Source organism: Pinus tabuliformis, chromosome 8, assembly GCF_031772625.1.
Source record: "Pinus tabuliformis cultivar Carrire ecotype Pingquan chromosome 8, CPIR1, whole genome shotgun sequence".
In the NCBI taxonomy this organism is placed as follows: Eukaryota; Viridiplantae; Streptophyta; class Pinopsida; order Pinales; family Pinaceae; genus Pinus; species Pinus tabuliformis.
Genome location: NC_142294.1, coordinates 140,850,756 through 140,922,844, shown reverse-complemented (window position 1 = coordinate 140,922,844; position 72,089 = coordinate 140,850,756).

Here is a 72,089-nt window from a genome sequence, read left to right as displayed (position 1 = left end):
CATAGCATAAATACAAGTACAACCGAGTAAGAGGTTATAATCTAATGGTCCATCAACAAATTCTACCTCTACTGAGACCGTCTTACCTGCTAATTACACGTATAATTAGTTTAAGATCCCATAAATTTTGAACCCTTTTCTGTCAAATGCTTTCAGGTTCATTGGTGACTAGTTGAGTGGTGGAGAATCTAAAGCTTTCCAACATGATAGCGACATGATACAACTAGAGGCACCTTCATCCACTATTGTGTGGAAGATATTTTTTCCCCTAACAATAACTTGGATCATGAATGCAAGTTGAGGTGGAATTTTGGGCATATGGTTTTCGTGATTAAACATAACAAGACCCAAACCTAAAGGATCTACTCCTATAATTGCTGCTAATAATGATTTCCTCTGTGTAGGACAGTTCTACAAAACTTTGAGTGTTGACATAGCTGAAGGAGCCTGAGAAAAACCTTCAACTATGTTATAAGTATGTGTAACTCTCTCATCAGAATTAAACAATGAATTATGAATAAGTCCCTTGGGAGGAGGTTTAATTGGCATTTCGGTAGTTAGTTTTTCAATCTATAGAGGACCAGAGGCAGGTGGAGTAGAACTAGAAGTTGATCATTAGCCTTTCCATTTGAATGATTCGGGGTATAGTCCTTATTCCGGGTAGCCACCAAGATATCTTCCTGACACGTTAGTATGTTAGAAGTATTTTTGGAAGTGGTAGAAGGACCTAATGCAACCATTTTGGTCTCCTGATTCGGTAAAGTGTTTCTCAACATGGCAAGTGTAGTAGATGTAAATTTCAAGAATCAGTTGATTTGTACATGGTGTGGACATGCCTTAGTAAAATGATCCCCACTACAAATGATACAAGGATAACATGGTTTACATTTCTCATCAGGAGACTAATTTTTTTTTTCATATTGTGGAGGTTCCTTTTGTTTGGATTTTCCTTTACCCTTCTTTTTACTTCTTGCTTGCTGAAAATTTCCTTCCGTAGCTTGAACAATATTAATATCAGAGGTATTCACAGGTGCATTAGGAGTGGGGCTTTGAGTGATCATGGTAGGATCATACTTTATATTGGATTGACCGAAAGTCTTACTCATTGATTGTTGTCTAACGGAACCAATCACGTCATCAATAACATGTGATTTCGTCGAAGATGGGGTTGAAGTAGTGTGAGATGGTCGCAGAGCATTAGGTATTTTTTGGTAGAGCGTACTCGATTGGGTATAAACTAGATCTAAATACTAAGCTTTAGTAATAAATTTCTCTTCTGTAATGACTCCACCCTTGGGAACATCTTTAGTTATATCTGGAAGCAATTATTTGACAAAGTATTCTACTAATAACTAAATCCGGATAAAGGATTTGACCAAACGATGGCAATGCCTCCACTCATATATGATCAGATATGTGAGTAGAGTCAGATTGTTTTAAGGAGTTCAAAAGTTCAGTACCGGTCTCGTAATAGATTGGGAACTGAAAATGAGTTAGAAACGTTGTTGCCAATGAATTAAAGTTGTTAAATGAAGCTCTCGGAAATTCAACATTGCATTTTGTTGTGGACCTTTAAGAGTTCATTGGAAAATATGAAAAAGAATAAAATCATCATTTAAAGAGTTCAAAGGACACCATAAATGATAATTCAGGACATCGTTTAATGAATCCTCTCCATGGTTTCCTTTGAACTTAGGAATATCACTCAGCAATCTGGCTAGAATAGTCGACCACCAAGGAGAATGATAAATCAGATCACTAGTAAGTTGGGAGAGATATGGTAAATCTAGCATTGTGATAAATGGAAACTACATATTAAATTCCATTTCAGGAAGTTGGTAACCTTGTGGATAAAGGTTAACTGTTGGTGGGGGATATCCTAGATAGGATGGAATGGGTTGATCCATTGGCATTTTTATCCCACAGGGGTAAGAAATAGTTTATAAACCAAGATAACTTGGACCAGGTTGCCCAGTTCCATGAAAGCCTTGATAGGGTTAGAAAGGTTTTCATTGGATGTATTGACCTTGATAAGGTGCTTTTGGTATGGTTGTTTTTTGGCCAACTGGAATTTGCCGTATACCTTAAAAAGGTTGACCAGATGGAATTTGCATCATTCCTTGAATAGGTTGACTAACTTGTACATGTGGCATGCCTAAACAGGTTGACTAAGTTGTAACTAGGGTAAAATTTGATCAAGTTGACTAGATGAGGTTTGTAATACACCCTGGACAGGTTGAGCACATGGGATTTGAGGTATTCCCTATACGGTTGACTAGTTTGTAGTTGAGTGTAGCTTGAGTAGGTTGACTCATATGTATTTGAGGTATGAATTGGACAAATTGGTTGGTATGAATATGAGGTATATCCTGCACATGTTGATAAGTAAGAACCTGAGGCATGATCTAGGCAGGTTGACAGGTAGGAATATGAGTCACAGTCTGGGCAAGTTGACAGGTAGGAATCTGAGTTGAAACCTGACTAGGTTGACCAGAAGAAACAAGGTAAACATTCCAAGGAGTGTTATCCATTCCTGGAAATGGGGCACTAGTAGAAAGAGGACTTGTAAAAGGTGGAGCACCAACTTTTAATATTTTATCAATAGGTGGTTACATACTAGCAACAGGTTAACCCTAGTTAGAGGATAAGGGGTAAAAGGAGGCCATTCCCCTACAGTGGGAGGATCCCCATAGTAAGATGGAGTAGGTTGTTATGGGCGCCCTAATCCATTGAGAAACATACCATATTTTTGTTCCAAAATATTTTGGGGTGAAATAAGTTGAATGGGTTGTGGAATGCTCTATAAATATGAACCAGACAAAATTCCAGATAACGAAGGTAATTGAGAATTCCGAGGACTAGTCAATGCACTAGAAAAGGTTCCTGACAATGATTGGTATCCAAGTGCTACTAATGGACCACCATATATGTGAGTTTTTAGTGAAGTGTCGAACATAGAAGCCACCACATGTAGAAATTAATGTGTATATTCAATACTACTCATGAAATTTACTAAATCATAATACTTGAAGCTACTCTACTGATCTGCAGAAGTTAATTTAGCATCTAGAACAAGAATCATAGACATGCAAAAGGAAACATCACACATGCACAAATATTTATCTAGGGGAAATAAATTTCTCAAAACCCCTTACCATCTATATTTCATTAATCAGAGAATAGAGATGAAATACATATGATTTCTCAAGCTTGAGCACACCCTGCAAGCGTATAGTTTATCCCTATGCCTAAGTGGCTAACTCTGGCGAACACTTAGCCAATTTTCAATCCCTCCAAGATCCTATTTCCTTACATTGTTCCCTTGGGAAATTTTCCCTATTTTTTAGGAATTTTACACCATTGAATTGCTCAATTAACTTAGGTCCTTCCTCTGACTACATGCACCACCTGTACACATTAGAATATGCTACCACTGATAGTACACTACCTTGGAATCTCCATCTAAACTGGGTAACTCTAATTCTTTGCATGCAACAATTATTTTGGTTTGATTTATCAGTTAACTGGTTGATCACTGAGTGTGGTTGAAGTTCCACTTATACAACTTGACCTCCACTAGTTTTTCTAATAGTTAGAACTAGTTAAATTGACAATGACTGAAATTAAATGAAATAGATTGCTACAAATTAGTAATCAAACATACTTAATTGAACTCAAGCTTCCCCAAGTCTAATAAACAGAGTTAATTGAGTGACAAGTTCCATGTCACCTCAGTTAACTACCTCCAATTGTTTTGCTAAAATAGAGATTCGATTTTTCTCTAGTTTGACCAAGGCAAAGTTAAACTGAGATTTTCTTGCTACATTTTCAACACTGCAACTTTAGTTGATTCACTCATAATAGCGGACATAGGTTTAGTGGTTTTCATTGAATCACTCATGATTAGACTTCCCAAAGGAGTGCATGGATGAGATTTTCGAGAGGAATTCAGGAGCAAATAATATCAAGGAGTTTGACATAAAGGAGCTTTTGGTCGAGTATCAGGAGTAACAAAAGGAAAATCTTGATGGAGAGGAGTTCCTATTATTTAAACAGGAGTTTTAGGTCGAGAATTCTCTTCCTAAGGAATATCTTCTATACTTAATAAACCAGGTAGAAGTGATTCTTCGTTAGCACCAGAGGACAAAGTTTGTGAATGAGACAAAGTGATCTGAAATTAAAAACTTTAAGGCTTCTTAAAAATTTGCAAGCAAATTTATGTCTTGTGGGTAATGGATCAAGTTGAAAAATTACATAAACTTAGTGTTTTTAAAACTTAGTTTGCATAAATAAAACAGAGAAAAATGAACCATGAATAACAACACAAAACAACAAGTTGATAACAGAGTTCACCCCTCCTGGACTACGTCTCTAGGTCTAGCTTCCAATGCTTGACCTCTTCAATTACATACTCAAATATGAAATTACATCAGTTTATAGTGATCAAATTGCAAAAATAGTGCTCCCAATGGAATCAAAATGCTGAAAAACCCATCTAGGCTCATCTTGAGCTCAATAAGGTTCAAAAATGAGCAAGATATGCCTCCTTGAAAACATTCTACTAATTGTTCCGCAAATATACAATTTTGGCTAATCATCCTATGAATTCCACCTTTCTACCAACCGTTGAGTGAAACTTTTGCTTGGCACTAGCGGGATTCTCGTCAAAAATAGCGCAATTTTCGCTTGTTACATTCTGCCAATAACCCCCTTTAGCACCAAAAGAGGGTCACATAGAAAGCCATGTGGTCGAGGGACAGGGCTAACCACCCACCCGTGCTAGTTCAACCCTCCATGTCAGTCGGTGTGGACATGTGTAAACTAATAGGATCGGGGGTCGAGCTAACTACCCGCCCCCTTCACCAAAGACTTTGGTAATGGTCACATTTACTGCTGAGAACCAAGGGTCAGGACCTATCCGCCTGCCACCTCCACTGGCTCCTCCATGTAGTCGTGTGGGTGCCAGCAAGACTAGGGGTTGGGGCCAAGTGGTCTGCCCCTCCCGCTAACATGCTAATGCAATGACTTTATATAAATCATTTTTCCATATCTATTAATAACCATAGGTAGCCCGATTGGTCAAGCGATTGTTTCGACTTTGGGAGGTTATGGGGTCAAACCCTGCAGAGTTGTTTGGTTAGTAGAATAAATTTTTGGCCTCTCCTAAAGTGCCATGTGGTGCTCTAGGATTGGGCCATGTGTCACTCCGTGATTGGCCCATACCATAACCCTTCAACAAATGAAAATGCGCCAACTAGTCATGTACGGTACTGCCACATGGTGGCACAGGATTGGTATGTACTGCTCACTATACATGCCTAGTCATATGTTAACGTCAATGTAGGGTCTGTCCAGTCAGCAACTCAATCAACCCTACTACTTGAATTTTTAGTTGTTTGGCCAAAACTTCATAACTTGATATCTTGAGCATAGCATGTCGGTTTGAGGTGATTCAAGAAGACTTGGATTCAGGAAGACGGGCACTATAGTCTAGCATTGTTCTGAGTGATTTCGAGCAATTTAAATTTTAAGCATTTTTCTGCTCCCCTAGATAATTCCTTAGGTCCCATTAGAAGCTTTTGGACCACCAAATGGTTGTTTTCAGTTAGCAAGTAGGTGAGGGTATGGCTCCCTCACTCTTCTGATCTTGAAACACTTGGCCTTACTTGGGTTAGTTCCCTTGAGCCCCACACAAAGGTACTCCACATTGTGTCTGCATGAAGTCCTTATCATCCTATCAAGAATAATAACTTGTTGCAATTCTTCTAAGTATTCAGGATAGAAATATTCTATTGTTGAAATATGAACATTCTCTACTTGATCTTCAATCATAGTATGCTCATATAATTTCAAGTTTTCTACATTTACAACAACATAAATTTTCATGTGTGGTGGTAAATCTAATCGGAAGGAATTATTACCAATCTTCTCTAATATTTTAAAAGGGCCATATCTGATCGGCTTGAGCTTTTTACCTTCACCTTAGAGCCTTTCCTTGTTGATATAAATCCAAACTTGATCTCCCACTTAAAAGTTGTGGTCAACACGATGCTTATCATGTCTCACCTTGTACTTGGCTTGACTCTTCTCCAACTATTCTTGTACCATCTAATGCACCAAATGAATCTATTCAATGAAGCTCTTGGCCTTATCTATATTGCTATGTCCATTCGCCACAACATATTTCCCAAAGATAAAATCTAAGGGAGATTTTGGTAAATATCCAAAACATGATTCGAATGGAGATGTCTAAGTCGAAGAATGCTTGGCTCTATTGTAGGCATGCTGGATGTAATGTAAGTGCTCATCCTAGAGGATAGGATGCTTGCTCCAGTATCCTCGAAGGAGGTGTACTATTGTTCTTCTCACCACTTCTGTCTAGCGATTAGTTTGTGGATGAAATGTTGTGCTCTTCTTTAACTTGGTGTCCATGAGTTCCCATAAAAGTGACCAAAATTTCTTGACAAATTGAGAATATTGATCAGAAATAATAGAAGTGGAAAATCCAAGGTGTACCCATACATTATGGAAGAACATCTTTGTGTTTTTTTCAGTTATAACATGTTTCTTACATGGCATCAACAAACACATTTTGTTGAAACGATTCACAATAACATAAATATATTAGATATCATTTTGGGATTCAACTGTGTTAAGTAAGTCATTCATCTATGACCATTTCCATATGAGCTAGTCATAACTGACTAATTTCTCATGATTTTTGAATAGTCCACTTAGCCTTCATTGAATCGGGTGATGCTCAAAGGGGTGAAGAATATAATCATGACCTTTCTTTGACATTGATAGTCCTCCTACAAAATCCATAGAAATACTTTCCCAAGGACGAGAAGGAATAGGAAGTAGAGTATGCAAACCCAAATTTATATTTTTTAGGCTTGATAGTAGCACACATAAAACATCCTCTTACATACCTTGACACACTTTCATTCATATGAGGCCAATAACAATACCTCTGTAACTATGCAATTGTTTTGCCTACACCAAAGTGGCTAGCAATAACAGAAGTATGATATTCCCTTATGATGTTGACTCTTTCAACCTGTGGAACACATAACTTGCAAGGTTAATAAAACAACTTCTTATGAACGTGATAATCCAACTCTTTAGCATGATTACCTTGACACAAAGTTGAATAAATATCTTTAAAATCGTCATCTTGAGCATATTGTTCAATATAACTTTCATGCATGATTGAGTTATGCTTAAGAATGACAGATTCATTAATAATAGACATTGACAACATATCAACAAATTTGTTGTATATACCTTTCGTGTACATGATTAACAAATGGAACTGCTGTAAAAATCCCATTCACTTGAAATGTCTAGATTGTTGTAGCTTGGTTTGCAATTGTAAATATTGCAAAGGTTGATGATCAGTATGAATAATCGTTTCTTTTCCCATCAAATAATGCTTCCATTTCTTCACACTTTGTACCAAATAATACAACTCTTTATCATAAGTTGGATAGTTAATTACTACGTTGGTAAAGGTTACAAAATGATAACAAATAGGCTTACAATGCTGCATCAAAACTTCTCCCATGGCATAATCACTTGCATAGGTTTGAATCTCAAATGGTTGCTTAATATTTGGAAGTGCAAGGACTAGTGTTGTACTAATTTTCTCTTTCAATGTATTAAAGGATTTTTGTTACTTGTATCCCCACTAAAAGGCTTGTTTCGCACTTGTCAAAGCATGTACTGGAGCTAAAATAAATGAGAATTTAGCAATAAACTTTCACCAATATCGGGATTCTCCCAAAAGGCTCCTAACCTTTGTTACATTAGTGAGCTTAGGCCAATTCACAATGTCTTCAACCTTTTAGGGATCAATATTTAATTCACCCCCTCCAACAATATGACTCAAATAAACTAAGAGGTTTTCCCAAATTCACACTTGGACATCTTCAAATACAATTTCTCTTTCTTTAAGACATCTAAAACTTGTTTAACATGCTTGACATGTTCTTCATGAGTCTTATTGAAAATCATAATATCATCTAAGTAAACTATGGAAAATTCATCAAGGAATGGTATCAACACATCATTCATAACACTCATGAATGTTGCGGGTGCATTACAAATCCAAAATGGCATAAGTAACCATTAAAACAAACCTCATTTGGTCTTGAAATAAATATTCCAAATATCATGTTGAGAAATCATGATCTGATGATAACCACTTCTCAAATTTAACATAGTGAAATAAACAAAATCATTCAATTGGTCCAGCAAATCATCACTATGAGGATAGCGATTATTTACCGTGATTTTATTCAAAGATCTAAAATCACACATGTGCCATGTACCATCCTTCTTTGGAACCAAGATAATAGGAGACCCACAAGGAGAAGTACTTGGTCTAACGACCCCTTTATCAAGCATCTCTTGAATTTGCTTCTTCATCTCTGCATTTTCCAAAATTGACATTTTGTACATGCCAATGTTTGGAAGAGGTGCATCCTGTTGCAATTGAATTTGATGTTGGATACCTCTTTTAGGAGGCAACCCTTCAAGTTCTTGAAACATCTTATCATATGTGTTAACAATTTCAACGAAATCATGCTAGAGTTTACATCACATCCTTGGAAAGCTTCAGATTCAATAGTATATTTAGGTTTCATCATCAATAATACAAAATTCGTACTAGCATTTACAAGTCTTCTCATTTGTTCTCATGGCGATAGAATATGGCTTTTCGGTCATATAAGTATGGACTCCCTAAAACAATTCAACATATGTCAAGTGGTACAACATAAAGCTCTACCCCATCAATAAAATTTGTAGTGATGGCGAATTTAAGTGTACATTTTCTTGTCACTTATGATTTTTCATTGTCACATACCCAACCCAAAGGGTAAGGTTTAGGATAAGGTATAGTTTCTAAATTTAGTTTCTTGACAATAGCTTCAAAAATAAGGTTAACTTGGGATCCACTATTAAACAAGGTATCAACTTTGGTATGTTTTGTAATGACCCTAATATGGAAAATCTCAATTCTTTCTTTATGATCTTGAGGCTCAATAGTCTTACTAGAAGAACTAGCACTTGCAATATAAGCTTTACCTTTCATTCCATGGCTATGATTTTGGTCTCATCACCTGAATTAGATCCTAGATATTGTTAGAGTCGGTTTGGTCATCCCTCCATCAAAGATCAAAACTCTTTTTGCATTTCATGTTTAGGTGTCCCATCTCACTCAATCAGTTGCATTCCGTTAGGAGCATGCCATAAATCTGTCGGAAGGGCTTTTGTCATTCATTCCCTTCATGCTTGGCACTGTTGGCTCCGGTCTCATCATCAAAATCAAGTATTAAAGTCATTTACAGTCCTGTTTCAGTTTCTAGGTCATAACAGTCATTTTAGTCATTAGGTCTAGGGTTAGTCCAGTTGTGTCTTCACAAGGTCCAATAAAGCCAGCAGGCCAGAGGGAGATTCTTGATAAGTTATTATTTCAAAGATTTTTATCATCATATGGATGGATTATGACTTTTCTTCAAACTTTGTTTTGAAGACAAGTCGACATTTTGTTTTTTGTAATAATTTAAAAAAAAATTCAGTTCTTGAAATCTTCAGGCGCAGCCCTAGTCTCCTTTGCAAAATTCCATGTCAGCTATTCCTGCAAAAAATTGCCAAGAAATTCATCATTTCAACCAAAAAATCAAGGAGGAAACAAAAAGTTAGAGTTGTATTAATTGTGAAAAAGTGCCAATTGCAAAACATTACAAAAATGGGTTTTAAAGAATCAAAAATCAAATCAATGTCTTTATAAAGGTTTTTCTATGAAGATGAATGTCATTCTGCATGCCAAGGTCAAAGAAAAGCATTTCAAAGCGAATTGGGTGAGCAAGTGCGTGTTTTGGAGAGAAATTGTTTGCAGCTAGCCGGCGCGACGCACTGGAAGCACGCGGCACACTGGGAGTCTTCGTCCAGTGTTATTCTGAACGGGCGCGGCGCACTGGAAGCACGCGGCACACTAGGTTCTTGGCGCGGTGCATACAGTCCAAAGCCCGAAATTGTTTCAAATCTCTTCAAGTTGCTCATTCCTTGCGTGGATTTGCCAGAATCCAACTATATTGCATTACAACACAACAGTTTCATAAAGAGCAATCCAAGCACAGTTCATATACAGCAACATCTTTTCTTCAAGGTATATTGTAGAGTAGTCATGGCATCTGAGCATTCATCAGACTATGAGGTGGAAACCCAAAGTGACTCTCCCTTGGAAGAACAGGCACCCCGGAGGCCTCATAAAAGTGGCAGACATGTTAGGGAAGAACTGACCACCCTTACAGAATTGCAGGCCTGTCCTCTTGCTATATAGTGTTTTCAGCATCAATCATGCTATGAGTTTTGTCAAAAGGTGGCTAGTGTCCAATTTCATCATGAGTTGGCTCATCTTTTTGTGCTGCACCTGTGCGGAGATCAAGCTATCTTGGCTGGTGTCACCTTTACACTTACACCAAAATTTGTCTCATTAGCAATCGGGATACTGAACATTGGTGAACCATGGCTCAAGAAACAGAAGATTGACCGGCGGCATTATGAGCCATACATCAAAACCAGTTTCTTGAGGTAGCTCAAGAGAGTGTTCTCGTTCCGATATCTGAAAGATGAATATGCTCCACTAATGAGATTGATCATGAAATATTTCAGCTGTGAAGGACGGTTCTCTCGTCTTTATGCTTATCACATCAGGTTGCTCATGCATTTCACCAGGCTACGGATGATGAACATTCTGTATTTCATTTGCCAGAACATAGAAAGGATGACCACCTTTATACAGCATAAAGCACCTCAGCAGCAACTTAACAGTGTCTATCATTTTGCTCTTATTAAGATTTTGGTGGTTCATCAGCTTGGATTGCAGGGCATCACTTGGGATGACTTCATCTCTCGTGACTTTTTCAGGGCTTCACAGGGATTATCAGAGGTCAAGCATGAAGGTGAACCTTCTCATCAGTATGAGTGCCATGAGACTGCTAGTGTGTCGGTATTCATCACATATTAGAGAGGCACCAGACATTTGTTTGCAGCGGCAAAGCGAGTGTTATCTCCACCTGGGGTGGAAGGGGCCTCACTTCCTCCATCGGCATCACAGGTACAGGACAAAGGCAAGAGGCCAATGCAGGATGACGGGCCTTTAGGTGAGCCATCAGGTGAACGAGAGACCGACTTCATTCTCATTCATGATGATGATACTGATATGGGTCCACAAAGTGCCAAACTTAGAGAGATCATCCAAGAGCAGCAAATAGAGATAGAAGCCCTATCCCTTGGCTTAGAGAGGGCTAAGTGGACCATGAAATACTTGGAGCAGAGGAACAAATATCTTGAGGATCAGCAAGCAATCATGGAGCTACAAAACATTCGTGAGCATCACCAAGATGCACAAAGGAGAAGAGTTGAGCTCACGTCATTGGAGCAAGAGATTAATGAGGATCGGGAGGCCAATCTCGAGAGAGTTAACATGCACTTAGAGAGGTTGTTGGACAAGGCTGATAAAGATCATGCATTGATGAGGCACATGGCTTTCCACTACATGGCACGAAACAAGGTGTGCAAGGCCCGAATCAGGAATTTGAAGGAAAAATTAAGGCAATAAAGAAGAAAAAGAGGCAAAGGGAGCTCGATCGTCTTTAGATATTGGCCAAAGCCTCTTTAGCCCAGCATAACACTTAATGAAGAAGCTCCAGCCCAAATTTCAAGAAATTTGGGGCATTTTTGGTATTTTTGTAAATTTTTGTACAAAAAACAGGGTTTTTCTCCCTGTGCACCGCGCCACGTGGTGCACGCTTATGATAGGAGGCTCCAAATGAAAAAAAGTTTATAGTTTTGGATTTTTCATGAAAAATCATGACTTTTGGTGCATGGCCAAGAATTTTGGGCAAGTTTTGAGTCCTCAGGAGGTCAAAAACACCCTAAAAATGACCTCTCTGCCCCTAATTTCACACACAGAAAGCAGTCTTGGGAGATTGACGTTTTGGAAGGGAAAATGGGCACCAAATTCAGAATTTAAACTTGGGTTGGAAAGTAGATAGATAGGGATTTCCAACAAGCACACTTGGGCTCAATTTGGACTTCAGAAAGTGCCTCAAAATCAGCATCAAAGTGGCGCAATGCATACAGAAATTGGCATGGCGCCCAGAGGTTTTTTGCCCAATTTTTCACCTTCCAGCTCATAAATTCGGCCAGTTTGACTAGTTTTGCTTTGTGATGTAATTTTTTATCTATCTTGATGTAATTGGGTGAACATGATGTAATTTTGGTACTTATTTACTTGTTCTAGAGGATTCATTCACCAAAAAGTGAAAATTTAATGAATGAATCAGTTTCTTACCTTATAGAGGCAAGTTGTTTTGATTGCCTAGATATTAGTGCTTTGTTTAGAATTGGTTGAAACAGCTCCTAGAATGATGAGCTCGACCCCTAGAGGCAAGGGAATAGGTTGGCTTGCCTATATTATGTAATTTCTAAGTCATTTTCAGGGTTGGACACTTGGGATTGCTTTGGCATATCATTGTACATTCTATCTCTGCATTTTTGCCTAAGGAAAGACTAGGGTTTTGTAGCATTGTTTGGGATCCATGTGGCTTTATGCTTTTATGGTGTGCTTCTCTGAGTAATTGTAAGTTCATTAGTGTTATGTGTATCATTATTTTCCTCTCTTTTTTCTTCTGAATTTGAACAAATGAGTGATTAAGGTGGAATCCATTAATTGTTATGCTCTGCCTTTGAATTTGTTTAAATTTCCATGTTTTCATCTGTTTAAGGAGAATTCTTGAGACTTTCTTGCTCTCCTTAGCTCCTCACCAGTCTGATCTATCCATCTCACTCACTTTAAAGCATCAAAACGTTTGCCTTCCTTGCCCCAATCAGAACTCTGCAGAAACTGTGCCTCATCCCTGAGCCCAATTTGCCTTTCCCATTTTTTCAACAAAAAATACCAAAAACCAAATCAAATCCTTGCACTTAATACCTAGCCTAATATCAGTTGCTACATCAGTCATCTCGAGCCCCATTGTTTGTCTTTTGCCGAGATCGACCCGGAGAGAGCCCTCTCCTGTCCTCGTAGGGCTAGATATGAGGCTGAGCGTGGTTTGATGTGGACCTAGAACCTTGTCTTTTTAGCCTAAGACAAATCTAGGCTCTAACAGATATTGTTGAGTTGTTGCAGCAGTCTTTTGTTTCCCCTTGTTGTTAAACTTATTTGGTCTCATTTCTGGATGTAGTTTCCAATAATGGTCTTCATCATGAATTTCTTTTGAACAATGTTTGCTTGTGAGTTTCTCTCCCTCTTTCTTGATTGTAGCATCCTTTTCTCCTTTGCCTTTAAACTTCCCCTTTCCTTTGTATCTAGATTTCAATGGCTTCTTGCTAGTCTCTTGAGGAACATTCTTCCCTCTTGCTTTTAAATGAGTTCCCAGAACACATAATTCATCTATATTGGTGGGATTAAACATAATAATTGTGTCTCAAATAAATATGTAATCCACCTATTTATTTAAGGATAGTGCCTTGTAAAGACAAATCTACACCCAATGTTAAAGCTATTCTACTAAATTCTTCTGTGTAATTTGAACACTCTGACCTCTAGCTTGTCTAAAAATTTTCCAAACCATAATTTCCTTTTGCATGGAAGCTAATGGATAAAATTTCCTTCTTAATGCAGCTACAAAATCATTCCAAGAAGAGATAATTTTACCATTTTTCTTCAGGTCTTCTTGAGTTTCAACCTCCCACCAGAAGAGAATTGCACTTTCCAAATGAAGAGAAGCAAGCTGGATCTTTGTTACATAGTAATTTTCCATTGTCCTCATCTCAGTCCCTCTGTTGTTTCATATATCAAATACACATGTCCATATATTTCCACTTATTCTAAAAGATTAAACAGTGCTCTCTGATGCTGAAGACTGACCATTTTTTCCTAAGTTTTTTCATTGTCGCAAATAAGCCATCAAAATGTGCAACGATCCCTTGTCACGAATAGTCTCGTCGCGACACCGTCGCACGTGTACATGTGTTTCCGGTGACGGTCGGATTTTAGGACTCGGCGCGAGGCTCCCAGCTATTTACTGCGACAATTTATCTAAATGCATTGCCTCCTTGTGATGTCGTCGCCGAGCCTTAGTTCATGACCTACGACGACCTAGATTTGGCGAATTTGTTCAAACAGTCAGCCTTCTGGGTGTTTCTGGAGCTGATTTTTGGGTTAGTTTGGGTCGCCTTTCCTCCTCTAGGATGGTGGTTCCGCCTCTTGTGCAACTTCCTCTAGAGATAATCTCCCTCTCCCTCATTTCATGGAGACTCCTTCTCCTATAAAATCACTCACCATTGCTATGATCTACTAGTTCTTTTGTTGGAAGCTGCTAGTTTTGAGTTTGGTCTAAAGCAAAGTATATAGCTTTGGTGTGAGTGTGACAAGTGTGGAATTGCTAATATTTTGATAAGAGGTTGTGGAGTATCTTAGCTTTGTATGAGAGCTTGATAGTGAGAGAGAGCTATCATCTATTTGGGAGACCCATTCCTGAGAGTGAATGCTTGAATAAACATACCGGCTAGACCCTCTGAGAAGACTTGCGACATCAAGGCGTGGCTTTAAGTTTTCTCTTGATTCATTTTTAATACAAGCAGTAACAATTTCCTATGACTTGTGTATAATCTACTTGATAGCTTGTGACTCCTTGACTTTACAAGTAAATAGATCATTATTGTTCTCGGTTATGTTCTCTGTTGTTTTCCTGTGGTGTTTTAGGTTGATTGCTCATTGAGGAGAAAGAAACGGAAGCTAGAGCAGTGCAACAAAAGCTTCACCGAACACTGGTTTGAGGTAGGCCTCCAACGATGACTATTTAAGGGAATCGATTGTTGTTTTGTTTTTGCTGTGACCAGACCCACTCTAGGGCTAGAGGGGTTGCCTCTGTCGGCAGAGGGAACACTTTCCTTTATCACAATCTTAGTCACATCATCCTTAATCCTTTTAATCCCATAATAAAATTCAATCTAACGAACCCAATTATCTAGATTTTCAACATTTACTTCCTCATTGCACATAGGCAATTCAAACTTGACATTAGCCTTTAACAAAAGAGACTTAGCATGTCCTTTTGGACATATTGGAGGAGCATGTGAAGGAGATGAAGGTGATGAGGATGGAGGTGAAGATGGAGGTGAAGGACGAGGTGAAGGTGGAGGCTTTCTCCCATCACCACCATTACCGTTTGGTTGATTTGAACAGTCTCCGTCCAACCTTGTTGTCCTCTTTTCATATTAAAACTTGCACCATTTCAAACATGTCATAGAAAGACTTTCTGAAAGCTATCTCATCCTTAGACATCATCTCATGTCATTCTTGCCATGACTAGTGGAGCTTGAGGAGTTTGTGACCTCCTTTAACCAATTTGAGGATTTGGTTCTTCAAGCACTCCTTATCCCCTTTTCAACTTTAACCTTGTAATCATCAAGAAAACACTTTCAAACACAGTAACACCTTAAAAAAAAATGCTTCGATACCAAACTGATATGAAATTAAAAACTTGAAGGTTTCTTAAAAATTTGCAAGCAATTTTATTTCTTGTGGGCAATGGATCAAGTTTCAAAAGTACATAAATGTCGTGTTTTTAAAACTCATTTTGTAGAAATAAAATAGAGAAAAATGACCCATGAACAACAACACAAAACAACAATTTCATAATGAAGTTCAACCCTCTTGGGCTACGTCTCTGGGTCTAGATTCCAATGTTGGGCCTCTTTAATTATATGCTCAAATCTGAAAATACATCAGTTTACAGTGCTCAAATTTCAAAAATAGTGCTGCCAATGGATTCAGAATACTCAAAAACCCCCATCTAGGCTTTTCTTAAGCTCAAAAAGGTTCAAAAATGAGAAATATATGCCTCCTCGAACAAATTCTGCTAATTGTTCTACAAATATGATATTCTAGCTAATCATCCTATGAATTCTACCTTTTTTCCAACTGTTGAGTGACAATTTTTCCTAGCACCGATGGGATTCCTACCAAAAATCGTGCAATTTTTCGCCTAGTTAATTATGCCAATAACCCCGTTAAGCACCAAAACAGGGTCATGTGGAACACCATGTGGTCGGGGGTTAGGGCTAACCACCTGGCCCTACTGGTTCAGCCCTCCGTGTCAGTCGGCATAGTCATGTGGCAACTGATAGGATCGGGGATCAGACCAACTACCTACCCCCTTTGCCAAAGCCTTGGGTAATGGTCACATTTACTGCCGAGAATCGGGGTCCACGGCCTATCCGCCCACCCCCTTTGTTGGCTCCTCTGTGTGGTCGTGTGGGTGGCAACAAGACTAGAGGCTAGGGCTAAGTGCCCTGACCCGCCTATCAATGCATCAATTCAATGAATTTAAATAAAACCTTTATTCCATATATGTTAAGAACCACATATAGCCCGATTGGTCAGGTGCTCATTTCGAATTTGGGAGGTTATGGTTTTATAGCATCATTTACCACCTTTATATACTTGATGCTCTGAGTCATGTCCTTGGGCAACCCTTTCCCATCAGACTTGGTCCAAATATTAAAAAATATTGTTTTAAATTCCATATGTGACTTTTCCTTGCAACTAGTGCGTGCACACACAGGTTCAATTATATCCAACCCGCATATATGATTTAAAATATGAAAAAAATCTAAAATCCCTATTTTTTGGGCGAAGTTTAAAGATAGGATATTGATATTATATTCAACTTGTCCCTGATCAAGTTTGATTTAACCCTATGCCTCCTGCACTCCTAGCTATAGGAAACCCCTATTTCCTCATTGTGATGTCAATCTCCTTTATATGGCATCCATGTGTATGCATTTGAAAGAGGATTGTTGAGGCTTGGGCTGCATGGATCTTGAGGAAGGTTTCGCTTCAAGCTGTGGACAAATCAAGTTTTATTCTTCCATATTCTTTTGCAGTCATCAATAAAGAAGCCATGTCTTGTTCCTAATGTTAAGATCTTAATGCCTTAATTCATGTTTTAATCTAACTGATGTATGATTTTATGTTTTATGCTTATATGCTTATATGGCATAACACTTTTATCATGAACATGCTTTCAACTACTGCTGGTGTATATGCTTTTTTTGAATGAGTTGCAGGTTTTGAAGCATTGGAGGAAGAAGAGAGTTTGGATCCTACGCGAACGACCTCAAACATAGGACCTTTGGGTAATACTTCTTCTTCATACTTCAGAAGTTTAAGTATTAAGGCTACTTGTTTGCTTGCTTCTTGTTGGTGTATGCCCTCTTCTCTGTTGGGGTGCCCAACCCATATCCTAGGGTGTATTATTCTTGTAACATAATTGGTGACTACACTGGGGAATACTTCTAGTATTTCCTAGTTTGGGTTGTTTCTTGCTTGATCTAGGTTTTCTTGTTTGGTTTCTTGTCTTTCTAGTATCTTTGACTTGTCTACAACCTGGGAAAAAATTCTGATCTTCTGGATGAGACCTAAATTTTTTATTTTTCCTTACTAACTTTTATATACACGAGTTTTAGTTTACACAGTAGCATATACATGCGCTTTTGTCCAAAGAAACATGTGTATATGCATGTTTCCTTGAGAACAATCGTGTATACACGCGGGTTTGTCACTACACAGTCGTGTATGCCTGGTTTTATTTGAACTTTTCAAATGTTGAGTCTAGTAAAGGGTTTTTCCTGATGTTTTTTCCTTCTGTTTAGTCATTGATATTCTTGGAAAGTCCTGCTTCTGGCATATTTTCAGTTTCTTGTCTCTCTTTGCGAAAAGACCTAGTCAACCTAGGGTTTGCTTTTTGGTAAGGTGTTTGTTTATGTGTTTGCGTTCAAGGCTCCTCAGTGAAGTTCTTGGTTTTTTTGAATCTTTGGAACAGAGAATTGGTTTCAATTCATTTATAACCTAGCCTTTTGCATTTCTTTTCCTTGCTTTCCTGAAAGTTGGTGTTCTTGGTTTCTTTCTTGGTTTTTGAGAAAGTTTTCTTGCAATCTCGAAAAGTTTTCTTGGGCTTCTTGAATTATTTCTTGTTTTTTGGAGTTTGTGTGTTTCTCTTTAGATCATTTCATTTGAGTTTGTAGCCTCTTGTCACTTTAAGTCTTATCATGCTTGTGATATTTGTGGCTTGTGAAGTTTGAGGTTCTTTATGCTTGAATTTGATCTTGAAGCCTTTAGTAGTTTTTGTTTTCTCAAAAACTCTTTGTGTCCTTAAAAAGAAAAAGATAAAAGCATTGTTTTGTTGCCTTTCTTTTTTCTTTTTGGTTTTGTTTTTGGTCTCTTTATCATTTTGAGCAAGTGTGAAGTCTTTTCATTAGGTTGAATTCCCTTGATTTTGGGAAGAGTTTGTGAGTGAATTTGTTCTTCCTTTTGTCAAGTTTGGCCTCTTGATCGTTTTGAGAAACACATTTTCTTGTTTTTAGAGTAGTCTTTTGAATCTTGCATTAAGCATTTAGTTTGCATTAGAATAGTTGCATTGTAAGCATTTTTAGTCCTTTTGTAAAATTTTGAATGTGTGAGTTTGTGTTTTGAAAAAAGAAAAAAAAAATTGCTTTCATAGGTTGTTTATAGAACCTTGTATAAATCTCCTTCCATCAAAATAAAAAATTTCCATGTGCATGTAGCCAGGTTTTCTATTGATTTCTTTTGCATCCATAACATTATAAAATTGCACTTCCATCTTACCCCTGACCTAAGAAAATCCATTAAAATCAAGCACTTAATTTAAAATGAACTATATTTTTTTTATTTGTCATAATAGCATCAACTAGTCTAGGTCATATTAGGGCCTTAGAATAGGCGAGTGGAGAGTTAACTCTCCAAGGCCACTCTAAATTGAAAACATAGAAGTTGATTAAAAGAGTAAAATCTAGTGTCATGAAGTTGATCGGGAAAGCTCTTCTCTTCTGGTAGTCAAGCACGAGGGCGAGTGAAGGTAGGAAAGAGAGATACCTCCTCTCCAACTTATTGGATCTTTACCAAAGACTGTTCCACCCGGATGCTGATACGAACTGGTGACCTTAGTTTCCTTTCCTAGGGACCACATAAATGACTGCAAGGGGGAATACCCATGGTACCTGAGGAAAACTTTGTATCACTCCCATTATTACTTCTAGAGGGTGCCCTTGTGAAGCTTGGGTACCTGCACCAGCAAAGGATTTTGATTAGAGTTCAGCGTAACTATTTATGTTACCTTTGCTAGTAGGCTTGGGCCGTCATTATCCCAAACTATCTTCAAAAGGTCCTTTATATCGCTTTCTTGTATTTTGGTGTCCGATCCTAATCACCTGGAGTGGAAATACCTGAAAAAAGTAGCTTGATTTATTGTATCTTTACAGACATCTCAATGAGTGCTCTTTGCTCCTTTATTGCCATAGATTTATAATTTTTTGAGTCTTTAAAACTTCTCATAATAATTAAAAGTAGTTGATCGACCAGTTTGTCAGTCCAGGAGGCTTCATGGGCTCTCACCTACGAGTGTCAAGCCTTATTCTAGAAGGTGTAGGAGAAATTATGTTGGTGATTTTCAATCAGTAGCAATGAATGCATCGGAAATTAATCCTTTGCATTAGGATATAGCTTCACAGGGTAGACCTAGTGCAAGTTGTGATTTGGATAGGGATACTCCTATCCTTTCTAGATCCTCTTCCAGTCGGAAGAAGAGGTTGAGGTTGAAGAGATTCCTGAGTCACCTGTGACTCCTTCTTCACCTCTTCCTCCTAATTATCCATATGTTCTATTATAGGTTGGGACCCCGACTCATAGGTCGACAAGCCCTGGTTTTTATTGTCCTTTTCCTTCGATGGCCACTGTTGGGAGCATGAATCTAGCTATGAGTGATACGAGTGAGAATACTCCTCTTTCAGTTCAAGGAGGAGGTACTATTGTTATATCCGTTATCACTCCTAGTACTACAATATTTGGCTCTACTTCAATTCCCCCTGCGAGTGGGCGCAGCCAAACTTTTTCTTGTCACAATGGTTCCTTCCCCTTTGGGATGCCTTCTAGTGCAATTCCCTCGATTCCTCTATCCATCACATCCATTGTTTCCATGGCTATGACTTCTATGGCTAGTGGTCCAGCCTATTTTCAGGGTTTCCCTTTTGGAAGTGGTCACATACCTCATTCTAATCCTTCTTTAGGATCTCTTCCTTTTTCCACTGAAGTTCAAAGTTATAATCCTTTTCAAGGGTGGAATAACCCTAATTTTAGTGGTTTAGGAACTAGGAATCAGTTTTCTTTTGGTCAACAGGGGAACATGCCTTACTACTCCATAAGTTCTTTTCTGGCTTTTTCTCACTTCACTAATGTATGAAACCCTTACCAAGGGATCTTCTCTCCACTTAATACTTTGCTTAGGTGAAATATTCCTATTTATGGTAACTTTTCGAAAGGAATTGGTCAAACTCTGAATTTCTCTAGGCCACAAGGTTTTCCTTACGATTTAGTTTCTTCTACAAGAAATCCTTGGTAACTTGGTGCCTTTACAAATCCAGGATATTCTTTTAAGAATCTTTGGAATCTGTCTCATAGTGGGTGGAATTCTCAAGCTCCTCTGCACTTACCATTCCTGGCAACCCTAAATTTTTCAGATCTCTCAAAATTGATGAATGATCCCATCCGATATAATCTGGCATGGCCTCCAGTTCATACCAAACTTCCATTGGATATTCCAAAATTCGAAGGAAATTTTGGGGAGGATCCGACTGACCATATAACAACATTTCATTTATGGTGTTCATCTAACTCCCTAATTGACGATTCAATCAGGTTGAGATTGTTTCAGTGCACCTTTACTAGAAAAATTTCTAAATTGTATAAGATCTTAATGGGGGTACCTTTTATTTGTTTGGTGAGTTTGCTACTATGTTTTTGAACCATTTTTAGCTGCCTGTTAGGTATGATGTTGGAACTGAGTTATCTGCTACTCTCCAACATCATACGAAATCTCACATTTCTGACCATATTTAGGAATGGCGGAGAAGGAAGAGGCTCACCAAAGGCTATATTCCTATTCAATTCATTCTCAAATGGTTTTAAAATATTTACACCCAGAAATTTCTAAGGATGTATCGCTCTCCGTAGTGTTCAACAAAGAAAAGGCTACCTTTAAAGCCCAGCAATTAGAACTTATATATTCTCAGTCTAGGATTCTTGATAAGAATTTTCCTGATGCTCTCGATTTAGCTAAACCGGCCAAGTCCCTATGCCGATGGGATTGTTAGATCGATCGATAGTAGCACGGATAACCTGCTAAGTCAACTGCAAAAATTGCCTTTACAAATTGCTTCTTCAATTTAGGCATCATCGTCAGTGTCTATGCCTTCTCAACCTTTAGCTATTAGCAATGTCCAATCTTCCAACCCAAAGGAAATCAACAATCTGATGGGAAGAAGAAGGGACAAGGTAAGAAGAAAGATAAGGATGGGAAGGTTAATGCAAACAAACCCAGTACTAATACTGGGGAGGGTAAAAATGAGTCTAAAAATAAAGTTAAGTTCCCTTGTAAATTATGCAATGTAGACCATTTAACTCATATTTTCCCTACGATTCAGGATGCTCAGCGCTTGTTAGTGCAACAGGGTTCTTCTAGATCCCAATCAGTTCTAACTAACCCTTTTCCCCAAGGGAAGAAAATGTTTGCTAATGTGAATGCTAGTACTGGAAATCCCACAAGGGGCAGCCAGGAAGGGTAAAATCCATCAAATGTATGTATGATGAGTACTCATGTCGATGCTGCTACAATATCACATGATTATGGTGAACCAGAATCCTCTAAGACTAAGGTCTCTCCTGGTGTTCAAGAGCCACTCCATATTGAGAGGCCCACAGTTGAGTCTAGACCTCATATGCCAAAAGGCTCTGCAAAACGTTTGACAATTAACCCTAATTCTAGGGTTGCCCATAACTACTCCATTTTTGAATATCTGGCCCAAAGACTGTTGGAAATAATACTGAGAGGGGGGGTGAATCAGTATTATCAGATTAATCAAACTTTTCAAATGCCCAGAAACATATACGCTACTTCAGTTAAGTGAACCAGCGTGTACACGCTACTGTGACGAAGTAAAACAGCGTATAAGCAGAAAACTCACAATTTAGTTAGCTTATTCTTCAATTAAGTGCATCAGGACATTATTCATCATATTAACAGTAAACATGTGCAGTATAACAGAACAGAGAAAAAGCCACACACATGAACACCAAGATATAAGGTGGAAACCCAATGTGGGTGAAAACCACCTGCTGCAAGTTGTCTCTATCTTTCTTAATATGAAACTTCAGTTTACAATCTTTTGTACTGGTGCAGCCTTATACCAGTACGCAGGCTACAACCTGCAGAAGGCTTCAACCTTCTCTCGTTCTCCAAACTTCCTTGGAAGGGAGCTCCAACCCCCTTTGCTCTTGTACTAGCCAAGATACTAGTACATAGGTGCTGACCTACAATCTTCCTTCTTCCAGGTATCACTTTTCATACATTTTCAGACTTGGATATTCCTGAAGCACAACATTACAATCTGAAGACCACAATTCATTCAATTTCCACAACAGATCATTGAAGCATAAAACAACCAAACTTTGAATCACTGAACCACTGAACCCTGTCAATCACCAGTTACCAGAACACAGAGCAGACTACAGAACTCTGCAATAACAGTCAGACCCCACTGTAAACCCAAATCAAGCTTCAAAAGATATACGCTACTTTAATGAGCAGAACCCGCGTATACACGCTCTTTTACCGAAGCCAACCTGCGTACAGATCTAAAAATAAACTTTCTCAATTTGCAGCTGTACCAGACATTAGTTAGACTCAGAACGTAACATTGCGACAATATGCAGATCTAGAAATACGCATAATCAACCATATCATGATAGTGCATTTCAAACCATTAGATCCCGATCTATCCTTAGATCTAGTCTTCCATTAACCGATGTGATCTCTCCTTGGCTTAGATCATGCAACTCAGAACCTGCATATCAGATCTCTTTCTCTCTTAGATATTCATGCCTTGTCGAAAGATGATTTTGCCTAATGATCTTCTTCTCCTTATATAGTCTTAGGCCTAGCTCAATACCAAGAGCCAAAACCATAGTAACACAATACCATCAACTTCAAAACTAGGGATCGACACGCCTGTCGAGACATAATGGTCCGAAAACATAGGCACAACTTCCAAGGACTAACCACCATGGACCAAAGGAACCTTTCCACATACACGCGCTTTTTATGAATCGAACTTGCGTGTACACGCGACTTGGGCTTAATGAAACGGCGTGTATGAGCTTCCTTGGTATGTTGTACTGAGATCTGTCTTCTGATTAAGTTGCCATCACCTGTACCAACCTCTGAGCACCTGTACCATCCTCTGAGTGAGTTGCCATCAAGGACAACACTTGAATCATAATGCCAACAATCTCCCCCTTTGGACTTGATGGCAACCATCACACCAAGTCACTCTCCCCCTTTGACATCAAGGGCAAAGGGCTGTGCTCCCCCTGAGGACATGCTGATATCTCTGTTTGGCTGTGCTGACTTGTGCTCCCCCTGACCGAAGGCCAGATCTGCAAAAGATGTTCTTCAACAAGAACCAAGACTTATACACCATAAGGGACCTTCCTATCACCAAAAGACTCAATACATACATCCATACTCCCTACCAAGAGGGGACATAACAGAAACAACCAATTATATTACAGCATTCATCCCAGGCATAGTGGGGAAACCAACAAAGGCCGTTACATGACCTTGACACCATAAAAGAGACAAGAGAGATACATGACATAGAGACAACAGATCTAGACCAAGACTTAGGAAAGACATCAGCAGCATCTGATAAACATCTTGTTAGATCAGCAACTAGAATTTCTTTCTGAGCTCCTTCTCCTGAAACCAACAACCAAAAACATCTGAATGCCAACAATGCTTTATGAGACTTTTGAGCTGCTCCCCCTGAACCTGTGCCTGTTGCACTCCCTGAAACTGTGCCTGAATAATTCTGACATTCCTATTGCTGTTCAGAACTTCAGAGTTTTCCCTTGCTGTTCAGAACTTCATATACGCGTTTTATCCTGTATAAAACAGCGTATGTACGCGGATATTCTTTCTGCAACAAGCGTCCAGCATACACGCGACTTACCCACCATGAATCCGCGTGTATACGCTCATATTCCTTCCGTAACCTGCGTATACCAACTTTTCTGTAGAACAAACAAATTTCAACAACAGGATGAAGCATTAACTACTCCCAGCTTTTGTCTGAGATATTCAAAAGTTTCCCTGGGCAGTGGTTTTGTGAGAATATCAGCAACTTGCTCCTTAGAAGGAACATACTCCAACTTGACCTTCTGCTCAAGCACTTGTTCCCGAAGAAAATGGTACTTGATTGGTATGTGCTTGGTCTTTGAGTGCATGACTGGATTCTTTGAAATGCTGATTGCACTTGTATTATCACATAAGATAGAGACAGGTGGAGTGCAAGTGATTTGAAAGTCCTGCAAGGTCTGCATCATCCAAAGAAGTTGTGTGCAACAAGATGCTGCAGCCACATATTCTGCTTCAGCTGTAGATAAGGCAATCGAACTTTGTTTCTTGCTGAACCAAGATACTAATCTGGAACCCATGAAGAAAGCACCTCCACTTGTGCTTTTCCTATCATCCACACTTCCAGCCCAATCTGCATCTGTGTAAGCATGAAGAGTGAGATCTGTATTTCTAGGATACCATAAGCCATAGTTTTGGGTCCCTTGAAGATATTTGAAGATTCTTTTGACTGCCTGAAGATGAGTTTCCTTTGGGTTGGCTTGAAATCTTCCAACCATTCCTACTGCATGTGTAATATCTGGTCGAGTACCTGTCAAATAAAGCAAACTCCCAATCATGGATCTATAAGTGGGTTGGTGGACTGCTGCTGATTCATCATTTGCACTGAGGCTGCATCCTGTAACCATGGGTGTACATACTGGTTTTGACTCTTCCATGCCATACTTCTTCAAGATCTGCTTGAGGTATTTGGTTTGAGACAAGAAGATACCTCCTTCATTTTGTTGGATTTGCAATCCAAGAAAATATGTCAATTCTCCAAGAAGTGACATTTCGAATTCTTTCTGCATAACCAAGGCAAAGTTTTGACTCATAGTCTCTTCATTGCTGCCAAAAATAATATCATCTACATAAACAACAAGAATTAGCAATTTGTTATTTTCAACTTTTATATAGAGATTGCTATCTGCTGATCCTTTTGAAAAGCCTTGTTGGTGAAGATATTTGTCCAACCGATAGTACCAAGCCCTTGGAGCTTGTTTGAGCCCATAGAGAGCCTTTTTCAATCTGCATACAAGGTTTGGATCATTCCCAAGAATGAACCCATCTGGCTGCTCAATATATACTTCTTCTTCTAAGTCTCCATTCAGGAAGGCTGATTTCACGTCCATTTGAAATACCTTGAAGTTTTGAAAGCTTGAGAGAGCAAGGAACATTCGGATGGCCTCTAGTCTTGCCACAGGAGCAAAGGTCTCTTCAAAATCTATTCCTTCTTGCTGTGCATACCCTTTACAAACAAGTCTGGCCTTGTTTCTAATTACTTCTCCATTTTCATTTAACTTATTCTTGAAGACCCATTTTGTTCCTATTACATTCTTATCTTTTGGTCTAGGAACTAATTCCCAAGTGTTGTTCCTTTCGATTTGCTCAAGTTCTTCATCCATTGCTTTGACCCAACATTCATCTTTGCATGCTTCTTTCACATTTTGTGGTTCAATGGAGGAGAGTAGAGCCAAGTAGCTTGAAGCTTCTGCAAGTGTCCTTCTTGTTTGTACTCCTGCTTCTTTCTGCCCCACAATCTGAGTTTCTGGATGATTCTTTTGGACATATCTGGATGGAGTCTTCTCTTCTATTCTTGTCTGCTCCTCTGGTTCTTCTTGAGATTCTTCTTCTTCTTGAGGTTCTTCTTCTTCATCATTTCGCCTTTGAGAGTAACCTTCATCTTCTTCATGATGAACTTGCCTAGGAATATATCCCTTCTCATCAACCACTATATCAATACTGTCAACAATTCTGCCAAGTCTTTTATTGTAGCACTTGTATGCTTTGCTATGTGGAGAATAACCAAGAAGAATGCCCTCATCTGCTCTAGGTTCAAGTTTGCCAAGTTGCTCATCAGTATTCTTAATATAACATTTGCTCCCAAAGATTTTGAAATGCTTCACGGAAGGAGTTTTACCACTCCAAAGCTCATGAGGTGTTTGAGTGCTGTTTACTCGGACATTTGTTTTGTTAAGAATGATAACAGCAGCATGTGCGGCTTCACCCCAGAAGGTTGCAGGAGTACCTGATTCATCGAGCATAGCACGAGCCATTTGTTGGATAGTTCTGTTCATTCTTTCCACAACCCCATTTTGCTGAGGAGTTCTAGCTGTAGAGAATTCTCTTCTTATCCCATGTTCATCGCAGAAATCAAAAAATTCATTTGATGTGAACTCCCCACCTCTGTCAGATCTGAGGCACTTGATTTTGTGTCCTGATTCATTTTCAGCCAATGCTTTGAAGGATTTGAATTTTTCGAATGCTTCATCTTTGTGCTTCATAAGCCCTAACCAAACAAACCTTGAGAAATCATCAATGAATAATATCAGATATTCTTCTCCTCGAGGTGTCCTTTTCCTAAATGGACCACATACATCTGTATGGACTAGCTCAAGAGGCAAGCTAGCTGATCCTTCCTTCTCTGGAAAGTTAGTTCTGGTTTGCTTTCCAAACTGACAAGATTTGCATATGGTGTTGTCTGGAATTTTGATATCTGGAAGATCGCGAACTGCCTGATATTTGCATGCTTTCCTTATTTGTGAGAAGCTTAGATGTCCCAACCTTCGATGCCAAAACCAGTGCTCTTCATCCTTGCTAAGATAGCATTGTTGTTGTCCTTCTTCAAATATGTACAGATTATTTGGAGTTCTTTTGCCTTTGAGAACTGTTTTACCTGTATCAAGATCACGAACAAGACATCCATTCGATCTGAAAATAACCTCTGTTTTTTGATCACACATCTGGCTGACACTTAGAAGATTATGCTTCAATCCATCAACATACAAAACATTTCCAGCCTTGACCTTTTCTTTCAAAGGAGCAATACCTTTTCCTTTTATAGTTGCAGGAGTATCATTTCCAAAAGAAACTTTCTTTCCCTTTTCTAAAGTAGAATAAGATTCAAGTTTTTCTTTATCACCTGTCATATGTTTCGAACATCCACTGTCAATGTACCATAGATTTTCCTGTCCTTCTGCATAAAATGCTATCCCACATCTTTCTGTTTGAGGTTCCTTTATTCTCCATGTTTTGGTGCTTGTGGCTTGTTCCTTTTTCTCCTGAAACCTGCTCCTGCATTCAGAGTCTTTATGACCAAAATTATTGCAAATAGAACATTCAACTTCATTTTCAAGCACCGAAAAGTTGTTATAGGTCCTTTTTGTAATCCCTGTCATACTTCTTTGTTTTTGAGCTTCCCTAGTCATGATTGTTTTATATGCAACACATTGAGCTGCTCTGTGACCAAAGTTGTGGCAAGAAAAGCATTGTCCATTGAAGAAGCTTCTGCGGTTATTGAATCTACCAGCCAACTGATTGTAATTTCTATTTTCATCTATTCTTGAGCCAAACTGAGAAGATTTTACCTGTGGTTGGTTGTAGCTTTTGTTCATCCTTAAGGAGGATTGTCCCTGATAGTTTCTGTTTGTAATTCGTCCCTGCTTTACCTGATTATCTTCATTGTTCTTCCGCTCATTTCCTCTTGCTGCATCAAGATAACTTTTTGAGGTGGATGCTTGAGAGGTTTCTCCATTATAGCCCAAACCTGTCTTGTTTAGAGGAGACCGCTGCACACTGATAATCTCATCCAAAGTTTCAGATCCTTTGACAAATTTAAGATTAATAGCTTTTGTTTTCTCAATTTCTTTTCTGAGACCAACAATTTCACCTTCTAGTTTTTCAAGATGTTTTTCCTTTTCATCAATTTGAAATTGCAAAGTATCAATGATCACATTCTTTTCTTCTATGCCTCTCTTGAGTCTAGTGATTTCATTATAGAGATTATCCACATCTATAGCATCCTCATAATCATCATCTTCAAATGCCATTAACAGCTTATATTTATTACCTTGTTCATCTTCATCACTGTTTGATAAGCCATCACTATCTTCATGGGTGTAGTAGCTTTTCTATTTGCACTTTGTTTCTTGTTCCATCTAGCAGGTTCTTTTCCTTTATCCTTATAAGGACATTTTGCAGCATAATGACCTACTTTCCCACAAGCAAAGCATTTGAAAGGTAGCTTACCTCTGAACCTTCCAGAACCCCTTTGAAGATTTCTGACAAAATTTGATTCTTCTTCCTCTTCTTCTGGAACATGGCTTGCTTCATAGTAATCTTCTTTTCCTGATGCCTTAAAAGCAGCTTCCCTTCTGTCAGATGGACCTCCCTTTCTCATTTCATAAGCGGTTAGAATTCCATGTAGCTGAGACATAGTGAGAACACGGAGATTTTCTTTTTCTTCTATTGCAGATACTTTAGATTCAAACTTGGGGGATAAAGATCTTAGAATCTTTTGAACTACTATAGTTTCTCTTATTTCTTCACCCAAATTTTTCATACAATTAACAATCTCATCTACCCGAAGAAAATAATTAGCCACACTTTCATCATTATACATCTTGAGAGTCTCATATTGAATCCTGAGTGTTTGAAGTTTAGCTTGCTTTACCTGTTCATCTCCTTCATAGCTAGTGATCATTTTGTCCCATATTTCTTTTGCTGATTTGAAGTGCATGACCTTCATGAATTCTGTTTGAGATATACTTCCTAATAGAGTACTGACTGCTTTTGCATTTGTTTCATATGCCTTTTTCTCAGCTGGATCTGTAGGAGTAGCTGAAGGAAAAGCATAGCCTGTTTCTACAATGTCCCAAACTTCTGTACCAAGAGATTGAAGATATGCAGTAACTCTTACCTTCCAATAATTGAAATTTGTTCCATCAAAAACCGGTGGCCTGATTGATGCTTCTTTCTCGTAGTTGCTCATGATGAATGATCTTCCTTCAAGCGATCAAGCTTCTCTGAAGGACCTGCTCTGATACCAATTGTTGGAAATAATACTGAGAGGGGGGGTGAATCAGTATTATCAGATTAATCAAACTTTTCAAATGCCAGAAACATATACGCTACTTCAGTTAAGTGAACCAGCGTGTACACGCTACTGTGACGAAGTAAAACAGCGTATAAGCAGAAAACTCACAATTTAGTTAGCTTATTCTTCAATTAAGTGCATCAGGACATTATTCATCATATTAACAGTAAACATGTGCAGTATAACAGAACAGATAAAAAGCCACACACATGAACACCAAGATATAAGGTGGAAACCCAATGTGGGTGAAAACCACCTGCTGCAAGTTGTCTCTATCTTTCTTAATATGAAACTTCAGTTTACAATCTTTTGTACTGGTGCAGCCTTATACCAGTACGCAGGCTACAACCTGCAGAAGGCTTCAACCTTCTCTCGTTCTCCAAACTTCCTTGGAAGGGAGCTCCAACCCCCTTTGCTCTTGTACTAGCCAAGATACTAGTACGTAGGTGCTGACCTACAATCTTCCTTCTTCCAGGTATCACTTTTCATACATTTTCAGACTTGGATATTCCTGAAGCACAACATTACAATCTGAAGACCACAATTCATTCAATTTCCACAACAGATCATTGAAGCATAAAACAACCAAACTTTGAATCACTGAACCACTGAACCCTGTCAATCACCAGTTACCAGAACACAGAGCAGACTACAGAACTCTGCAATAACAGTCAGACCCCACTGTAAACCCAAATCAAGCTTCAAAAGATATACGCTACTTTAATGAGCAGAACCCGCGTATACACGCTCTTTTACCGAAGCCAACCTGCGTACAGATCTAAAAATAAACTTTCTCAATTTGCAGCTGTACCAGACATTAGTTAGACTCAGAACGTAACATTGCGACAATATGCAGATCTAGAAATACGCATAATCAACCATATCATGATAGTGCATTTCAAACCATTAGATCCCGATCTATCCTTAGATCTAGTCTTCCATTAACCGATGTGATCTCTCCTTGGCTTAGATCATGCAACTCAGAACCTGCATATCAGATCTCTTTCTCTCTTAGATATTCATGCCTTGTCGAAAGATGATTTTGCCTAATGATCTTCTTCTCCTTATATAGTCTTAGGCCTAGCTCAATACCAAGAGCCAAAACCATAGTAACACAATACCATCAACTTCAAAACTAGGGATCGACACGCCTGTCGAGACATAATGGTCCGAAAACATAGGCACAACTTCCAAGGACTAACCACCATGGACCAAAGGAACCTTTCCACATACACGCGCTTTTTATGAATCGAACTTGCGTGTACACGCGACTTGGGCTTAATGAAACGGCGTGTATGAGCTTCCTTGGTATGCTGTACTGAGATCTGTCTTCTGATTAAGTTGCCATCACCTGTACCAACCTCTGAGCACCTGTACCATCCTCTGAGTGAGTTGCCATCAAGGACAACACTTGAATCATAATGCCAACAAAGACCTTGTGCGATGTCTGGGTTAGAGGTACTCTAGTCATGTCCAACACAAAGAAGTGTGCTTCTCACTGCGATTAGGGATATAGATCTGAAAAAAAAAATCTCTTATTGTTACATTTGACATGTCAAATATTAAGAAGAAACCACCTCATCACATGGCTTTCAAAATTAAATCTACATATCGAAATATCAATATCTTTCTAACTATAGTTGATGAGGGACCTTCCACATGTGTCATGTCTATTGCATGTTGGAAAGCTATCAGATCTCCTCAAGTTGTTCCTTCACGTACTCTCTTGACTTCATTTCATGGTCATTCTCATAGGCCACATGGAATTATTCCAGCCTTTCCCATCTATGTTCGGGGCAAGGTGGTCAATATAGAGGTGGAAATAGTCAATGCAAATTTGGATTATAATCTTCTATTGGGACGAAATTAGATTTATGAAATGGATGTAATTGTATCATCATTATTTCACATCCTATGATTTCCCCATGAAGGGATATTTGTCACTATTGATTAGATGGAGTATTCTCTGAAAGAATCCAATGCATCCTCTAATTATTTTGTTCCCTTGGTGAATAAACCCAAGCAACATGTTGAGAATTTAAGAGTTTGAATGTATTCCTCATTGATGGGTACTTTTGATCTTCCTTCTCCTATTGCTTGAATAAATTCCATTTCATCATCCAAGGCCACTTCTCTAATAGATTTCTTTAGAACTCATTATTTTTCAAATCCTTGGCTCTTACCCTCTTCTACCACCACATTAGAAGTAGGGCAAGTGGGTGGAATGGCATATCCTATGTCTACAGCTGAAATTTATTATCAATTTATTCTCAACACTGCAGATTCTGATCCTACTCCTCTTTCACTGGAGGAATTGGATGGACATGTGGCTTTGGCTTGGACTCTTAACTCTACTTCTTCTATGGGCTACCATGATATTGTTTTACCATCTGAGAAAGTAATCCTAGAAGAAATGGCGGGTATAAACAGACCATGGGATGATTTGCATCATCGGTCATATTTTCTCATAGACTTGCATGAAGTAGAATAAGGTTTGTCTAGTCCTTCATTGACTCGTGAAGTTCACACAGTTTTAAACCTTTTGGCTCCAACATAGGTTTTTTCGAAGGCAACATGTCTGTTATTTCGGAAGCTATTCCGGTGAACATCTCCAGGAATCCCAATGTAATCAAGAATGTTTTCATCGAAGCCAAATTCTCCCCTTAAGAAATTCAAATCTATACAGATATTTATAAAGAATTATGTGATGTGTTTGCTTGGTATTCTGAGGAAATGCATGGAATTGATTCATCAATAGTCTAGCATGAGATCAATACTTACGCAGATGCGAAGCCTATAAGACAAAATATTCGTCCGGCAAACCCTAGGAAAGAGGAAACTATCGAAGCCGAGGTTGAAAAGCTGCTCAAGGTAGGTTTCATATGCCCTGTTTCGTTGACTAAGTGGGTCTCGAATCCAGTCCCAATTGATTGAAAAAAAGGAACGATTTGCGTATGCATAGAATTTAAGTATTTAAATAAGGCTTGTCCTAAAGATAATTTCCCCACACCATTTATTGATCATATTATCGATGAATGTGCGGGAAATGAGATTTTCTCCTTCATGGAGGATTTCTCAAGTTATAATCAGATTACTATCCATCTTGAAGATCAGCATAAGACAACTTTTCTCTACCCCTGGGTTACTTTTGCATACAAGAAGATGCTTTTTGGCCTTAAAAAAATTGGAGCTACTTTTCAGTGGGCCATGTCCTACGCTTTCCACGATATCAAACATATCATCGAACATTATTTGGATGACCTAGCTACTCGTTCTCGAAAGTGAATTGATCATCCTCATCATCTTTGATTGGTTTTTAAGCGATGCCATTTTTACAAAATCTGCTTGAATCCAAATAAATGCATTTTCGCTGTCACATCTGGTCGATTATTGGGATTCATCGTATCTACTAAATGGATTCGTGTAGATCCTTTCAAGGTTGAGGAAACACTTCAGTTGCCTCCCCCATCTACCATCTGTCAACTTCAAAGTCTCCAAGGAAAATCTAATTTATTGAGGATATTTATCGTCAATTATGCTGAGATTACAAAGGGATTTATGTGATTGTTGAAGAAAGGAGTTCCATTTCTATGGGATGATTTCACTCAGCGCTCGTTTGATTCTTTGAAAAAAACATTGGCTTCTGCTCCATTAGTGAATCCACCTGATTATAGCAGGGATTTTCTCTTATATGTTGTTGCAGCATAATCAACCATTGGTATGGTTCTAGTTCAGGAAGACAATGCTCTCCGTGAGCACGTGATTTATTATTTGAGCCGAGGCTTGGTAGGTCCTGAACTACAATATTCTCTTGTAGATAAATTAGCTTTGGAAACTGTTCATGTTGTCTAGCGACTTAGACACTATATTCTGCTTAGAAAAGCTTTTATCTTGGCTGTTGTCAATCCATTTCAATTTGTTCTCATTAGGTGAGTGATTCGAGGAAAATATAACAGATGGATTGTTGTTTTACAAGTGTTCGATCTCGAGTTCTTATCAGCCAAATCTAAGAAATCATTAGTATTTGCATAATTAATTTCAGAGTTTCCTTGTGAAGAAGAGTTAGTTTATGAGGAGTCATTCCATGATGAGTATATTTTTCTTATTTCTTCACAAGATCCATGGTATGGATATATTGTTATATATCTTTAGACTTTGAACTTTCCCCTCTTTTTCAAAGGATGAGCAAAGAAAACTGTGTCACTAAGCGAAATGTTATGTGATTATTGTTGACACTTTATATCATCGTGGGGTTGATTCAATCCTTAGATGCTGCTTAACCTTAGAATAAGTTGAATCGGTGTTGAATGATTTCCACAGTGGAGCTTATGGTGGTCATCTATATGGGCTTGCTACAACCCAAAAAATATTGTGTGCAGGGTATTTTTGGCCTTCAATTTTCAAAGGTTGTGTTGAAGCAGGCAAAAAATGCCATCCTTGTCAGGTTTATACTTGGAAAATGCGTTCTCATCCAACTCCGATTTTTCCTGTTATTACCGTCGGTCCATTCATGAAGTGGGCCATTGAATTTACAACTTGTATCCCGCCTTTGGAAAAGGGGCATAAGTATATTATTGTATCAGTGGACTACTTTACCAAGTGGGCCGAAGCTATACCAACTATTGTGAATGATGGTGAAACAACAACCATGTTTATTTTGAACCAAGTCATTTATCGTTTCAATATTGCAAATGATATTTTCACTGACCATGGCCGTCATTTCAAGAACAAGATGATGGTTGAATTGGCTCTCAAGTTGGGTTTCTGGCAGGAGCATTCGTCTCCTTACTATCCTCGGGCCAATGGTCAGGAGGAAGTCGTGAATAAATCCCTGAAATTTATGCTGCAAAGGATAGTAATAAGGCTCGATCGAATTGGCATATCATGTTATATCCTACACTTTGGGCATATTAGATGTTGATTAAGACCGCTACAGGTTTCACTCCTTTTCAACTATTTTATGGTTTGGAATCAATATACCCTGTTGAATGTGAAATTCCTTCTCTTAAATTAGTTGTAGAACTTCTTCCAGACACTTCTAGTATTGAAGAACGCCTCATTCATTTGGAACATCTTGACGAGCAGCATCGAGATGCTACCACAATTAACAAAGCTCATAAAAAAAGAGTGAAAGTCCAATATGATAGTTGTGTGTCTTAGGGTTTTCTCTAAAGATGACCTTGTCCTGGTTTATGGCCAAGCTAAATATGCCTTGGGGGTAGGTAAGTTTAAACCCATGTGGTATGGTCCTTTTATTGTTAAAAGGATCTTAAAAAAATGGAACTTATGAATTGGTTGATTTTGACATAAATGAGTTTTCGAAGCCCAGAAATAGGCTCTATCTTAAAAAGTATTATCCCTAGGTTTTTGCCTAGAATTTTCTTGGTTGTAGATATTGTATATATTTGTGCATATCTTTCTATAGGTTTCATAGTGATATCGATATTTTGATCTGCTTTAGCAGGTATCAATGGATGATTTGGTATATTTAGGGTTCAGCGATGGTGCTAGTTGATGACTGGAGATTTTGGGGTATACACAATTTCCCCTTTCTTTATAATTTTCGATCCTGAGGCCTATGGGTTATGGCCCACAAACCTATCAAAAATGTTATTCATGGCCATAGCCTTTAAAAACCCAAGACCATTCACTCTATCGGGATACACGGGAAAAACCTAACCGAGCAGTTACACCGAACTTTGAATATTTATGCACCTAGACCTATATATCATCAGGTCCGCACATCTGGTCCATCGGCATTCCGCTGCACTCTCCATTCACCAATCTTCGATCGGCCGATCTCCATCGTCCATTACTTTCCTGGATCCAATGGTCTACATTCACTCTGAATATTCAAACTAGTGCGTCAATCCTCCATTTTCGATCTGCGCTTAGTGGATCCGACGGTCCGCATTGATTTCAGGTGGACAAATAGCACGAGGATTAACCGCCCGATAAAGTGGTTTCCTCTCTCCTCCTCACTGGTACAAGTCACTCGCTAAGTGGAATAGGGTGACTACCCTCTAATACCACTTACAGTATTGAGGCCGCCCGAAATACCACTTTCACTGTTGCGAAACTACTTTTCTCGCACATTAATGCCCCCACAGTTTACCAACGCGATAACCGTTGATCTAACGATCCGACGGTTCTCATTCTTATCACCTGTGCCATTGATCTTCCAGATCCATGGATCCTGTGCATCATTTCTCCAACCTCCTCTTGGATTTGATCTCTTCCGATTTGATGGATTTTTGCGTTAAAACCTTGGTTCTGCCACACTCTGTTAACACACGACACCCAATTAATTGACATTTTAGATCACCATCAATCCATATAGTGATTGATGTTCTATCAACACTCCAACACACAGAATATCTCAGAAAGACATAAATACACAGATACATGGAAATCTATAGAACACACACTTTTCTATTATATATGATATGATTACAGATCTAAGGCATTTCAGCCTTAGGAACAAATTCTCCTCTCAACTACATTGTGAATACTCTATGCTTACACAGTTTTTTGTTTATTCCTCTATCTATCTCTCCCCTGAACATGCAGGTTCATCATATATCTATATATATAAATATATATATATATATATATATATATATAAGGAAACATTGGATCGGATCACTGTGAAGGATCCAATCACATCCTTTCCTCAAATCTCTCAACTAAAAGCATACACACGGTAGATTACATTTAATTAAGTCTTCTAGAGACTTTATCCATTCCATCATTTACTATGTTTTAAACAGATTTATCCCCTGTTCAGCTCTGATGGCCCAATTCCTCTCGTTCTCTACTTTGGATTCCTCTTTTGATTAAGGAGGGTCAGATGCTCCCGCATCAGACTCCCGAGGCACAAAAATTATGACCTCCTGGTCATATGCTTCTCCTTGTCCTTAGCAATTCTACCCACTTTTCAGTGGAACTGCCTTCATGATATTTTGTGAGCTGCAACCAACCTCTACAGTAATAGTCTTCCTCTACTACACGATACCTCACCAAGATTTCTCCTCTGAGCTTAGTCTTTTGGCATTCTTCTAGTTTTCTCTTCTTTGGAACCACTTGAGCACACCATGCTCTAGGTTGCTGCAAGTCTTCTCACCTTCCGTTGCCGCTATCTGCACGACAGTAAAGATCATAACTCTCCAGTTTTAAACAATTGTACCTCCTTCTCCTTCTTCTTGGACTCTTTCTTCCTTCTCGTAGGAAAACCTTTCCCTGCTCTGATACCAAATGAATAAAGGAGATTTTGGGGTATACCCAATTTCCCCTTTCTTTATAATTTTCGATCCTGAGGCCTGTGGGTTATGGCCCAAAAACCTATCGAAAATGACATTCGTGGCCTTAGACTTCAAAAACCTAGGACCATTCACTTTATCAAAATACACAAGAAAAACATGACCGAGAGGTTACACCAGACTTTAAATATTTATGCACCCAGACCTATATATCGTCGGGTCCGCACATCTAGTCCATCGGCATTCCGCTGTGCTCTCCATTCACCGATCTCTGATCAGCCAATCTCCGCCATCCATTACTTTCTCGGATCCAACAATCTACATTCACTCCGAATATTCAAACTAGAACATCAATCCTCCACCGTCAATCTACGCTTAGTGGATCCAATGGTCCACATTAATTTCTGGTGGACAAATAGCACAAGGATTAACCGCCCGTTAAAGAAGTTTCCTCTCTCCTCCTCACTGCTATGTGTTGCTCATTAAGTGGAATCAGGTGACTACCCTCTAATACCACTTACAGTATTGAGGTCGCCCGAAATACCACTTTCACTATTGCGAAACTGCTTTTCTCGCGCATTAACACCCCCGCAGTTTACCCACGCGATAACTGTCAATCTAACGATCCGACAGTTCTCATTCTTGTCACCTACATCATTGATCTTCCAAATCCAACAGATCCTGTGCATCATTTCTCCAACCTCCTCTTAGATTTTATCTCTTTCGATTTGATGGATTTCTGTGTTAAAACCCTAGTTTTGCCATACTTTGTTAACACACGATACCTAGTTAATTGACATTTTAGATCGCCATCGATCCATACAGTGATCAATGGTCGATCAACACTCCAACACACAGAATATCTCAGAAAGAGATAAATACACAGATACATGGAAATCTACAGAACACACACTTTTATATTATATACGATATGATTATAGATCTAAGGCATTTCAGCCTTAGGAACAAATTCTCCTCTCAACTACATTGTGAATACTCTATGCTTACACAGTTTTCTGACTATTCCTCTATCTATCTCTCCCTTGAACACGCAGGTTCATCATATATATATATATATATATATATATATATATAAGGAAACATTGAATCGGGTCACTGTGAAGGATCTGATCACATCCTTTCCTCAAATCTCTCAACTAAACACATACACATGGAAAATTACATTTAATTAAGTCTTCTAGAGACTTTATCCATTCCATCATTTACTCTATTTTAAACAGATTTATCCCCTATTCAGCTCTGATGGTCCACATCCTCTCGTTCTTCGCTTTGGATTCCTCTTTTGATTAAGGATGGTCAGATGCTCCGGCATCACTAATCGACATACCTGGAATTTGGCTTTCGCAACTTGGGTAATTTACTATCCATCCGGTCAGTTTTTGGTTTTAAGAGGCATATGTATCAGCCCTGCTTCAAATAATGTTGTCAAATATACTGTTGTGGTTAACCTACTATCTGAAGCAATATCTCTTGGTATTGCTTCATTTCTAGCATAATTGGATTCACAAATGGTGGTTTCTCAGTTAAACAATATCTATCGCATGAGAGATCCTTATTTGTATCGCCAATTTCTGAGAGTGCGTTTATTACAGAGATCATTTAATTTTATCACATTTATTCATATTCCAAAATTAGAAAACTCATTTTCTAATTCCACAGCTAATCAAGCATTATATTGGCATATTAATCATTCATCACATTAAAAATAAAAAATAATCGAACATCATTTGTATATATGATCATCACATCACGAAAATTTATGTATACAGATATAATTTTTTGTTCAAAATGTTATTCAAAATCGGGACAAAATGTCCTACAAAATTAGGGCTTAAGCCCAATCATGCCTATCAAAATCTAGACATCTCTAATCTATATCTATGGGTCTAGCCCTGGATGTGCATCTCGGAACAAGATGATGGCATTAGCCACCCATCGGAAGAGTGGCACCCAACCTAGTGGCACTCCTACCACACATATCTGCATAGCCTCTGGTAGATCCTTTATCGCTACCATAGGTACTTGGTGAGTTAACATATCCAAGTTCCTTTGTATGGTATGGAGGAGTCTCTTAGTCTCAGTTGTGTCACTTTATGTGTCTCTTCCATGATGCCTATGCCTGGGTAGACCCTCAGGTCTTACTAGTCCCACATTTGTATCACGATCAAATAATTTTGTAAGAATATTTGTCTCATCAAAAATAACTTCAATTCATAATTTTTTGAAATCCAAAAAAAATCAAATAACTTCAAAAACATTTTTACCTATGGCACCCCATGCAACATCTGGTGGAAGCACTAGATCTAGATCCCCTCTAAAGTCTATACTTTCATAGGAGTAGTCCTCGATGGAAATGACTTGTTGTTCCCACCAAAGGAAGAACTCATCATCAAAACTTGTTCTAGGGACCTCACCACCCCCTAGTCTCTTCATCAAATCAGCCCATATAACTATACATGGATCCCTGGGGATGCTGATGGTAGAGAGAATTTTGGGTCAAAGCCCTGGTATCCTCTCAAAGAAGAAAGTGCAAAGGATAAAACCATAACCAAAATTTTTGGTATTACTCTTTTTGATAGAATTGAGTTTCTTTTTTAGATTGATCAGGAGGGTTGTACACCAATCAAAGACTGTGGTGAGGCAATCCACTGTTAGGCTCATTGTAACACGCGATGCTTGGTGCAATTAAGTTGAACCTGCTACTCTCACAATAGTAAAAAGGAGAATATGTGGGGTGGACTCTCCACGTTCTTTACTGAGATCTGTTTCCCTACCTTCTCATTATTCCCAGGGCAATATATGAGAATATAATCATCTACGTTGAGGCTACCTTGGGCCTTCCCTTGCACGCTAACTAGCTCCCCTCTTTGGGAAAGTCCAGTGATGAAGTAGATATATTCTACTTCAATTCGCAAGGGCATTTGATCAATCATAAAAGCATCATCTTCTAGATCCCAGTAATTCACAATCATCTCTAGTGACCTTGTGTTGGTTTTCATATCAGGCATTTTGAAAATTTTCAATAATCCACACCCTCTCAATGCATCCAGTGACAGTGAGTCATTCATTACTTCATTATTTACTGCACTATGCTCTCTTTATTTCCATGTGATAGTCATCCTGCAATTCAAACATTTTCATCCATTAAAATTCATAATTTGAATAAGTATCTTGGTGCTCCCCTCACTGCCTCAGCCATCAATCACTCCTCTTGGCGCAATTTAATTGAAAAACTTGAATCTCGTCTCAATCAATGGACTCACACAACTTTGAACCTAGTCAGCCGGGCGGTACTTATTAAAGCCATTCTTCAAGCAATGCCGCTGTACCTTTTCTCTATCCTGGCAGCGCCAAAATGGGTCCTAAAAAGACTAAGGAAAACTCAAAGAGATTTCCTTTGGGGAAGCAATGCAACCAATCGAAAATGGGCTCTGGTAAAATGGAGCACAGTATGCAAGCCGAAGGAAAAAGGAGGAATTGGTCTAAGAGATCCGGAGCACAGCAATGCCATCATGGGAGCCAAGATCTAGTGGCAATGGCTCACCAATGCAGGCAAGCCATGGGTTACTTTATGGACAGCAAAGTATGCCAATCAGCGACCCCAAGAAGAGCTGATCGGATTGGAGCCCAGTAACAAAGGATCGTTAATTTGGAATGCTGCCAAGGAACATTATAAGATGATCCAGCAGCATAGTTTCTAGGAAATAAGAAATGGCAATAATGCTAGATTCTGGACGGACGCATGGAATCAAATGCCTACCCTCAGCAATGTTCTGAACCAGCCTCTAAACAATATGGAGGAGGAAACACAGCAAGTCAAAACCAGGCAATATTGGACCCAGGAAGTGGAGAAAGGCTACCGAATCTGGAAACGAGGTAACAAAATCCTCACAAATGAAAATCGCCAGACTTCCATAGCTTTGGAAATGGAGCTCAGCAAAAGAAAAATCAGGTGTGATGAAAGGGAAGATATCCTAAGGTGGGGTTATCTACCAAAAGGAGCGTTCACTACGTCTGAAGCATACAGGATAATTTGCAATGACTCTGCTCCTCAGGATCCGATTTGGGGCCAAATATGGAACTCTGGCTCCTGGCCCAAAATCTGTCACTTTCTCTGGTTGGTAGGGCATCAGAGAATCCTAACTTGGGACAAGCTCCGAAGAAGAAATTTCCATGGTCCCTCCATCTGTTTCAACTGCTATGCCCATGAGGAAACGCTCCAACATCTGCTGGACTCTTGCCCCCTAGCCAACCAGCTATGGGAGAAGGCAAGCTTTCGATGTCAAAGAAGATGCAGACTTGAAAATGAAATTACGAATTCCATACGACAATGGCAAAAGGACCCGTACAAGAGCAACATCCTCAATCATATTTGGCGATTGATTCCCGGGCTAATCCTATGGAGTATATGGAAGGAGAGAAATAAGCGCATCTTCAAAAACCAACGCTCTTTGATGGACAACATTTGGCATATGCTTTGCAAAAATATTCAAGAAACTGTGATGCTAAGACCCTGGAAGGAGGAGGATTGGCCTTCCCTAGCCAATGAGAAAACTATCATGGACAATTGGCAGATCAGCTGCACCAAAAGCATGCACCAGCAGAATCCCCCTGCAGCCAGCACTAAAAAACAAGTCGAATGGAAGCCTCCGCCAAAGCACACATTGAAACTCAACTTTGATGGAGCCTCAAAGGGGAATCCTGGGTTAGCCGGCTTTGGTGGAATAATTAGGAATCATGAAGGGGCTCCCATGACACTCTACTATGGAAACATTGGATGGGACACCAACAACTCAGCGGAATTGGAAGGGCTATGGTAGGGTCTCCAACTTGCTGGGGAGCTCAACCTCCACCCTCTGGAGGTTGAAGGAGACTCCCAAATCCTTATCAATATGGCCAAAAAAATCCTAAATGGATCTCAGGCTAAAAAAATAGCCACCAGCTGGAGGCTAGAAGCACGACTGGAGGCAATAGAACAAAAGCTTCACAGCAACAGAGTTATCACCTTCACACACACAAGGCGGGAGGGAAACAAGATAGCGGACTTCATGGCCAATGTTGGGGTGGGAAGTAATCACTCTCTCATCACAGGACAGCTGAATGCTATATTACCGCATGAGGAAGCCCAAGAATGTTCTCGACTGGTTCAAAAGGAGGCAACTCCCCTGGATGTGGGTGATTAGGGAGATGGGACGGGAGTCGGGGGCTGGACACATGCCGCCCCTCAGCCATCACGTGGCACCCCAAGCGAGCAGCTGGAAAGGACATGAAAGATTTAAGACGAGGGGACCTGGGACAGTTAATGCCCGGAGAGTGTATTCGACCCAGCGTAAGGCAGCAGTAATGGCGGATGGGATCCCGAGCAGGGTAGGTGAGGAAGCTAAGAATAAAACAGGGATTGAGCAGGGAATGTTGGTTGTTATGCAGTCGGTTAGCCTCTCTGTCGTTGTTGCGGTCCCTTCTCAGACGGACGGGTCCATCGCGCGGTTGGCTCAGGCTGCTGATAGTCTGGTTCATCTGGTAGTTTGCTGGAATTCTCATCCCACAATGGTGAGACCTCGACAGCGTATGCTCAGCCGTCGAGGCTCATCCAGAGGAGGGGGCTCGCGCAGACCTGAAGGGGACAGTGCTGGTCATTGTTGCCACTGCAATCTTGCCAGCTCCTTTGGAGCCACCCCCCTACACTCCGGTCAATTCATGGATGCAGGGGCTTCAGGCTCAGCCTCCTTGCCAGCTTTTGGTTCCACCATCTTCAATTTCACCAGCTCAACGAATAACCCAAGAATCAGCGCGCATGTTTCTATTCTGTTTATTGAGAATCCTCCAGATGATGACGACCCCATGGATGCTCAGGAGCAAAGGATGCAAGACAACCCAGAGGAAGCAGAGCAGGCTCCGACAGCTGAGATGGAGCAGGAAGCAAAGGTCCCGGAAAAAGCCAAGCATACCCAGATTGCTCCAAAGGCGGAAATTGGGGAAGAGGCAGCGACCTCTCCAACTGAAGCTGAGCGGGAATACTATGGGTGGTGCCCAATTGTGGAAGAGCAACCGGACGAACCGGACGAATGACGGCGCCAGCGCTCAAGCTTCGCCAGGTCGCTCAAGGTTCAATTATCGTTCTCTGTTTTGTTATGTGTCCAGTTGGCGTCTTCTGGGTTGTTATTGTTGTTATGTATTTTGTGTTATTGATGTGGGCAAGAGCTGTTTCCCCTGCGCGGGAGGAATTGGTAGGCACCTTTTTGTCTAATGCCCCTGCGTGGGCCTACGTCTATGGCCAGCCTTGGTATTTCAGATTACTGCCCCTGCGCGGGCTTGCAGTGTTGGACTCTGTCTTGGTTTCTGTCAGTCTCAGTCTTGGTCTCTGTCTGGTGCCCCTGCGAGGGCAAGAGCATACTGGTTTCACCTGATGTAATTTTGAACTCTGTACATATTTAATAGATTAGTCTTTTTACCGAGAAAAAAAAAATTCATAATTTGAAAATTTTCACTGCGCACACGCGAGTTCACTTTATACATGGTAGCATATAGGGCTTACTCATACACAGCTTCGATATGCCCAATCCACGTATACGCAGAGCAAAAATATAAAAACAATATCTCTAGGGTAAAAATCTTGAAAAAATGTTTGAAATGTACATAAATTCATTAAAATATCGAATTTGAGGAACACCTAGACGTTTGGTAACTGTTCAGGACAAGAAATAGGGTGGATTGTGGTTGCTGGTCTTTGCTCCAGAGCTCCTTCTCTCCATTGTTCAAAACAAAAATGAGGTTTTTTGGGCAAAAAGGTCTATTTATAACTTGTAATTTGAAAAACTTTTAAAAACCCACTTTTACAAAGTTTATCTTTTATTTTTAATAATTTTATAAACTTTGTGACCGTTTGGATTTGATTCCTAGGATAGGTTGTATTTCAGGTTAAATTGAAGACTTTGAGATTTTTTCTACCGCTTCAATTCCATGACCGTTGACCTGTCATGGGCAGGTATCACTTTTTTTCACTGGCATGTAGGTTAGGGAAGATCACTTTTCCATTGCATTATGCATTCTAGCCTCCATACTGTGATATATTTCCTTAGGGTTGACCCCATTGTGTTATGATTCTTAAACCATTTTCACTCACCGACTTATAAAATTATGACATGATGGTAGAGCCTTCCTTTACATGGGCTTCCTAGTTAGATCCTCACTGACATATGTTTCCCATGTTGCAAATATTGAGTACGCTCGAGATTCATCTTTAGTCCTGCCATGAATTTTTGCAATGAAGCTTCATTCTCCTTCTTCTTCACTATATTTCTAGCTTTATACCATAGAGGCTCCCACATGTTGAGTTGTACTGCTGCATTGCATGTTGACTATTTTTACCTTTTGGCCTTAAGCTGGCTTCACTTGGACTCATGTATAAACCACTTTTTTACCATGTCTTTTTGAAATATCAACCTTGCAATCACTTAGCCTCTACAGCTTGACACCTTTTTCCCGTGGAAAGAACATTCCTTTGAGTTTCATTGACCAGTTTCGTCAATTGCATTAAGCATAAGAATGTTCCCCTCTCAGGAACTAGTGCATTTGTATTTACACATTCATTCTTTCCACTGTACCATAGGCATTCATTTATTCTTTTTTAGGCTTTCCAAATATGAAAAAGACAAAAAAATAATATATTCCAAAAAGAGCAGGAATGGGACTTTACTTCAAACATTTTTGGTAGCAAGAGTCAGTTGTGTCTCCCTTGAACAAAGCACTCAAAACAAGTCTTTTCTCCATCGGGATGGGCTTTAGTTTGACTTAGGAGATCCATAAAAGTGTTATTGAGTCAATACTCCTCTGGTTTGCTATCTCTTTCAATCATATGGAGAGTTTCTTTATGCCTCCTGCATGACAAACTTATACAAAGTTATCATATGATGCCATATTGTTATGAAACCAGCTCACAAAAGGATAGGAAAGATAGATCAACGTGTTAGATTTCAGCCTCTTTGAGGGGGAAACCGCCTTTACATTACACAAATGAACAATTCTTGGATGATATAAATGACAAGACCTCCTTTCTATATATAGAAGTCTAAGGGGTCATAATATAATCAGATTCGACGTAACAATAATAATGTAAAGGCACAATAATAACAATAGTGGGCTTCTATGGGGCACAATAATAACAATATGGGGACTACATGGGTACAACAATATAATAATGGGGTTGTACTAATAATATTCGGCGGGTAAGTTCTTCCACTTGATGAGATACTCTGAAATTGATTGATTTCGTAGCTTTCGGATTCTTGTTTCTGTGACTGCTCCAGGTTCCAATATGTTTTTTCCTTCCTCTTCAAGTTCTAGCAATATTGTTTGAATTGGGATATCTTGCAACTTTTGAATGAGTAGCCATACTTCTTTGTCCTTCTTCCATTCATCCCTTGCTTCGTTTATCCAATCTGGTTGGATAATAGGAATAGCGCAAAACAATGCTTCCACATTCTCATTCTTTCTTGAGAGTGCATCTGCAACAAAAATTTTCTTCCCTTTTTTGTAGATGATGTCAAAGTCATAACCCAACATATTTGTGACCCATTTTTTCTGTTCTTCTAAAGATAATATTTGTTCTAAAGAGTATTTAAGACTATCATGATCCATTTTTACCTTGAAGTGTCTTCCCATTAGGTAAGGTCGCCATTTCTTAAGTGCATGTAGTATTGCCAACATTTCCTTCTCATATATAGCTTGCTTGAGATGTAGCCAGAAAGATACCCAATCACCTACATCAAAACTTTTTTCACTACGGTGTTGATCTACTTGTTGTTTCATTCGATTCTACACCAAAGTGGCATTATCCTTTAAAAGTTGGAGAACTTGTTGTTGATGCTCGATGTGATCTTTCACTGCTTGAACCTTTTTCTTCTTGATATGTCCTTCTATCTTTAGAGTTTGAAGAGTGGTAATTTCTTCCAATGCTTTATAAGATATGGTCGGATTCATTTCTTGATGCTCGATGTGATCTTTCACTTCTTGAACGTTTTTTTTTCTTGATATGTCCTTCTATCTTGATAGTTTGAGGAGTGGTAATTCCGTCCAATGCATTACAAGATATGGTTGGATTCATTTCTTCTTTCTTGATGTGATCTTTCACTTCTTGAACCTTTTTCTTCTTGATATGTCCTTCTATCTTGAGAGTTTTAGGAGTGGTAATTTTTGCCAATGCTTTAGAAGATATGGTCGGATTCATTTCTTCTTTCTCTGGGGTTGGGTCCTGGCATATATCCTCTTCTTTTGATGTTTCTTGATCATTTTCTTCCTCCTCTTCATACTCTATGTAAAATAATTTCTTCTTAGCACACTTATGACCTATAGTGCATTTGCTATCACAATTGTAACAAAGCACTTTTTCTCTTTTTTCTTCCAATTGTTGTGGTGTAACCCTTGTAGGTTGAGGAAGGCTAGGAGAAACAATACTTCCATCTTTATAGTTGTGAGGGGTAGAATTCCTTGTTGCCCATAATTTTTCTTTCCACTTTGCAAAAAAGCCCCTTTTCTCTTTATTCTTCCAATTGTTGTGGTGTTTCTCTAAAGAAGGTGTTGCTCTTTGTATTCTAATAATGTGTTATAATTTCCTCCGTGAAAATTGACCATGTAACAAGTTGTTTATGAGAACAAAGCCCTTTATACCATAAAAATTGATCTTGTTCTAAATATGAACATGCAATACATACCTTTTGTAATAGTGGTACACCATGTAGATCAAAATATTTCTCCATTTGTAGTATCCAATTTACCGGATCCTTGCCATCAAACTTCCTCATCTCGTTTTTCCTTGATTTTAGGAGCTCGATCTTGAAATGACTGTAACTCTATAATTTTAGATCTTCCAGTTCTGAAATCATGACTTGTAGTAGCCCTCTGCGTCCTCTTTACAATGCCACAAATTTGATCCAAATTCGATTCTCCAAGGAAGAGTTATGCCAAATCTTGCACGGTGACCTGATTATAGACTAGTTCAGTAGAGAAAACTTGTACGATGTGCCACGTGTCACTGTTTTGACCTTTGGCTTTGAAAAATGTATACAAGAAACTATAGTCCATCCTCGTTCTGCAACTTCTTATGAAATTTCAATCTGATGCTCAAAACAAAAGTTATGACTATTTTCCCCAAGTCACCTGTTTGGAATGTAATTCAGGAGTATGCAAAAAGGCCAACTTCCTCAGATCATATCTCCGCAAATATAGCGCAAAAATATCTAAAATTTAGACCCGAGGTTTAGAACGATTTAAACCCAAATGGGTTTTGTTTTTAGTGTCTGAAACATCACAGAAAAATGTTATAGCTCAAATTCCACGATGACCTATTTGGAGTAGCGAAACCCTAGAATCCAAAGCTCTGATACCAAATGTTATGAAACCATCTCACAAAAAGATAGGAAAGATAGATCAATGCCTTAGAATTCGGCCTCTTCAAGAGGGAAACTTTCTTTATATTACACAAATGAACAATTCTTGGATGATACAAATGGAAAGACCTCCTTTCTATATATAGGAGTCTAAGGGGTCATAATATAATCAAAGCTGACATAACAATAATAATGTAAAGGCACAATAATAACAATAGTGGGCTTCTATGGGGCACAATAATAACAATATGGGGACTACATAGGCACAAAAATATAATAAGGGGGTTGTACTAATAACAATAAGGGGTTACACTAGTAGTATAGGGGCCTAACACATATAGTATAGGGGCCTAACCTGAGTCGACCTTTCTGCATTGTCTCTTGACTCATACCAGTCAGCCATACTCGGTCTATCAGAGTTATGTTCAGTATCACATCAGCTATTTAGACCTTCTCTTGTGCTAGTTCAAGAAGGTCTCCATTGACTTCTTGTTGGTGGGTCTTCCCTTATCAACTTTGACATATTGCTATGAGATTAGGCCTAGAGTCACACCTTGGCCCTATTGCCATCATTGATAGGTGACCTTGTGCTCAGCATCAATCAGTATTATGGGTCCTTGACTAAGTGGTTTCCCTTGTGTTCGACATCAACTTACATTATCACACATTGGGATTTGTGCAGTACCTTGGTTTCCATTTGACCCTATTGGTGGATTCCTTGCCTCTGTGTCACCTTTCATTATTGGTTGGTTCAAAGGATTTCTATCGTGCGCTAGCCACATCTTGTGTATGCCAGAAATGTGCTTCAATTTGGTTACTTCATCTTTCATCGTCTGATTCCTTCCACATTATTGGCTTACGGGTTACACTCACACTGGATTGATGTAGGATGCCTTAATTCCTTCCTTCCAAGAGATATTTTCCAATTGACTCTAACTTATTGCTCTGGGAATAAGATATAGAGTCCTTTTTTCAGTACCTTAGGGTTTGTAGTCATTAGTGGTAGACTCCTTCGCTATTGACAGTGAGAATAAATCAATGTATCATGATTGACAAATTCTCTCAAGTGTTCGACTCCAACTCATTTATTTGAACTTGTTAGATTGTATTGGGTTACCTTGACTCCCGTCATCATAATCGGTGATTTGTCTCACATTTGTTAACGATATACATCAATGACCGGTAATCAAACGATTTCTCACATGGTCGACTTCATCCCATAGTGTAGAAATGTACCATGGCGGTCGGTGAAGACCTCGGGTTGCCTCAACATTTCATGGTTCACATGTCAATCCCTCCAGTTTACTGCCAATGACGCCATCCACCTTATATGTTGCAGTTGATCACAACAACATCCTATATGTTGGCACCCAAGTTGCATGTAGTACCATTATTCCACTTTTTAACTAGGTACTTTTGAGGATCAGTTATGTGACTTTAGTGATCGAATATCTACTTCAGCATTATTGATCAATTCTTCTATATGTGTTATTGTGACATGGCCTTGATATGTACTTTTGCAGCTATGATCAGATGATACACTATGTATTTCTTAGTTTCCTTTATACTTGTATACATATTGGATCCGCTCTAAACTTGGTATGCAGACATGATTTACTATCTCTAAGCATGGGTATGCCCACCTCAGACATGAGCTTCTTTTAGATCTCTTCCACTGGTTTGGCAGGCTAGAATCTGGTGATCTCCTCCCAAGTCATCGCATGATTCTTTCTATACACTTAATACATTTTGGCCATCATGTATCCCTTTTGACCTCATATATTAGGGGGTATCTGTTATAGCATGATTTACCACCTTTTTATACTTGATGCTCTGAGTCATGGCCTTGGGCAGCCCTTTCCCTTCAGACTTGGTCCAAATATTAAAAAATAGTATTTTAAATTCCATACGCAACTCTGCCTTGCAAAAACCATGTGCACATGCAGGTTCAACTATATTCAACCCCCATATATGATTTAAAATATGGAAAAAAAATAAAATCCCTATTTTGTGGGTGGGGTTTACGGGTTACATCGGAAACCTACCTACAGGAGCCTGTGACCTAACTATTTCGCAAATGAAAAAATTGTTTTTAGGTCATACAAATACACCTCATGGGGAAGGCCTAAGGGGAGAGAGAAATATAGGATATTAATAAAATATCCAACTTGTCCCTTATCAACTCTGATTTATCCCTATGCCTACTACACTCCCACCTATAGGAAACCCTTGTTTCCTCATTATGATGTCCATCTCCTTTATATGGCATCCATGTGTATGCGTTTGAAAGAGGATTGTTGAGGCTTGGGATGGACGGATTTGGAGGAAGGTTTCGCTTGAAGCCATGGACGAATCAAGTTGTATTCTTCCACATTGTTTTATAGTCATCAATAAAGAAGTCTTGTCTTGTTCCTGATGTTAAGATCTTAATGCTTTAATTCATGTTTTAAGCTAACTGGTGTATGATTTTATGTTTTATGCTTATATGCTTATATGATCTAACACTTATATCATGAAAATGGTTTCAACTACTGCTGGTGTATATGATTTTTTTGAATGAGTTGCAGGTTTTGAAGAATTGGAGGAAGAAGAGGGTTTGGACCCTATGGGAACAACCTCAAACATAGGACCTTCGAGTGATATTTATTCTTCCTACTTCATTATTTTAAGTGTTAAGGTTGCTTGTTTGCTTACCTCTTGTTTGTGTATGCCCTCTACTCTGTTAGGGTTCTCAACCCATACCCTAGGGTGTATTATTCCCATAACAATGGGGTCAAACCCCATAGAGTTGGTCACTCAGTTTAAAAAACGTTTTGCCTCTCCTAGAGTGCCATGTTGTACCCCGGGATTAGGCCACATATCACTCCATGATTGGCCCATATTATAACCCTTCAACCAATGAAAATTCACTAACCATTCCTATACAGTACTACCACGTGGAGGAAATAGGATTGTTCCATACCACTCACTATACATGCCCACTCAGATGCTGATGTTTGTGTACAGTCTACCCAATCAGCAACCTAGTAAACCTTGTTGCTTGACTTTTTAGTTGTTTGGCAAAAACTTTAGAACGCGATATATTGAGCCTACAATGTTGGTTTCAGGTGATTCAAGTGACTTTGGATTCAAGACAACGAGCACTATGATCTAGCACTGGTTCCAAGCAATTTCAAGTATTTTTTATTTTGAGCATTTTTCTAATTCCCTGGATCCTAAAGGCAAAGAAACAGAAGATTAAGTTCCTGAAGTTATTAGTTTAGTAACTTGTAGTTCCTCAGGTTGAATTACCTCAGGTTGTAAGATTTTTGAGTGTACAATGGAAATTTTTATAACTTCAGGTTCTATTGTCTCAATAACTTTCAGTTGAGCAGTTTCAACTGCTTCAAACTCACCAGTTTCCAAATATGTAATTTCAGGTTCGGTACCAGTAGGAAGTGATGATTCTAGTTGAGTAATTTCAATTGTAGTTCCAAATGAAGTAGATTTCAATGTATCAGGTTCAACAGTGTACATGAGTCTTATGTTTATGACGTTCAAGTGTTTCCTCTAGAGGTAATATAGGAAATATTTTCATTCTACACGAACGATGAGGCTCTTCCATGGTTAATTAATTAACTTTGAAAATTAAAAACAAAATTAAAAGTAAAAGAGGGGTAACTCAACATGAAAGGTTTACCAAGCCACTATGAACTGCAATATACAGTTAAGTACATGCCATAAATCTCTTTGAATTTTGTGTTCGGTCTATCACAGTTAACAAGGAAATCGACTTGGTTACCTAAGGATGGTTTGCAACCTAATGGGGACTTCCAAAATATACTCGAAGGTAGGTGGAAGCACAATCTATAGTACTGTTATATAATGTGTAATCGTACGATGGGGGCATTCTAATATACTCATTGTACATGGAGTGTCGTCCTATACACCTTAAGGTACGTGGAATAACGTTTTGATATAATCCATTGTACATGGAAAACCAACCATCCCGGGCATGTAACATTGACAAGCAATGACAACTCCTACGTTTAGATATGTTGGAACACATATTCTATTCTAGACCAACTAAATGTGTCTTTATTGTTTCAAACTCTCCTTAGAATCATTGATGTATTTTAATGTTGATCTTGATTAGAGTTTTAGTTTCAAGGATCAAAACGAATTCACCTAAACTCATAAAATGCAACTAGCATGAGAAATAACTTTGTTCATTCAATGAATATCTAACTAAAGAAGGGAAGGAGTTTCAAACAATGATGCAACAAATAAGAACTTCCAAACAAGATCTTCAAATTCAATTATTCCAATTCCAAAATTCAAAGCCCTAATGCATGAGAAAATGAAACTATCATTTCTTTTCCTTTCAATTTTCAATGTAAAGAAAAATGAAAAATATGACTAGATTATTGAATCAGAAATAATTCAAACAGATTTGAACTGTAATATTAAAGTCCTTTAACATATCAATAACCAAGTCAAACAATTAAAAACCCTAATTGGCAAGAAGAAACATGAAGAAGAAATCTCTTATCAAGAAGGAAATCACACTCAATTTCACACAAGTTGTTGACTTTATAGAGACTTTGGACAAACTAGAGACTCAAGAAGATACTGCAAATGAAATAGAATTCAGATAAAGATAGGTAAAATGCAATTTTTCCATATTTCAAGGATCATTGCAAGTACTATATAGACACTAGTGCAATGGGTCGCACTTACTGAATTGGAAAAGTGCATTGGTTCACACTATCTCAAAATAAAAAGTTTTATGGGGCTAATTTGTACAAAAGTGAGAAATAAGCCCTAATTAAACTTGAAATTCAACTTTCTAAGATCTAATGACAATTTGAATAAGAAAAATAGAGTCAATTTCATAGGTCTAAAAATGTTAGGAAAAGAAAACCACTTAAGAACATCACATTCCCCAGTGGAGCCACCAAGTTTTTTTGTGGATAAATTCCTTCTACGGACATAAGTAATCTCCCTAGACTTAAAGGCTTAGTCTAGAAACAGCCAAGACAAAACTACAATTTTTTCCTTAGATATGTTTACAATTTAGAAGGAAAAACTACTTGGAATCTAATGCAATCTTCCTTCTTCTCCTTACATGTTAGCTCCAGCTCCAACTCCAATTTCTAAAAGTGGGACCTACAAATCGTCCAAAACAATAAAGACAACTGAAATATACAAGATAGCATATATAAACAACTCTAAACAAGAAGTCAAGGATTAATTTTCTACATATCCATAATCAAGACATAATGTATAGGAGAAACAATGCACTTTTGTATTAATAATGGTAGGAGAAGATTACAACTCTTGTAGGCCTTTGACCTTATGAATCTCTCACAACTTTCTTGTCCTTCCTTTTCCACAATGGTAAGCCTTCAATCACACCTAAATAACATGGATGGATTATGGACTTCTAGACACAAATCACAAGCATAAAGGCATAATTCAGAGTCTCCAAAAGCCAACCCAAACTCTATGGTAGGTGTTGGATTTAAAGGGTAAATGAGGTGGTTTTGGATTTACCATTCTAGGGATTAATCCACTTTAGAAGGAGGTAATTTCTAGGAGATAAGAAATAAGACATCATAATTAGGAGTTCGAGATCATATCCAAAAGTAAATGGTTAAATCCAGTCTTGAAGCTTCTAGAGAGAGAAACTTCAAAATTATATTATATTTTTCCTCATTTTCAAGTATTCATTGCATTTTTGTGAAGGAAACTTGTGATGACTAGCACAGGTTGCATGTGTGCAGACTGTGCCATCACATTTTGTGTTAAGGCTAACTACGATGATATCTAAAATTAGGATTTTTTGTCAATGTAATCCAAGATTCTTGTGAATTTTGGAAAGAGAATGATTTTGGCTTTGTAAGGGATGATTGAAAGGTGTAAATGGATGATGATAGATATGGGTTCGGGCTATTTTTTTGAATGCAACAAAATGACTTGTAACAGAATTGCATTGATGAGCCTATATTAGAGTGACAATTAGAATTAGAAAATGATTTTGAGGTAGAAGCTCATAAACACCAAGATGGTTGAACCAAATATTGTGGTGTCATACCTGACAAGGATTCAAAAATTTTGATATTAGATTGGAGCTATCAAAGTAGTGTTGTTAGATGACGTGCTTATAAGGACAACCTTGAGAAGGTTCTCAAAACCATAGGCTACCTTTGTGACAAGAATTATAGCAAGATAAAATATACCAAATTAGAATAGACTGTGGGATGACTTCAACGAAAAGGAGTTTTGGGAGAAACCTTTATCTAGAGGATAGTAGAAAAGTGGGGTTGATGACAACCTTTCTCTTTCTAGTTGGGAAACAAGGATAAGGGTAAGAATTCAACCTCATAGCTAAATAAGAATAAGTATTTAACTAAGATCAAGTGTTTTCCCTGTAATAAGACATTAGGACACTATGCTTCATAGTGTTTGGAGAGGAAGATAAGGGGAAAGGGCATGTGGCTAGCTATAGTTGTGTCAATATAATCTTAGGAGGACTTTTTCAAGAACTTAAAGACTAAATTTATAATTTTTCCTACTTTATCTTAGGCACATTACCAGTGGGTGCATGACTACTAGATAGTGGAACCACAAGTCCTGTGATAGGAACATAGGAACAATTTGATAACCTGTCGAGTGGGACCTAGAACTACATGTGGAGTCTAGTGATGATGCCAAACATGTAGTTAAAAGGGTTGGAACAATGATATTCCAACTTGAGTTAGGAGGCAAGATGGAAGTGAAGGATGTGTTGTGGGTGCCATAGTTTAGGTGGAGTTTGCTATCAATATCTATGACGAAGAAGAAGGGGTTCTATGTTTCTTTCCAGGATCACAAGGTACTAATCATACCCAAGGGATCTAGACATGTGATAGGAGTTAGAGAGAGAAACATGTATAGGCTAAAGTTCCAACCTATTTGAGTGATGGCATAAAGTAGAGCAATGAGAGAGAAGAAGAAACAAGCATCTACAAAGGATGAGAAACTCAATGGGAGTCAACCTTCAAGTTCAAGAGTTGAGTAGTAGTCAAAAAAATCCTTCAAATATGTGATGAAGGTCCCTTGGTACAAGATGACCTTGTAGGGTATCTTTGAGCAGGAGACTTCAAGGAACCAAGACAAGCACAACAAGTCTTCAAGGATGTTTCCAGACTAGATGGTAGGAAAGAATTCTAGTTCAAGGGAGTATCCAAGGAGCAGATGTAGTTCCAAGATCAAAATCAGTTTCAAGTGGCAGAAGTACCTCCATCGATAAGTGGGAGTGTTGATATTTGTAACTTGGGCAAGGAATTCTACATAGTCCTAAGTGTCTAGGTTTGTAGAATTCACCCATAGTATCCTTAGACACTTTCTCTAGTGCGAGCAAGTTCTTTTTGTAAGTTAGCCTAAGTTGGACTTAACAAAAGTGCATAATTATTATATTTGGTTATTGAGCTAAAGTAAACTTAGGAAAAGTAAAGTAAATTACTTTAGTGAATATGTTTTAATCTCATCCCTTGATCTCAAGTGAAGTGATATCTAGTTTCAGCCTTCAATCACTTTGGAGATTAGGGTTAGGGATTTAGCTCAATGTAAAGTCATAAAAACAAGGCTAAGGAGAAGGAGAAGACACTATACAACAACACAAAATTGATAAAGGCATTTTATTGAGTGTGTTAGGTCCAAGAAATCGGCCAAGGAGGGTTTGGTTAGCTAGATCATATCTAGTGTTGTATGTAATTCCTCAGTTGGGTTATTTTCCCAAGAAGGGAGCCCAAGTAAGTTTGGAATTTTAATGAAAAAATGTGATTCGGTAGGATCCGTGTTTCATTTTTATAAGGGATATCAATAAATTTTCTTCCATTAAATTTATTTTATTAATACTCTATTTTTTATTTTATTCAGTAGACATAAATATGCTCGAAACTAATCATTGGATTTGGGTAGCAAGGTGATCTAGAATCTAGATCAACCAAGGAGGGTTTAGTTAGCTAGATCATATCCAATGTTGTATGTAATTCCTCAATTGGGTGATTTTCCCAAGAAAGGAGCCCAAGTAAGTTTGGAATTTTAATGAAAAATGTGATTGGGTAAAATCCGTGTGTCATTTTTATAATGGATATCAATAAATTTCCTTCCATTAAATTTATTTTATTAATACTCTATTTTTTATTTTATTCAATAGACACAAATATGCTTGGAAATATTGTTGGAATGCTACGGCAAGAAAATTAGCACTTTTTTGGTTATAACGCTGAGAGAAACAGAGGATTTATCGACTAGTGGAGGTTGACACCAAATAACATAATTTAGAGAGACCAAAGAGAGACTTAATTTAAGGTTGCTTGAAAATTTTGTAGAAGAAAAGAACATACAAGTCCATGTCCAATATTGGCATTGTAATTCTATATTTCTTGAGCCAAATAACCTTGTAATTATAAAATCAACTTTAATATAATAACCAAAGCAAGATATCCATTTCCAAGATGAAGTTTCTATAGGGTATATCTTTTGTCATTTCCATATGCTTGATTGAGTATTTGATTATCTTAGAATTTAACTTGTTAAATAAATACAATCATTATTACTACATAACAAGTTTCCCTTGGAAACATGTACAATCTATTTTATTATTACACATAAATTATTTGTGTTGGTGAATTATTTTGGCCATAGACTATGTGATTACAAATTGTAGGCTAGTACATAGATTTAATCCAACCAAAAGTGAGGAGATCAACTTGCAAGTTCAAGAATTAATGGATTGAGAATTGATAATAATAATAATAAAATTAAGCCTATGTTTAATACTTGTTGTATTACTATCGAAGAAACGAGAAGAGTGGTAGATGTGTGAAAATTCAAGGGCCATCAATAAACTCACCATAAAATACTATTCTCCCTTCTCAATGAGGGTAGATTTGAATGTATATTGAAGTGGGTTGAGGTATTTCACCAATATTGATTTGAAGAGTGGATCTCATCAAACCCAAATCCCTAAAGGAAATGAGTAGAAAACAACCTTCAAGATAATGGAAGCATTACATGAATTTGGTCATATCATTTAGATGATGTGAGTGATCGCTAGTTTTCTATGTTCGGAGCCAAGAAGGCCATGCAGAACAATTGCAACTTAGAAGGAAAAATGTGGAGAAATGGAAAAAGTAGAAGAATGAATCACTTATGGAGAATGAAACATTACGTCAGAAATCCTAGGTAATAAGAAAGTGCTAGAACTGATGGAAAAGAAATAAGGTGAGTATGGTTTGGTTAGGATATCGCTGAAATGGGGTACACATGGTGGAATGTGATTAGAGATTAAATGTTTAATAGGGATGAGAATGTAGGATGGGTTGAGAACCCATGTGTCATCATATTGTATATCAATGTTCAATGTAGTACGAGATTTTATGAGAAGAAAAAATGAGAAATCAATGGTAGAAGTTGCAGATGAATGAAAAAAAATAATGGATACTATAAAAGAGACAAGACGATATAAGATTATAGTGTGGTAGTTTTAAGAATACTTGAAGATAAATAGTATATTGATCAATAATATTAGGGACTCACAAAAACAAAGAAAGAAGGGAGGATTTCAAGCCATGAAGTGGTTTCCATAGTCTTTGACTTAGCAACATACATAATGTAGATATGTTAGATAAAGGTATAATATAATGATTGAGTTCTTATCACCTTGCAACTTTGAAATTTGTATCTTATGTTTTATGAGATAGGGAGACAATTATCTTCATTATATTTGTTTGAGTGATATGATACTTTTATTGGTGAAAAAAGGATGGGTTAGAATTTCATGAGTTGTTACATGTTATATTTGTGTGAGCATAAGATAGTATGTAGCTTCTATCTAAAGGTTATGAAGTGGGGATGTGCTTGAGTGATCATAAGTAGTGTTATATGTATGTCTATATATACTTGAACTTCTAGGTGCAAAAGTCATGTGTTGAGTAATTCATATCATGTTTGCAGCAATGTGTATTAACGAGGGTCAATATTATAAAAGTATATTTGTCAAACATATTTGTATTGATAATATAGATATGTTGATGCTTGAAACACCTATAAGAATTTTTTTTCTCTATTAGGGAAAGGATGTTATCTAGGGAACCAGATCCATATGATCTTACCATCATTGTTTATGCAATCAAATTTGTAGGGTCCTACATGTCTCTTTGCATCACTCATGAATGGTAAGAATGAGATAATAAACATCTATTTCATAATTTCTCCTCTAGATTCAACCAAGTGTTGAAAAAGTAACAAGAAATGTTAAAAATAGAATCGAGAAAGATCCTCATTCAATTTGTCCTTGAATTGAATTGGGAATAAGATTGTAATTCCAAATCTCATGACAACTTGTGATAGTTAACTAAGTTAATTTGACTTAGTTGGCTCAGTTAATTCGAGTTGAGGGTCTAACTAGAGTCATGTAGAGTGTCCCCTACATTATAGAAGTCTTGGTTAAGTTTATTTTGAGTTGTAATTAATTAATTCATTCTAACTGAGTTAAAGTTAGTTAAACTAGTTCCAACTATTGGAGGAACTAGCGGGAGGTCTAGCAGTGTGGCGCTGCCTGAAGTGCAGTGTGGTGCTGCCTGTAGTTGAGTGTGGTGTTGCCTGCAGTGATCAACCAATAAATTGAATATTCACTCATAATTAACTCATGCATGTCGGATTTGAGAAAATCCTAGTTGAGATTGGAATTCAAGGATAGTGTACTATTAGTTGTATGATCATTTGAATTGTACAGGTGGTGCATGTAGTCATAAGAAACCCTATGAGGATTGTGCAATTCATATTGACGAAATTACCAATTAAATAGGGGGTTAATTCCTTAAGGAACAACACACGGAAATAGGGACTTGGGCAAGCAGAAAATTGGTTAAGTATTAGCCTCGACTTGTCTAGAAAGCTGTGAGATAGATAGAGATAGTGTAGAGGTTGCTCGGGCTTAAGTAAAGCATTGTAATATTCTCATATTTTATTAATAATGGAATATATCCAAGTTTTTAGTTGTGGCTTTCCCCAGAAATTATTTGTGTAATGTGTTGATTAAATTCTTTCTCTTTTATTCTTCATGATTTCATGATCATTTAATTGTTTTCACTGATGAGTAGAGTAGATTCAAGTCTATTGTTTTAGCATATTACAATTAGCAGTTTGAATCTACAAGGAATTTCTATATGGTATTAGATAATAAATCACTATAGAAGAGGAGAATACAATTTTGTCTTTTGCAGGTGAAATTAAATTTGTAGTATCATACTTCAGATCCAGCAGGATGTCGTTCTACAGATTGAAACTCGAATATGCCCTTGAGGGTAGTTTGAACTATATTGCTTGGAAGGACAGGATGGAGGTAGTTTTGGAAGACAACGGGCTTAAGGAATTCATAGACAAATATATTCCTAAGCCTCCAACAGCTGATGCTCAAGATCTGGCAGAGTGGAGAAATTGTATTGCAAAGGTGAGAAGGATTATCTTAGAAGGAATTTGAGATCATATTGTCTCAAACCTCCACGATAAGGAGACTCCATATACAATTTGGAAGGCCTTGACAATACTATTTCCTTGACAATACTATTTCAAAACAACAATGACAATAGGAAGTTGGCACTGAAGGACAAGCTCAAAAAAATCAAGATGGAGAAGGGCGACACAATACCAAAGTACTTGACCAAGTTCACCCATTGTCATGATGAGCTTGGAAGTGTTAGTATCACGATTTTTGAAGATTATCTGGTCAGCCTAACACTTCTAGGCATTCCCAAGAGTTGACACATCTACCAGGACTGAGTAAATGGGAGGTAGAACTTACCATAGAGGGAGCATTTGTGGTCTGACTTGGTGTAAGAAGCGATTTGACAAAACACTAGAGATGGGACCTCAACCAAAGAAGTGGAAGAGGATTTTGCATTAGTCAATAAAAAAATAAATTTAAGGGAAAGAATCCCCAAGGCAAGGAGGGCAAGAATAAGGACTTGTTGAACATCAAGTGTTTTCACTATCATGAGTTCGAGCACTATGCCATGAAATGTCTGCAAAAGAAGGCAAGCAAGAAGGAGCCTGTAGTAGTAGCAACAGGTGAAGCTCTAACATCATAATTTGAACTTGATTTTACTCTCATTACATGCATGGAAATCACAATAATGGGAAGCATTTGGTATCTTGACAGCGGTGCCTCGTTCCATATGATGGGGAATAAAGATCTCTTCAGTGACTTGGAGGAGAAAGACCCCAAGAAGAACTTAGAGTTTAGAGATGATGGGAGGTATTGTGCGATCAGTATCGGTACAGTTACTTTTTAGAGGGAACCTGACTCCCCTCTCAGACTCATAGATGTGATGTATGTTCCAGGACTAAAGAAGAATCTTTTTTCCATTGTGGTATTGGAAAATCATGGCTATGATGTGATATTTAGCAAAGGGAAGGTTTTCCTTAGACACATCGTCATGGGATAGGTGAAGCAAATCAGTGTGTGAGTCAAAAATATGTATGCACTTAAGGTACAAGATGCATGGAAAGCTTTGAGGAGAAAGACAAAGGTTAGAGACTTGGTGGTTGAGAGGGAGCATGAATTACCTCTCAACATGCAGTCTCAGCAAGTTGTGGAGCAGCCAAAATTGGAGAAGAAAGGAAGAGGTCAAGTGGAGACATCCACTCAAGCAGAGATCTCTAGTAGTGGGGAATTTCGAGCCAAGTGGGTAGAGGAAGCACATGCAGCAATACCTCCAGGAGTGTACAAATTTGGGCAGGGTCCATTGAGTTGTTTTTTCTCTAATAGATCATTACCTTGCTACGGGGGCCCACAGTATTCAATAGCAGGAGGATCAGTGTCAGTAAAATACCGAGAAGTGCAAAGTAGTATTGAGAGCAGAGCAGGAGGCTCAGTAGCTAAGTCAACAACAACATAGTTTTTCCAATAGATAGTTGCAGACACAGTTGATTCAGTTTATTTTGTTTGGATGTTTTTTTTGTTGTTGTAGATGTTGTAGTAGCAACAAAAAAGTGACAAGTGTTTCATGCAGAACATTCGAAAGGTACTGGATTGGGATAGATGTTAGTTTCTTTCTTGTTGAGAGGGAGTGTTGAAAATAACAACAAGAAATGTTAAAAATAACATCAAGACAAATCCTGATTTAATTTTCCCTTGAATTAAATTAGGAATAAAATTGTAATTCCACATCTCATGACAACTTGTATTAGTTAACTAGGTTAATTTGACTTAGTTGGCTCAGTTAATTCGAATTGAGGGTCTAACTAGAGTCTTGTAGAGTGTCTTCTACATTATAGGAGCCCTGATTGATTTTATTTTGAGTTGTAATTAATTAACTCAGTCTAACTGAGTTAAAGTCGGTTAAACTAGTTCCAACTATTGGAGGAACTAGTGGGAGGTCTAGCAATGTGGTGTTGCCTGAAGTGCAGTGTGGTGCTACCTGAAGTACAATGTGGCATTGCCTGCATTCGAGTGTGGTGTTGTTTGCAGTGATCAACCAATAAATTGAAGATTCACTCATAATTAGCTCATGCATGTCAAATCTGAGAAAGACCCAGTTGAGATTAGAGTTTAGGGACAATGTACTATCAGTTGAATAAGCATCTAAATTGTACAGGTGGTGCATGCAGTCAAAGGAAGGCCTATGAGGATTGTGCAATTCATATTGAGGAATTTACCAATTAAATAGGGGGTTAATTCCTTAAGGAACAATGCAAGGAAATAGGGACTTGGGCAAGATGAAAATCAGTTATGTCTAGGAAGTTGTGAGACATATAGAAATAGTGCAGAGTTGCTCGAGCTTGAGCAAAGCATTGTAATCTTCTCATATTTTCTAACTAATACTATATACAAATAGCAGGGGTTTTTAGTTGTGGCTTTCTCCAAGAAATCATTGTGTAATATGTTTATTGAATTCTTTCTCTTGTATACTTCGTAATTTCGTGATCTTTTAATTGTTTCCGCTAATAAGTAGAATAAATTAAAATCTATTGTTTAGCATATTACAATTAACACTTTGAATCTACAAGAAATTTATATACCTTATAATTAATTTATAATACTTATATATAAATAAAAATTTAATTAACAAAATCATAAATTATCTAAAATGCTTTTTAAATTTTTTGATGTAGTAGGGAAAATTAGAATGGATTTCTCAATTACAAAGATGGATATACTCCCAATAAATATAAAGGCCATTAAAAAAGAATTCAAACATTAAAAAAAAACATTTCTATAAGGAACTCAAGCATAGAGGAAGCATCCAGGGAAGAAAAAGGAGTTTGAGTGGTTACTATGTTTGGTTGTAATACGAGGAGAGAAAAAAGGAATTGTTCACTAAACACATATATGGTTGGGATTTTTAATGTGAACTTATTGGACTATTTTAAAAATACTAAAATTTCCAACCCATATTTTATGTGGTTTTTTAAATTATTAATTTTTTATTAAAATAATTTTTTATTTATTTTATTTTTTAATTGAAAAATAAATAAATTTAAATTAACATTATTTTTTATTAATTTATTTTTAAATTATAATTAAATAAATTAAATTTTAAAAATTGTCTCTACATTTTTGAGTGTGTGATTCTTATATAACGATCGATTTTCAAATGGATATCTTTTTCATCATTTTTTTTCGCTCGGTCCTTGATTCTTTGAAAGCAGAATTTCGTCTTTCCAAGTCAGACAAGCGGGTTCAGGATTTGGTCACTAAAAAACCTTACAAGCGGGTTCAGGATTTGGTCACTAAAAAACCTTTGTCAAATTGGATATGCCTGGTGTGGTTTATCATTAAATCTAAATGAGAAAATCTAATCAAATATAAAGATATCATTAAATCTAAATGAGAAAATCTAATCAAATATAAAGATATCATTAAATAGGGAAAAAATGCAGTGGAATAAGATAAAAACTAAAAAAATGAAAAGACAAACCCACAGGGTCACACATCTAAAGCTAGAAAAACATTACCTCCCCATAAATAATAATATAATATATGTTTATTTTAATAAAAATAATTACGATACTAGTTAATATTCCCCATTCTATTGATAATAAACCTAAAAAATTATTAGAATACGTTAATAATTGAAATAAGATATTAATTAATAATAAAAATTATTATTTAATATAAAATTATGTTATTATAATTAAGGTTGATTTTATTGAAAATATATAATTAAATAAAATAGAACTAATTAATAAAGAAAATGCATTATAAATTTTGGAGCATTAATAAATACATTGATAATGTAGCTTTAATATTTAATTAAAGTATAAAATTATTATTTAGGAAATATTATATTTAATGGGGTGAGGATGGGTCATTTTGGAGTCTTGGTCACTTAACTAACAATATGGCAGAAGACTACACCTTGTTTCAAGGCTTAAATATTGCTTAAAGTAAAGGAATTGTACACATGATTGTAATTGAAGAAGCTCAAAATATTATAAGGGTTTTGATTATGGATCACAAGTCTAAAGATGTGCAATGGGCTTCTTTCTATCGTGTAGATTGATGACTAAATTTCAATCAGTTTTATTATTTCATGTTCTAAGAAGATGTAATAAAGAGTTCGATAGTTTGAACTTTGGCCAACCAGGCATGCAAAAAGGGTGTGGGTTCTTTATGTTTGAACTCTCCCATCAACATTGAATCTCTCCCATGAAAAATCACATGGCAAGTAGAACTCAACACATGGACAGGAACAAGGCAAAAATCAAGACTCGTCTTGTCAATTGACAAGTACATGTATTTCAAAGGTTTTTTCTTCTTGGGCATATTTTGGAAAAAAATTGCATATAGATATAGAGTTTTGGTATCAACTAAAATGAGGACTGTGGCTATTTGGTTTCAATATTCATGGAGAATCTTATAGCTCCCATACTTCATACTTAGTCCAACCTCTTTGTAATCTTGCACTCTTTTATTAATATAAATACATTATTTCAATTAAATAATAATAATAATATATTTAAATAAATGATAAATAAAAAATAATAATACAATATGATGATGATGATGATTAACGTCCACTAAGACCAATGTGGTCTATCAGATCTTAAGAAGGAGAATCTAATTGTAATATTTTAGGACCTTATTTCTCTGCTCAAAAAGAAGGGAAATAAGCACACTAAGATCAATATAGTTGGGATGACTTAATAAGTCAAGAAGATTGGAAGTGTGACAAATGTTAGAGAAGTGAGAGCAGATGTGAGTAACAGTTGGACAATCTAAAAGAAATTGCTTTTCATCCTCTACTCTTTTAGTATCGCAAAGTTGACAAATTATATCATCTCAGGGAGTCTTGGGAGTATACCGTTGCCCGATTTCACTTCAAAGCTCATGAGAATTAGTTCTCATCTTAACAATGTTCATCTTTTTCTTCGAGATGGTCAAAACAGAAAGATAATTATGGTTCTCAAGGGTGGGGTTGATCACCTCCTTATAATATCTTAGCTTCCTTTTCCCCTCCAACTATTTATCATCCCATAACTTATCCTTAAATTTGGAGGTGATAGTATCTTTGATACTATCCTTGCTTCCTAGGATGATCTCCTCATTTATCCCCCATTGGTTGAGACAAGATTGGGCATCCTTATACCACCCACGCTTAAGGCGAAGGTGGGGGTTTTGACTAAAGTTAGAAGCAATTTTATGAAGCCTCTTGGATTCCCTATTGTAAATATTCTTCTTATGCATTATATATTTAAACATAGCCCTGCTTTCAATAGGGGAGAGGTCAGCTTCGATCAGGAGGATAGGGTAGGGAGTGTTTCCCTTGATATTGAATTGTAGGTTATGAATTTCTTTTGAATCATCTCAATCTTTCTCTATGACTCTCTGGATATACTGTAACCCTAGACTTCACAACCATATAGGACAACAGGGGTGATGAGGGTCTCAAACAGGAACCTCTTTTTACTCCAAATAAAAATATCGACAACCTTACAATTGTTTCAAGCACATAATAAGCTTTCTAGCCTCCAATAACCCTTTTGTCAATGTTGTAGTTCTAGTTGAGCTGATAAGGAATGTCAATACCCAAATATTTATAGGAAGAGACCTGCTTCAAGAAATTGTTATCATAGACTAAATTTCCATGGGTGATCTTTTGGATTTAATTAAAGTCTTGTCACTATTGACTGTCATACCCATTTTGGAGCAATAATCATGAAGAGTCTTAAGTTTCTTGTCCACGTCCTCATGGCTTCTAGCAAGAAGAACAATATCATCAGCATAGAGGAGAACAATAATGATAATACCAACAAGATCGGTTCCTTTGCACCCCACGATTTTCAAACGCTCCTCTAGCTTATCAATATAAATACCAAAAAGGGTAGGGGAAAGGGGACACCCTTTCTTAACCCCGATATTTTATTTAATATCTTTAGACCATCCTTTGGTGGTTTTATTCTTGGCAACAACCTTCTCGTAGAGGCGAATCACAACAATCTTCAACTCAAGAAGAACCATGATCTCATGAAGTCTTTTCCAAAGCTTATCTCGAGGAACAATGTCAAATGATTTTCTAAAGTCCATAAAGCAACAAAATAGATCAGCTTTATGATTGTGAGATTCCTTGGCAATGATCCTGAGGGTGATGAGATGGTCGATAGTCGAGTGGTATCTCCTAAAACCAACTTTCCCTTTAGCTCTTTTAATGTGGCTTTCAAGCCAATGACTAATCTTCTTTTCCAAAATGAGACCATAAAGCTTAACTAAGAGGGGGCTAATCATAATGGACCTGTAATTAGAAGGAATGGTTTTGTCCCCACTTTTAAAGATATGTACAATAAGGCTTTGTGTCCAAAGCTTAGGGATTTCATGCTTTACAACCAAATTGAGGAGCTTGTGGAGATGAGTGATGAGGATGTATCTTCCCAACTTTAAGATCTTAGCTTGGTATCCTTCAATGTCTTTAGCTTTCCCACTAGCAAGCTTATTAATCCCAGACTCAACATCCTCAAAAGGAAATATATCTTCCTTAATATGAGTGGTAACGATGTTGTTCACGGTTTCTAGGGAGTCATACAACTTCTTAATATAGATGTTCCACTTTTCTAAGGGGATCAAATGATTATATTTAGATTTACAAACAAGAACATTCTGCCAAAAAAATTTGGGCGCAACTTTAGAAAGGTGAAGAATATTCTCTTGTCTTTGATTAATACATGATTGTTTCTTATCCTTAATGAGATATTTGTATATACTAATATTTCAAAGATTTACAATTTCATTAGGAGTGTCTCGGATAGTTTTCCTGGCTCTTTTACAGTCCTTATCATACCAATGGTTGGAATTTATATTAATCTTCTTATATGGAACCTCAATAGAGAACTTGTTAATGGTAGTGGAAAGGGTAGTTGTAAAATTGTGATAAATTTGATCAATACTGTTATTACAAGTCGAGGAACTTAAATCTTTATTTAACTCCTTTTAAAAAAGGTCTATATTACTCTGATTGAAATGAGTGTGTCTTTGGCTTTCACTGGTATCCTGCATGTGGTTGGTATGCATAACTAGATTGAGGGTTAAAGACAAAGGCCTATGGTCAGAGTCAAGTTCAAAATCATTAAGAAGCTAAAAGTCCATAATATTGTTAAGGACATAGGTGTCCGAAATCACATAGTCCACAACACTACTGCCCAACCCATGTAAACAGGTCATCTGGCTAGAGGAAGGCCACTTTCTAATACCATTACAGATAATCAAGTCATGCGAACTACAAAGCTTGGGGAGCTCGGTGCCAAATAAGTTCGCGGTTTTGTCTTTAGAGGTTCTCTTGAATCTAGTAGCCAAGTCATCATCTTCATCAATCCATAAGGGTTCAGGGTTAGAGTGGTTACTTAACATAATAGCTTAGTTTGTAGAAGTTCTAGCATTGAAGTCCCCAAGCAAAATGATATTACTGTCATTCCTTAGGTTGTGAATGTCTTTTTCTAAGGTAGTGAAAGGATAATTCTTATCTAAGTTGTTTTTCTTATAGGAGGGAGAGTTCATAGGAGTGAAATAGTAGATTGCAAGAAAAATCCTATTGGATAGAGAATCAGAGATCTCGATCCAAATATACTGATTGAAGGGGTTGAGAGTAAGAAGTTGGATGTGAGAAGAAACAATGTTCTTAATATAACAAGATATACCACCAAGCCCCTTCGAGATGATTTCTTATTCCAAGCAGGCCAAAGAATGAATCCGCCAAGGTGAAGAACCTTAGATTCGTCATGCTCTTAAGTTTCAACTAGAAAAATATGTTCAATATCACTCGGGATCCAACTTAACATAAGACCTTTACACCATGGAAAACCATGATAGTTCTAGAAGAGGATCTTGAGTGATCCTAATCCCTATTTATCATTTGTAGTTTTGACTCTATCTCGAATAATAGCTTTCCTATTCCTAATGATAGCCCATTTCCCTTCTTTTCTTGCCTCATTGACCTTTTGGACTTCTTTCCTAAGTTCATCTTGGTCTTCTAGAATCAGCTTGGTCTTCTAGAATGAGACCTTCATTTATAAATATTTTGGTTCCTGTTATCACCCCAAGAAACTCTCCTAGGTTTTATATCAGAGATGCTCGGGAACATTACAAACTCAACAAAAATGTTGGAAAATGGTGGATGAATGGAAGAAATGATGCATATTCAAGCCAGATAACCACTTCTACTATGCTTAACCCCAGACATGGGTGAACACCCCCAGACTACAAGGCTTTAGACCACCAATTACTCACAGTTTAAGGAAAATGTGATGATGGAGAACGCTGATCACACCAACAGATGCACAGGACCCTGTGATGGCCAGCTGCAACCAGTAAGGAGGTCTGCAAATCTATCTCTTAATGCATAGACAGGATGACAGTTCTCTGGCATTAAAATAATAGAAACCTGCATACAAATTCAATTATACATGCTAGATTCTAGCATAGAAGTGGGATGACAGTCCCTCTAATGCTAAACATCAAGAGTACATGAAAAAATGCATAACAGGCACAGCCTGGAACAAAGAAGAAGTGGAAAGTGAGAAATTAACAACAAAAGAAGCTTGTATTAGCTGAAAATGAAGACCAAACGTTGCAGGTATCACAATAGTTAGAGTCTCCAGAAGTTGAACCTTACATCAATACAATATCCATCCACCTGATTACATCTTGTTTCTTGGTATATATGGAGTTTGTTTACAAAATTGCTCTGCTGCCCTATGCGTGGAGGGGTCATAATAGAACACCAACCACATTTACAATTAGATATGGGTCTCTGCTGAAAACTGTGTATTTTAATGAACAAAATTGGCCTTTTTAGATATTTTGTTGTCCTTCTCTGAGCAGACGGAGTACCGACTGATAGAAGCTCCATAACTAATAACTTTGTTTATTTGTCAAGGCTATCCTTATTGTCCTTTGGGTGAATGATACAGGTCAAAGGCACGAGAACAATATGGAGGATGTATGGGCTGGACATGAAGGCAATATTGGCCATTGGATGAAGTAAACGGATGGCGGAGATCGACTTGGAGTGGCTATCAGAAGGTATGGGAGCAGGGAGAACGCGGACCATCAGAACATGTAAATGAACGGTGGAGATTAGATTACAGAGGCCATCGGGAGGTGACGCGGAAGTGAAATGAATGTGAGCCGTCGGATCATGGTCGGGCAGATCCGACGGCGATCAGGTGTGAAAGGAGCGCAGAGGTTAACGGCTGGGGGACAGTGGTATAGCGGGCGGGCGGTATTCCCCGCACCACCCTTAGGGCCGCGGCGGTTTCTGTATGAGGGCATGTGATGCAGTCAGATTACAACGCGTGGCTGGAGGGTCCGACAAGAAAACCACCTTCCCCGCGGGCTAACGGACATGCAGGTTCGTGAGGCGGGAGCAGCGTATACCGTCGGATATTGCAGGGAATGATCAGACAGTCGAGGTTATAAGCACGTGTTTATTGTTTGATGTGACAGGTGAGGGCCCCGCCGATAACAATTTTTATATGTGCGCGGTCATACAACCACGGACTTATGGATTTAACAATGCACCCAAGACCCGAGGGAAATAGAATTTAAACGGGTTTAGAAGGATAATAGAGGAAAATAGAAATAACAAGGTTAAGGGAGAGTAGGGAAAATGAAAGGGGAGGAGGAAACGTAGGTAGCAGGAGTTATAAGGGTATAAAGCAAATGAATGGGGAAGGATCAAATGAACTGCTGCTAGTTCTTTTTTTGCAAAAAATACACGGTCACAGTGTATTTGACCTGGAAAAAACCAAATTATGTAGCGGAACTAACGCTAGCTCCTTCTGGGGATGAGATCCTCCTTGTGAGGTCTCAAGAACCTGCAGACCATTGCCTTTCCAGCTGAAAACAAATTAGCCAAAATTCCTGGTGCTCCATTAGGCATGGAGTCTATTGCACCTATACTAAAATTGATAAAAACACAATATTTACAACTTTTAAGGCCATATACCTTAAACCACATAATTTTTTAGAAAACGCCCATTAACTGGGCCATCAAAAACTGCCTCTCCTTCCATACTTTTCAGTATGAAGGTGTTGTTTCCTTGAATGTGTGAAATAATGAAAGGCGTCCATAAAGCATCAAACTTCCCATGATTGCCTTTCTTTTCTTTTAGTGCATCCTATTTCAAAACCAAGTCACCAACCTGAAAATTATCTGTTTTTTCCTTCTTGTCAAAGGCCTCCTTGGTCTTTCTCTGATGTGCTGCAGCCTTTTCAATCAACTGTTCTCTAATCTGATGTAACTCTGCCAAATCAGTGATCCTTTTTGCCATGTCTTCTTCTTCATTCTGCTCTGTTTGAAGGAATTTTTCCATAGGGAGAGTTAACTGAATTGGGAATACAGTATCAGTGCCATATATCAGCTTGAAAGGAGAATTCCCTGTAGATTTCTTAGTGGTCACTCTGTCAGCCCACAGTGCATACTTGAGCTTTGAATCCCAATTCTTTTTATTGTCCTCTAACAACTTTTTAATTATCCTTATCAGACTTTTATTAGAGGATTCTGCCAGACAATTTCCTTGAGGATAATATGAGGTGGAATGAACAAGTTCAATACCTATTGAATCACACATTTCCACCAACTCTTTTGCCCTGAAGGCTGTTGCATTATCTGTGACTAATTTCTGTGGACAACCAAATCTGCTAAATATATTCTCTGTCAAAAACTTCATGACCACATTATGATCAACCTTCCTGGTAGGAATTGCTTCAATCCACTTGGTGAAATAATCAGTGGCTACTAATATCCATCTATGTTGGCCACTGGAATGTGGATTGATTTCTCCAATGAAATCCAAACCCCACTGCTAAAAAGGACCTTTTACCTGTATTGGTTTTAAGGGCAGGGACTTCAACTGTTGTTTTCCTTCAAATCTTTGGCACCTGTCACAAGATTTAACAAAAGAAAATACATCAGAAAATAAAGTGGGCCAATAGTACCCAGCTCTAAGAATCTTATGGGTAGTGGTTTTCCAATAATGGTGCCCTCCACACATACTGGAATGAAATTGCTGCATAATTCTTTTGATTGTTTTTTGTCCAAACACCTCAAAAGCACTCCAGATGGGTCCCTCTAGTAGAGCAGATTTTCATTGATGCAATATTTAGTTGCCCTAAGCTTAACAGTTCTAGCCTGACTTTGAGTAAGTTCTGAAGGGATTTCTAGCTTCAGCAAGAAATTAATTATTGCAGAATACCAATCACATGAAGCTAGATTCTTGGCCACTGACTGCTTTCTGTCTAGTTTAGCTACTTTCTCTTCTTCATCTGTTTGACCACTTTCTACAATTGTACACAGGAAATCAATATCCAATGATCTGCGACTCTCTTCAGCTAATAACAAGACCCTGACCTCTGACCAGCTTGGTGGGCTTTAATTATATATTAAATTCTATCATTTTTGCAATCCATTTTGCCCTTCTTCCATTAGCATCAGGTTGTGTTAAGATATCTTTTATTGCAGCAGAGGGTACATATGCAATTATCTTTAAATGCAAGATATAAACTCTGAAAGATTTCAAGGATTTAATGAGAGCATACGCCCATTTTTCAATAATATCATACCTCAGTTCAGCATCCCTCAAGTTCTTGCTGAAAAATGCTATTGGATGTTCTGAACCTTCTTCATCTGCCTCCAATAAAACTGCTGCAATGGTGTCTTGAGAGGCAAATGAGAATACATGGAACTCCTTACTGTAATCTGGATTTATTAAAGTGGGAGCCTCCATAATAGCTTTTTTGATGGAATCAAATGATTTCCTTGTTGTATCAGTCCACCTTACCTCTGCTCCTTTCTTCAACATGGAGTAATATGCTTCACATATTCAGCAAAATTCGGGATAAACCTCCTTACAAAGTTAAACTTGCCCAGAAAGGACTGGATATCTTTCTTTGACCTTGGGACAGACAAATTCTTTATTGCTTTTACTCTTTCTGGGTCAATTCGGACACTTGCAGCAGACACAACATGTCCTAACATCTTTCCTTCATGTAAATCAAATTGTGACTTTTTAGGGTTGACTGAAATCCCAAACCTTCTGCATTTCAAGAACACTTTTTTTAAATGCTGCAAATGATTTTGATGGCTGCTGGAGTATACTGTTATGTCATCAAGGTAGATAAGGGAAAATTTGTCCTTCTCTCCTACAAATGCTATATCCATAGCTCTCTGAAAAGTTGCTCCAGCATTCATTAATCCAAAAGGCATCTTGGCATACATAAAAGTGCCCCAAGGAGTGGTGAATGCAGTCTTCTCTTGGTCATTTGGGTGCACAGCAATCTGAGTAAAGCCTGAAAATCCATCCAAGAAAGACATCACTTTGGCTCCTAAGACCTTCTGCAACAAATGCTCCATCTTCAGTAAGGGATAATTATCTTTCTTTGAGCATTTGTTTAAATTTCTGAAATCAACACACAGTCTGATTTCTCCACTTTTCTTCCTCACCACTACTAGATTGGCTACCCATTTGGAATATCTAAGAGGAACTATGATCTTGGCAGCCAGCAATTTTTTAATTTCCTTTTCAATCAAAGGAAGAAGCATAGGATTTATTGGTCTCAGCTTCTGTTTGAAAGGAATAGTGTCTTTCTCCAGAGGGATTTTATGCTGTATTATGTTCTTATCATGCGTTTTCAAATCACTATACTCCCAGGCAAACACATCAGGAAATTGCTTCATTAATTTGCAGTAATCAAAACTTTGGTCAGCAGATAGATGAGTGGACAAATTTATGTATCTAGGCTGATCTGGACTCCCTATGTCATGCTCACAGACTGCAAATTGGTCTTCTTTTTGGGCAGCCTTGTAAGGCACATCATTTTTGTCAAACAGTCTCTCAAGAGGAATTAGACCCTTTGGAATATGATTACTAGGAAGCTGGACAATGCTATTTTTACCAATTTTATTTCTAAACTGGGACTTGGGGTTTTCTAACAAGGCTTCATTATCTTGATCAATTTTCACTTCAAAAAACTCATCAATGACTTGCAGAAACATATTTATGTCATCATCATCTTCAAAAACTTTCCAATGATGGACATTATCAGGCAAGGAAGGTCTGTATTTCATCTGCACTTCATAAACTAGTCTGGGAGGCATAGGAGGGATAAATTGACTAGCAGAGACAGGGAATCAACAAGCTGATTTTAGGCTCTAGGAATATATGAAATACATAAATTTTCAAAGAAATATTTGAGTCTCCATACCTCATCTCTGTATGCTCTCAGCCTTAGGTGCTTTGCCTGAAATGTCTTATTTACTTGCTGAATGATCAAATCAGCATCTCCAAACACCTTCAAATTCTTGATTCCTCTGTCTTTTGTTGCATTAAGGCCCAATAGCAAAGCCTCATACTCTGCTATGTTGTTTGTGACTTGAAAATCCAGCTGTATGTTTTCTTGTTGTGGAGATATCAACACCACCCCTGCTCCTGCAGTCTCCCTGGAACATGCTCCATCAAACAACATCTGCCAAACCTAACTTCCTTGCTCTTCTTCGGCCTGAACTGTAGGTTTCCTGATCTGCATTGAGGCCTTTTTAGATTCTTCTATTTGGAGAATGAATGCTCCAAAATTAGTGTCCACTGCATAAATAGGATGATTAGTAGGATTCTTCTCATCACTGATGATGTATGCCAGTTGTGCTTCTTTGTACAATCTCCTGCTTTCCCCTCCAAAAACTGGGACAATGGCATAAGATAGATC